Source organism: Somniosus microcephalus, unplaced genomic scaffold (genome assembly GCF_052327205.1).
Source record: "Somniosus microcephalus isolate GS21.2 unplaced genomic scaffold, FLI_Smic_1.0 unresolved_chr5, whole genome shotgun sequence".
NCBI lineage: Eukaryota > Metazoa > Chordata > Chondrichthyes > Squaliformes > Somniosidae > Somniosus > Somniosus microcephalus.
In genome coordinates, this window is record NW_028225183.1 from 32,018,228 (window position 1) to 32,090,316 (window position 72,089).

At 45.1% G+C, this 72,089-nt stretch overlaps 4 non-coding genes across 4 annotated transcripts; all 4 read left to right on the forward strand.

The window, feature by feature from the left end:
* Positions 1–15,655: 15,655 nt before the first annotated feature.
* Positions 15,656–15,738, forward strand: trnas-gga (transfer RNA serine (anticodon GGA)). The gene has a single exon. It is a non-coding gene; the product is annotated as a tRNA-Ser (tRNA).
* Positions 15,739–25,053: 9,315 nt separating this feature from the next.
* Positions 25,054–25,218, forward strand: LOC147087807 (U1 spliceosomal RNA). Its single transcript, XR_015075566.1, has one exon. It is a non-coding gene; the product is annotated as a U1 spliceosomal RNA (small nuclear RNA).
* Positions 25,219–30,116: 4,898 nt separating this feature from the next.
* On the forward strand, positions 30,117–30,280 carry LOC147087808 (U1 spliceosomal RNA). The gene has a single exon (XR_015075571.1). It is a non-coding gene; the product is annotated as a U1 spliceosomal RNA (small nuclear RNA).
* Positions 30,281–33,497: 3,217 nt separating this feature from the next.
* LOC147087809 (U1 spliceosomal RNA) lies at positions 33,498–33,661 on the forward strand. Its single transcript, XR_015075554.1, has one exon. It is a non-coding gene; the product is annotated as a U1 spliceosomal RNA (small nuclear RNA).
* The last annotated feature ends 38,428 nt before the right edge of the window (positions 33,662–72,089 follow it).

Below are 72,089 nucleotides of genomic sequence, written 5' to 3' on the forward strand. Positions count from 1 at the left end.
GCAGTAGCATAAACTGGAAAATGGCTGCACGGACGACGTGCATTTTCTTCAATGCGTTGCAAAAGAAATATTTTCGACGGTTACAATTGCTTTCACGGTTTCAAGAGCATTAAACAACGTAGTATTTCTCCTGTGGCCTCGGCCTCTCGTGGTGCCTTGATGTAATAATGGGGTGAAGCGCTTGTTTTACTTTCTGCTTGAATCTTTGTTTGATTGTAGCTTTGAATGTGTCTCGGCACAGGAAACGAAAGGCAACGGTTAAAATGAAGTAAAAGCGGGTAATTTGGGACGACGTCTTCATTTCCGTAGTCGGCAGGATTCGAATCTGCACGGGGAAACCCCAATAGATGTCAAGTCCATCGCTTTAACCATAACCACTCAGCCACGACTACCCCAGTAGTCGATTGGTCTCAAGCACCTTCTCATTTGAACATAAGAACATAAGAAATAGGAGCAGGAGTAGGCCAATCGGCCCCTCGAGCCTGCACCGCCATTCAATAAGATCATGGCTGATCTGATCCTAACCACCAATCCACTATCACAGAACCATCTCCTGAATCTAACAGAATTAGACACACGAAATAGGAGCAGGGTCAGGCTATACGGCCCCTGGGCCCGCTCCGAACCTAGACTCATGTCCAAATTCCTGCCCGCTCCTCATAACCCTTAATTCCCTTTACTTCTAGGAAACTGTCTATTTCTGTTTTAAATTTATGTAATGATGTAGCTTCCACAGCTTTTTGGGGCAGCATATTCCATGGACCTACCACCCTCAGAGTGAAGTAGTTCCTCCTCATCTCAGTTTTGAAAGAGCAGCCCCTTATTCTAAGACTATGCCCCCTAGTTCTAGTTTCACCCATCATGGGGAACATCTTCCCCGCATCCACCCGATGCAACCCCTTCACAATCTTATATGTTTCAATAAGATCACCTCTCATTCTTCTGAACTCCAATGAGTAGAGTCCCAATCTACTCAACCTCTCCTCATATGTCCATCCCCTCATCCCCGGGATTAACCGAGTGAACCTTCTTTGTACTGAGTATGTCCTTTCTTATGTATGGACACCAAAACTGTATGCAGTATTCCAGGTGCGGTCTCACCAATACCTTGTACAACAGAAGCAATACCTCCCTATTTTTATATTCTATCCCCCTAGCAATGAAAGCCAACATTCCATTGGCCTTCTTAATCACTTGCTGCACCGGCATACTAACCTTTTGAGTTTCGTGCACCAGGACCCCCAGATCCCTTTGTACTTCAGTACTTTCCAGTTTCTTGCCATTAAGATAATAACTTGCTCTACGATTTTTCCTGCCAAAGTGCATAACCTCACACTTTCCAGTATTGTATTCCATCTGCCAAATCTCTGCCCACTTACTTAGCCTGTCTATGTCCCCTTGCAGGTTTTTTATGTCCTCCTCACTCACTACTTTCCCTCCCATCTTAGTATCATCTGCAAACTTTGATATGTTACACTCGGTCCCCTCCTCCAATTCGTTAATATAGATTGTAAAGATTTTGGGGACCCAGCACTGACCCCTGCGGAACACCACTAGTTAATGATTGCCAGTCTGAGAATGAACCATTTATCCCAAATCTCTGCCTTCTATGAGATAGCCAATCCTCTATCCATGCCAGAATATTATCCCCAATCCCGTGATTTTTTATCTTAAGCAATAATCTTCTGTGTGGCACCTTGTCAAATGCCTTTTGGAAGTCTAAATACACTACGTCCACTGGTTCCCCTTTATCCACCCTATATGTTACTTCCTCAAAGAACTCCAGCAAATATGTCAAACATGACTTCCCCTTCATAAAACCATGCTGACTTTGTCCTATTAAATTATGATTATCCAAATGTCCTGTTACTGTCTCCTTATTAATGGACTCCAAAATTTTACCTACCACAGATGTTAGGCTAACTGGTCTATAGATTCCAGCCTTCAATCTACTGCCCTTTTTAAATAAGGGTGTTACATTCGCTGTTTTCCATTCTGCCGGGACCTTTGCCGAGTCCAGGGAGTTTTGGAAAATTATTACCAATGCATCCACAATCCCTACCGCCACTTCCCTCAAGACCCTAGGATGTAAGCCATCAGGTCCAGGTGATTTATCCGCCTTGAGTCCCATTATTTTACCGAGTACCACTTCCTCAGTGATTTTGATCGTGTTTAGCTCCTCCCCCCCGTTAGCCCCCTGTTTGTCCAGTGTTGGGAAATTCTTAGTGTCTTCTACTGTAAAGACTGATACAAAATATTCATTCAGTGTTTTTGCCATCTCCATATTTCCCACCATTAATTTCCCAGTCTCATCCTCTAAGGGACCAACTTTACTTTAGCCACCCTTTTTCTTTTTATATAACTATAAAAACTCTTACTATCTGTTTTTATATTTTTTGCTAATTTACTTTCATAACCTATCTTCCTTTTCTTAATCAATCTTTTTGTTATTTTTGGCTGTCTTTTAAAGTTTTCCCAATCCTCTATCCTCCCACTGGCTACCTTATATTCCCTTGTTTTAGTCGAATACTATCCTTAATTTCTTTACTTAGCCACGGATGGCTGTCTTTTCTTTTGCACCCTTTTCTTCTAAGTGGAATATATACTTTTTGGAAGTTGTAAAATAACTCCTTAAATGTACACCACTGATCATGTATCGTCCTACCCTTTAATCTATTTTCCCAATCTACTCTACTCAATTCCGCTCTCATACCTTCATAGTCTCCTTTATTCAAGCTTAGCACGCTTGTTTGAGATCCAACCTTCTCACCCTCTAATTGAATATGGAATTCTACCATGTTATGGTCACTCATTCCAAGGGGATCATTTACATTTTTAATTAATCCTTTCTCGTTACACAGGACCAGATCTAAGGTTGCTTGCCCCCTGGTCGGTTCAGTTACATACTGCTCAAGAAACCCATCCCTAATACACTCAATGAACTCATCCTCAAGGCAGCCCTGCCGAATTTGATTTGTCCAATTAATATGATAGTTAAAATCCCCCATAATTATAGATGTTCCCTTATTACAAGCCTCAACTATTTCCTGATTGATACTCCGTCCAACAGAGTTGCCACTGTTCGGAGGCCTATAGACTCCGCCCACTAGTGTTTTTTTCCCCTTTTTATTCCTTACCTCCACCCAAACTGTTTCAGTATCCTGATCTTTTGACCCAATATCATTTCTCTGTATTACAGTGATTCCTTCCTTTATTAACATAGCCACGCCACTTCCCCTTCCTTCCTGCCTGTCCTTCCTGATCGTTAAATAACCTGGTATGTTTAATTCCCAGGCATTGTCACCCTGCAGCCATGTTTCTGTAATGGCCACAAGATCATACCCATATGTAATTATTTGTGCCATGAACTCATCTATTTTGTTACGAATGCTACGTGCACTCAGATAGAGAACTTTCAAAGATGCTTTGTGACACTTAGTTCCTGCTTTTGCCCTTTTTATTACTTTAGCTTTTACTCCATACCTTCTGCCCCTTCCTGACACGCTCTGGTTTTCAATTTCCCCACTGCTACCTAAGTCTATGACCTTCTCTGTTGTCATTTTTATTATTTGCTCTCTAGGAACCTCCCCCCCACTAGTTAGTTTAAAGCCCTCTCCACAGCCCTAGTTATATGATCCACCAGGACTCTAGTCCCAGCACTGGCCAAGTGAAGCCCGTCCCAACGGAACAGCTCCCTCCTGCCCCAGTACTGGTGCCAGTGTCCCAGGAAGCAAAACCCATTTCTCCCACACCAGTCTTTGAGACACGCATTTAACTCTCTGATTTTATTCCACCTAGCCAAATTCGCTCGTGGCTCAGGTAATAATCCAAAGATTATTACCCTTGTGGTTCTGCTTTTTAATTTGGCCCCTAGCTGCTCAAACTCCCTCAGCAGAACCTCTATCCTTGTCCTGTCTATGTCGTTGGTACCAACATGGACCACGACAACTGGATCCTCCCCCTCCCACTCCAAGTTTCTCTCCAGTCCAGAGAAGATGTCCTTAACCCTGGCACCAGGCAGGCAACACAGCCTTCGGGTCTCTCGCTCTCGGCTGCAAAGAACTCTATCTATCCCCCTAACGATACTATCCACTACCACTACCACATTTCTTTTAACTCCCCCCACTTGAATGGCCCCCTGCTCCACGGTGCTGTGGCTAGGTTGCTCATCCTCCCCGCAGTCCCTGTTCCCAACCCCACAGGGAGTAAGAGCCTCGAACCTGTTGGACAAGTGCAAAGGCTGCGGCTCCTCCAACACTACCTCATGGATCCCCGTACCTGTCTCACTTCTAGTCACACCATCCTGACCCTGGCCACGGACTACATCTGAATTAATTAATCTAATTGGTGTGAATATCTCATGATAAACAGAGTCCAGGTAACTCTCCCCCTCCCTGATGTGTCTCAGTGTTTGAAGCTCGGACTCCAGCTCTTCAACACAGAGCCGGAATTCCTCGAGCAGCCAACACTTACTGCAAATGTGATCACCGTGAGCATCAATGGTGTCCACCAGCTCCCACACATTGCAGCAGCAACACATCACCTGATCTCCCATTCTATGTAATTAATAAAATTTGTTAATATTATTCTTAAATAGCCTCTGCCCCGATTTTAGATGGTGAATATCACACCTTAGAAACTATAAACCAAAGAGATTTAAGCTTCAAAAGGGAGAAATACTCACCAACCAATCACTTACCCGCTTTCTGGTGACATCACAATTGGATTACTTTTGACCTCTCTCCTTCCCTCAGAGTTCCCAGACTGGAGACTGGTAAACCTTATCTGGTCTCTGGGGCTTTTTATAGCCCCGCTCTGCCGCTCAGGATTCCCGCCGACGCTGTGAGGCATAACCTGGTCTCTGGGGCGTTTTATAGCCTCTCTCTGCCGCAAAATCGGTGCCTCTGCTGTGAACGCTCTGTTACATAATCACTTGGGTTCCCGTGGAATAATTCGAATTGCAAAGCGTTTTACATCTGTCTCTGTGGCACAATGTGCCAGCCCTTTCAGGTGTTTAACTGAAAAGTCGGTGGTTCGAGCCCGCCCAGGGACGTGCGTAGCTTTTAATTTTTGCAAACATACCTATTGTATAAAAATGGAGTCTTTGATTCCGTGAAATGAACAGTGGTGAGCAAACTGCTGCTGCCTTCCTGCTTCCAATGGGAACAATCGCTTCATCGATCAGTCTCCTGCCAGGCAGCCTCCGTATTCTACTTCCCTTATACCAATATTCCAACTGCAGAGTTCTTGCCATGAAAATCCAGCAGGATAATCGGCCACAGTAGATAATCCATGCCGAAAACCCTTTCCTACACTTTCCTCAGTTTTACACTTACATGGATAAGAATGGAAAGCTTGAAACAATATCAATTGCCAGACAACTTCAGCTTCATTGCATCGCCCCGCACCCTGATCACGTGACAACAACCAACCAATCACAAACAGCGGCGCGAGAACGCCCCCATTGAATGTCTCCAATAAGGCACCTGAGGATTGAGCTGCTCCGTCACAAGCAGCTCCAGTACGTTGGAGGACTCAGTTGTGAGCGGATGACTTGTTCCTGCCGCTGGCGCCGCGGCCGAGAAGCGAGCAGCCCCTGCAATCTCTTGTTTTCAGCCAAATTCTAGAAGTTTGAATTTCTAATCACAAAATCTTTGATGCGAGCTGATTTGGTTGCTATGTTTGAATGCGGTTTAGTGACTGTCACGGGCCTTGTGCTTTTCTTTTTGCGTGCGGTTTGCAGTGTGTGATCGCGTATCGTTTTCAGTCTGATTCAAATTGCTGCTTCATAAGGCGATCGGCTAAATTGAGGCAATTCGACGCTACGAACGGGATTCAAATCGCCTTTTTCTCCCGTGTGCTGCTTTTGTCCCTTTATACAGTCGCGTGCGTGTCAGAGAATGTGGTTGGAGAATAAATCTGCGGCTGCATTGTATTTCCTGCTGTGTGTCCATCCAGTTAAACATTGTTTTCTGTGGTGAAATGAAATCAACAGATTGTATGAAGGAAGAACATATAAATTCTTTCAGGTCTTGACTGGGCGGATGCTGAGAGGCTGTTTACCCTGGCTGTGGATTCCCGAACTAGGGGTCAAAGTTTCAGAATAAGGGGCCGGCCATTTAGGATTGAGAAGAGGAGAAATTGCTTCATTGTAAGGATTGTGTATCTTTGTAATTGTCAACCGCAGAGGGCTGTGGTGTTCAGTCGTAGAGTAAATTCCTAACTGAGATGGATTTGTACTTTACGGAAATCAAGGTATATGGGGCTAGTTCGGTAATTATCAGTTGAGGTAGAGGATCAGCTATGACCTTACTGAATGACGGAGCAGGATCGAGGGCCGCATGGCCAAATCCTGCTCCTATTTCTTATGTTGTCATGCACCGATCTTGGCCGGCGGGGTTGAGAACTGTGGCCGGTGTGTCTTAGTTCATTAATAAGCATCGCAGTAGGAAGTAGCATAAGCTGGAAAATGGCTGCGCGGAGGACGTGCATTTTCTTCAATGGGTTGCGAAATAAATATTTTCGACGGTTAACATTGCTTTCACGGTTTCAAGAGCATTGAACAATGTAGCATTTCTCCGGTGACCTAGGCCTCTCGTGATGCCGTGATGAAATTATGGGGTGAATTGCTTGTTTTACTTTCTGCTTGAATCTTTGTTTGATTGTAGCTTTCAATGTGTCTCGGCACAGGAACCGAAAGGCAGCGGTTAAAATGAAGTAAAAACGTGTTATTTGGAACGACGTCCTCATTTCGTAGTCAGCAGGAATCGAATTTCTGCGAGGAAACACCGAATAGGTTTCAAGTCTGTCGCCTTAAACACTCGGCCACGACTACTCCAATGGTTGATTCGATCCACGCACCTTCTCATTTGCTGCAATATCGGTGCCTCTGCTGTGAACGCTCTGTTACATAAACACTTGGCTTCCTGTGGAATTAATCCAATTGCAAAGTGTCGCTCGTCTGTCTGTGTGGCGCAATGGGCCAGAATTAAAAACAGGGCATTGCGGACGACGTTTTCATTTCCGTAGTCGGCAAAATTCGAACTTATGCAGGGAAAGCAAAGCGGGTTTTTATTTCATTGCCTTAACCAATCGGCCACAACTGACCGGAATTTCAATTAGCCCCACGCAGCTTCTCATTTGCTGTAAAATCGGTGCCTCTGGTGTGAACTTTCTGGAGCATAATCACTTGGGTTGCCGTGGAATAATTCGAATTTCAAAGCGTTTCTTGGCTGTTTCTGTGGCGCAATGGGCCAGCGCATTCAGCTTTTAATTGAAAGGTTGGTGGTTCGAGCCCACCCAGGGACAGGAACAGATTTCAATTTTTGCAAAATTATCTGTTGTATAAAAATGGAGTCTTTGATTCCGTGAAATGAACAGTGGTGTGCATACTGCTGCTGCCTTCCTGCTTCCAATGGGAACTATCGCTTCATCGTTCAGTCTTCTGCCAGGCAGCCTCGATATTCTACTTCCCTTGTACCAATATTCCAAGTGCAGCGTTCTTGCCATGAAAATCCAGCTGGAAAATCGGCCACAGTAGATAATCCATTCTGAAAACCCTTTTCAACACTTTGCTCAGTTTTACACTTACATGGATAAGAACGGAAGGCTTGAAGCAATAGAATTGCCAGACAACTTCAGCTTCCTTACATCGCCCCGCACCCTGATCATGTGACAACAACCAACCAATCACATACATCGGCGCGAAAATGCCCCATTGAATGTGTCCAATCAGGGCCTGCGGATTGAGCTGCTCCGTCACGATCAGGTCCAGTACATTGGAGGACTCGGTTGTGAGCGGATGAATTTTTCCTGTCGCTGGCGCCGCGGCTGATAAGCGAGCAGCCCCTGCAATCACTTATTTTCAGACAAATGCTAGAGGTATGAATTTCTTATCAGAAAATATTTGACCCGAACTGATTTGGTTACTCTGTTTGAACACTAATAAACAGATACAAAAGCAAAATACTGTGCATGCTGGAAATCTGAAATAAAAAAACAAAATGCTGGAAATACTCAGCAGGTCAGGCAGCATCTGTGGAGAGAGAAACAGAGTTAATGTTTCAGGTCGAGTTAGCTTTAACGTTTCCAACATCCCAACAATAACTACACTTCAAAATACTTCATTTGTTGTTAAGCGCTGTGGAACATCCTGAGGAGGTGAAAAGCGATAAGGCAATACATGTCTGAGAAGAGCGTGCGAGCCTGAGGGGAAACATTGCAAGATGACAACAAATAATATCGTGACAACCGTCGGCAGAAAGTAAGCGAAACGGAAGATATCGAGTCAGAGGGAAGAAATAAACAATGGTAGAAAAAAGGAAAGATAATAATTTCCTCAGGGAAATATTACAGAATTTTGCCAATTGTGTTATTAAAATTCTGAGCGTAGCCGGCACTTCTGATCTTCCTTCTAATGCTCTCACAACTGAACTATTCCTGCCGTATTGAGCCTGAAATTTACCATAATTAAAGAGGAGAGAATAATAGGGGATATTTGCCCTCATAATCAAAAGTTCCTCAGACTAATGGAATTCAAACAACATCTGACCCTTATCCTCAACACGGAGACCAGCCCACCACCTGTTTCCAGCGAATAAATCTTCTCTTATCCTTGTCTTAATGTAAGTTTCACTGTCTGGCTAGGTCAGGTTGAGAATATTAACTTGTAATATTGATCGAATTGACGCGCAGGAGCAGATGGGATACGCTGGAACTCATAAAATAACATTTTGCCGAAAACTATAGTGTTTATCACAATATTTGGAGATGCTGGGGATAGAACCCAGGACCTCAGACATGAATGCGCTGTATTACTGAGCTACATCCCCAGCTGATGTTTTGCTGTAATGTAAAACAGAAGAACCGGCTGTATTATCTTTCTAATCTCCCTCTGTGTTCCAATCTGTGCTGAAGTAGGTTCAACGGATGCAACTGTGTGTGAAGAGAAGAATTCTGGCCTCATCACTCCAGGAACAGAGAAAGGGGAAATGAGAAGGAAGACTTGAGGGATTATATTGCATCTTCCCTCAAGGAAAAAGTAGACTGAGAGGAGACCTCACATAGGCCTTTATCATTATGGAGGGGTTAAAGTCATAGACTATTACATCACAACAGGGGCCATTCGGCCTGTCGTGCCTGTCCTGGCTCTTTGAAAGAGCGGTCCATTTTCACCCCATACCCCAGCGTTTTTCCCACCACCCTGCGAGTTATCTTTTAAATGTCCAATTGTCTTTGGAAGTTGCTGTCGAGTCTGACTCCACTACCTTTTTAGGCAATGCATTCCTGCAATTAACAACCATCTGTGCGCCGATTTATATTATATCTGTGACCTCTGGTTACCATTCCAATTGTCAGGGGAAATAGTTTTCCTACTTGTTCTATCAAACCACTTCAAGTATTTGAATATCTCTATTAAGCCTCCCCTTAACCGTCTCTGCTCTAGGAGAACAATCCGACGTTCTCCAATCTCTCCACACAACTAAGATCAATTAACCCTGGTACCATTCTAGTAAATCTCCTCTGTGCCCTCTCCAAGGCTTTGCTATTCTGGTCAAAGTTTATGCCCATAATTGAACACAATACTCAACTGAGACTAACCAGTGTTTCAAGATGGTTTAGCATAATTTCTTTACTTTTCTTCTCTATTGCTCTATTGAGAAAGCCAAGCATCCCATATGCTTTTTAACAGCCCTGATCGTGTCCTGCCACCTCCAAAGACTTGTGCGCATGCACATCCAGATCTCTCTGTTTCATAACGCCTCTCCCCATTCGTCCATCCAAAATATATCACATCACACTTCTTTGCATTAACATCCATCTGCCATGTGATCCCATCCTTCTTGAAGGCGATCAAAGAGTCAGTACCCACAACACCGACTGGCAACGCATTCCTGAGGCACAATGCTGTCTGGGAAAAGTAACACCTCCTAAAATCCAGTCTATTCCTCCCTGTGTCACGCTGAGAATATCTTCTTGTTATATTGATCGGATTCGAGCGCAGGAGCAGGTTGGAGGTGCTGTTCAACCGGTAAATTTGGAAGGGTGAACGGGGAAGCGGTGGGGAGATGGTGGGTGTGAGAGTGGCAGCAAGGAGGGTGCGGTCGATGGGTTGTAAGAAATGCAAGCAAAAAAATTGTAATAGTGGTAGAATCTCTGAGTAAGTGAGACCCAGCGCGTGTGGAGATGTGTGAGGGAACGGAAATGTCAGCATCGAAAGTTTAAGTGTGGCATAAATATTGTCAAAACTGGCCAGCCTGCACAGTGCATTGGTTTTAGCGACGAAATTTACAAAAAAACACAATATCTGGCAGCGGTAGGATTATCCACATAACTTAAATCCAATAACCCTGGTACCATTCTAGTAGATATCCTCTGCACCCTCGCCAGGGCCTTGCCATCCTTCCCGAAGTGTACGTCCATAATTGAACAATCATAAATTTCGTCGCTTCACCAACAGCAGTAAACCATGCAGGGTGAGCGGTTCTGCACATTATCATATCACTTCTTCACCATTTTCCTCATGGAGGTCCATGCTATCCTTTCCCTTCAGCTGTTATTGACAGGCAGAAACTATTTGCAGAATTTCCTCTGGTCCATCATTGGCCTGAATCCAGCACCAGACACGACAAACACCGACATCCAACCAACTGAATTCAGAACGTTCAGTCACTCGTCTCCATAGCCGCTGTGACTCACTTATATCCACCACTTTTAGAATTTTGTTTCTTCCATTTCTCACTATCATGACGTGAGTGGATTCTTTAGTGCAGTCAAGACCATATACGGCCCAAGCACACAAGTTTCTATCCCACTGCGGGCCAAGAACGGAGAGGAACTCATCAAAGACAGGGAGGCAGTCAGTGCCTGCTGGAAGGAACACTTCGAGGAGCTCCTTAACCGAGACTCTGTCTTTGATGCAAGTGTCCTCAACTCCCTCCCGTCGCATGATACCCACCATCGCCTCAGCGTAACCCCAGCCCGGCATGTGGTTGAAAATGCCAGCTGACAACTGAGGAACAACAAGGCCTCAGGAGCAGATCAAATCCATGTCGAGGCACGAAAGCATGGCGGAGAATCACTACTGACTCGAATTCATGAACTCATTCCTCTTATCAGATAGTGGGAGAGCATGCCAGGCGATCTCAGAGACGCCGTAATTGCGGCCACCTTCAAGAAAGGTGACAAGTCCGATTGCGCTTATTACAGAGCAATTTTCCTGCTGTCTGCCACAGGGAAAGTCATCGCAAGAATCCTCCTCAATTGCCTTCTCGCAGTGGCTGAAATGCTCCTCCCAGAGTCACAATGTAGATTCCGCACACTAAGGGACACAATGGATATGATCTTCACTGCGCATCAATTACAAGAGAAATACAGGGAACAGCGCCAACCGCTGTACATGGCCTTCTTTGACCTCAGAAAGGCCTTCAACACTGTCAATCGTGAGGGATTATGGAGTGTCCTGCTCAATTTCGGCTGCAGTCAAAAGTTTGTCACCATCCTCCACCTGCGTATGACGACATGACAGCCATGATGCTGACCAACGGTGCCACCACAGACCCAATTCACGTATAGACCGGGGTCAAGCAAGGCTGTGTCATCGCACCAGCGCACTTCTCGATCTTCCTGGCTGCAATTCTCCATCTCACTCTCAGTAAGCTCCCCACTGGAGTGGAGCTAATTTGCAGAACCAACGGGAAACTGTTCAACCTCCGTCACCTGCAGTCCAGATCCAAGGTCGTTCCATCCTCTGTCGTCGAATTTCGGTATGCAGATGACACTTGCATCTGCGCACACTCTGAGGACGCACTCCAACCCATTATCAACACCTTCGCTGAAGCACTCCAGCGCATGCGCCTCACACTAAACATCCAAAAGACATATGCCCTCTCGCAACTTCCCCTGCCATACAGTACTACCCCCCGATTATCAAAATCCACGACAAGGTCTTGTTTAACGTGGACCACTTTCCATGCCTCGGGAGACTACTGTCAACAAGGGCAGATTTCGATGACGAAGTCCAACACCGCCTTCAGTGTGCCAGTGCAGGCTTCGGTCGCCTGATGAAGAGAGTTTTCGAAGACCAGAACCTTAAACCAGGCACCAAGCTCATGGTCTAAGGTGCAGTAGTGATACCCACCCTCCTGTATGCCACTGAGACATGGACCATGTACAGCAGGCATCTCAATGCACTGGATATTTACCACCACTGGACCTCTTCAAGGTCCTGCAATTTCATTGGCAGGATAGGCTCAAAACGTCAGTTTTTTTGCTCAGGCCATCATCCCCAGCATCGAAGCTTTGAACACACTCGATCAGCTCCGATGGACGGGTCACATCATCCGCATGCCCGATACGAGACTCTCAAAACAAGCTCTCTACGTGGAGCTTCGACACGGCAGGCGAGCCCCAGGTGGCCAGAGGAAACGCTTCAAGGAAACCCTCAAAGCCTCCTTGAAAAGGTTGAACATCCCCACCGACACCTGGGAATCCCTGGCCCAATGCTGCACAAAGTGGAGAACAAGCATCCAGGAAGGCGCTGAGCACCTCGAGTCTCTTAGTCAGGAGCAAGCAGAAGGCAAGTGCAAACAGTACAATGGGCGCACGTCAACCCAAGCACTTTAACCACCCGCCCCTTCAATCAGCGTGACAGAGACTGTTGGTCCGGCATTCGACTCATCAGTCACCTGGGAACTCATTTTCCGTGTGAAGCAAGTCCTAGGGACGGCCTAAGAAGAAGAAGAAAGTGCAGCGGAAGCGTGCTGGGCCCATAACCCAGAGTTCGATGGATTGAAACCAAAGTATGATATTTGCATTCTTATTATCACCAACAATAAAAACAACTATTGCTACCCACAATCGTATCACACTTATATATTTTATCACACTTTAAACTTTACTTGTACCAACTTCCTGCTTAGAGTTAATGCAAATACCTGCAAAACAAATTTCAAATCAAATCACTTTTATTCGCACCAAAATAAGCTGCAAATGCTGCAAACTCGCAGCAGCCTTGGCTTTCCTCTTTCTCTCAAACCATTCCTGCAGCGCCGCCACTCCACCACCAGATGGTGATCTTGGCCACCGTGAAACACTGGCACATGTCACAGTGGGGAGCCGAACAGTAACACAGAACACCATTAAAAAAAAGGGAACGCACTTACACAGCTGCAAAAACATTTACACAACAGGGAGCGCCTTTACACCATTCAGTATTATGACACATCTTCACTATTTTGCTCATGGATGTCCATGCTAACCTTTTCCTTCAGTTGCTATTGACAGGCAGATACGATGTGCAGACCTTCCTCTGGTCCATAATTGACCTGATCCCAGCACCGAGCACTACAAACACCGTCACTCAACCAACTGAATTCAGATCGTTCACTCAATCGTCTCCACACCTGCTGCCTCTCAGTTATTCAGATAGCGACCACTTTTACATTTTTGCTTCTTCCATTTCTTATAATCTGTCGCCCGCACCCCCCATTGCTGCCACTCTCGCACCCACCATCTCTCCGCCGTTTCCCCGTTCCCCCTTCCAAACTTGCCAGTTGAACCGCACCTGCCATCTGCTCCTGTGCGCCAATCCGATTAATATAACACGAATAGCTTTTTTCAATCTAACCTTTCCAGACAGTGAAAATACATTAAGACAAGTATAAGAGAAGATCCGTCCTCTATAAACAGTGGGCGAGCAGGGGTTTGTGTTCAGGATGTGGGTCAAATGAATTTTTCATTCCATTAGTCTGTGGAACGGGTGATTAGGAGGGCACATATTCCCTTTCAATCTCTCCTCTTATAACTGTGGTAACTTTCAGGCTCAACGCGGCAGGAATAGGTCAGTTGAGAGAGCGTTAGAAGGAAGATAACAATGTGCTATCTATGCTCAGAATATTATTACCACAATTGGCACAATTCTCAATTATTTCCCTAGGCCACAGGAGAAAATACGTTGTTTAATGCTCTTGACCGTCGAAAATACTTATTTTACAACCCATTGAAGAAATTGCACGTCGTCCGCGCAGCCATTTTCCAGTTGATGCTGCTTCCTACTTCGATGCTTATTTAATGAACTAAGCCAGACGAGCCACAGTTCTCAACACCGCCGGCCAAGATCGGTACCTTAGATTATAAGAAATAGGAGCAGGATTTGGTCATGCGGCCCTCGATCATGCGCCGCCATTCAATAAGGTCATGGCTGATCCGCTACCTCAACTGAAAGTTACTCACCTAGCCCCATATACCTTGATTTCAGTAATGTACAAATCCATCTCTGTTAGGAATGTACTCAACGACTGAGAAGCCACAGCCCTCTGCGGTAGAAAATTCCAAAGATGCACAACCATTAGACTGAAGCAATTTCTCCTCATCGCAATGCTAAACGGCCGGCCCCTTATTCTGTATCGTTGATCCCTAGTTCGGGACTAGACAGCCAAGTTAAACAAACTCTCAGCATTCGCCCAGTCAAGCCCTGAAAGAATTTATATGTTCTTCCTGCTGATTTCATTTCACCACAGAAAACAATGTTTACCTGGATGGACAAGCAGCAGGAAATACAATGCAGCCGCAGATTTATTCTCCAACCACATTCTCTGACACGCACGCGGCCGTATAAAGGGACAAAAGCAGCACACGAGAGAAAAGGCGATTTGAATCCCGTTCGTAGTGTCGAATTGCCTCATTTTGACCGAACGCCATATGAAGCAACAATTTGAATCAGACATTGCACTTCATTTCATTCTGAAAATGTTAAGCGATCACACACTGCTATCCGCACGCAAAAAGAAAGGCACAGGGCCCGTGCGATTCACTAAAGCGCATTCAAACACAGCAACCAAATAAGTTCGCGTCAAAGATTTTTTGATTAGAAATTCATACCTCTCACATTTAGCTGAAAACAAGAGATTGCAGGGCCTGCTCGCTTCTCGGCCGCTGCGCCAGCGACAGGAACAAATCGCTCACAACCGAGTCCTCCAACGTACTGGAGCTGCTTCTAACAGAGCAGCTCAATCCTCAGGCCCTGATGGGACACATTAAAATGGGGGCCTTCTCGCGCCGCTCTATGTGATTTATTGGTTGCTGTCACGTGATCAGGGTGCGGGGCGATGCAAGGAATCTGAAGTTATCTGGCAATTGTTATTGTTTCAAGCTTTCCGTTAAATATCCATGTAAGTGTAAAACTGAGGAAAGTGTAGAAACGTGTTTTCAGAGTGGATGATCTACTATGGCCGATTATCCTGCTGGATTTTCATGGCAAGAACGTTGCACTTGGAATATTGGTATAAGTGAAGTAGAATATCCAGGCTGCCTGGCAGAAGACTGATCAATGAAGCGATTGTTCCCATTGGATGCAGAAAGGCAGCAGCAGTTTGCTCACCACTGTTCATTGCACGGTATCAAAGACTCCATTTTTACACAATAGATAAGTTTGAAAAAATTAAAAGCTGCTTCCGTCCCTGGGTGGGCTCGAGCCACCAACCTTTGAGGTAATAACCGAACGCGCTGGCCCATTGCGCCACATAGACAGACAAAAAACGTTTTGCAATTGGAATTATTCCACAGGAACCCAAGTGATTATGTGCCAGAGCGTTCACAGCCGAGGCACCGATTTTGCAGCAAATGAGAAGCTGCATGTTTCCGAAGCCCCGTCGGGGTAGTCGTGGCCGAGTGGTTAAGGCGATGGAATGGAAATCCATTGGGGTTTACCTGCACAGGTTCGCACTCCTGCCGACTATAGTACGAGGACGTCGTCCCAAATGAACCGTTTTCACTTAACTTGAACTGCTGACTTTCGGTTCCTGTGCCAAGATTCAAAAGCTACAATCAAACAACGATTGAAGCAGAAAGTATAACAAGCACTTCACCCATTATTAAATCACGGCATCACGAGAGTGCTAGGCCACAGGAGAATACTACGTTATTTAATGCTTTTGAAACCGTGAAAGCAATTTTAACCATCGAAAATATTTAGTTTGCAACCCATTGTAGAAAATGGACGTCGTCCGCACAGCCATCTTCCAGTTGATGCTGCTTCCTACTGCGATGCTTATTTAATGCACTAAGCCAAACGAGCCACAATTCTCAACCCCGCCGGCCAAGATCGGTTCATTAGATCATAAGAAATAGGAGCAGGAATTGGCCATGCGGCACTCGATCCTGCTCCGCCATTCAATAACATCATGGCTAATCCTCTACCTCAACTGAAAATTACCGACCTAGCCCCAGATACCTTAATTTCCATAATGTACAAATTTTTCTCGGTTTAGAAATGTACTCAATGACTGAACAGCCACAGCCCTCTGCGGTAAAAAATTCCAAAGATGCACAATCCTTAGAATGAAGCAATTTCTCCTCATCTAAATCCTAACTGGCCGGCCCCTGATTCTGAAACTTTGACCCCTAGTTCAGGACTCCACAACCTCTCAGCATCCGCCCAGTCAAGCCCTGAAAGAATTTATATGTTCTTTCTTTGTACAGTCTGCTGATTTCATTTCCCCACAGAAAACAATGTTTAACTGGATGGACACCCAGCGGGAAATACAATGCAACCGCAGAATTATGCGCCAACCACATTCCTTGACCTGTACGCGGCCGTTTAAAGGGACAAATGTAGCACACGAGTGAAAAGGCGATTTGAATCCCGTTCTTAATCTCGAATTGCCTCATTTTGGCCGAACGCCTTATGAAGCAGCAATTTGAATCAGACATTGCATTTATTTTCAGTCTCAAAACATTAAGTGATCACACACTGCAAACCGTACGCAAAAAGAAAAGCACAAGGCTCGTGCGGGTCACTAAACCGCATTCAAATACAGCAACCAACTCAGCTCGCGTCAAAGATTTTGTGATTAGAAATTCATACCTCTAGCTTTTGGCTGAAAACAAGAGATTGCAGGGGCTGCTTGCTTCTCGGCCGCGGCGCCAGTGACAGGAACAAGTCATCCGCTCACAACCGAGTCCTCCAATGTACTGGAGCTTACTGTGACGGAGCAGTTCAATCCTCAGGACCTGATTGGACACATTCAATGGGAGCGTTCTCGCGCCGCTCTATGTGATTGGTTGGTTGTTGTCACGTGATCAGGGTACAGGGCGATTCAAGGAAGCTGAAATTGTCTGGCAATTGTTATTGTTTCAAGCTTTCTGTTTTTATCCATGTAAGTGTAAAACTGAGGAAAGTGTAGAAAAAAGTCTTCAGAATGGATTATCTACTGAGGCCGATTTTCCTGCTGGATTTTCATGCAAGAACGCTGCACTTGGAATATTGGTATAAGGGAAGTAGAATATCCAGGCTGCCTGGCAGAAGACTGATCGATGAAGCGATTGTTCCCATTGGAAGCAGGAAGGCAGCAGCAGTATACTCACCACTGTTCATTTCACGGAATCAAAGACTGCATTTTTAAACAATAGATAAGTTTCCAAAAATTAAAATCTGCTCAAGTCCCTGGGTGGGCTCGAACCACCAACCTTTCAGTTAACAGCCGAACGCGCTGGCCACGACATCTCCGACGGTTAATTAGAACGACAAATCATCTCACTTGCTGCAAAATCGGTGCCTCTGCTGTGTGCTTTGCTGTGAACGGTCTGGTAAATAATCAGTTGGGTTCCGGTAGAATAGTTCCAATTGCAAAGTGTGCCTCCGCCGTCTTTGTCGCGCAATGGGCCAGCGCATTCGGCTGTTAACTGACAGGCTGGTGGTTCGAGCCCACCCAGGGACGTGAGCAGTTTTTAATTTTTGCAAACATACCTATTGTATAAAAATTGATTCTTTGATTCCTTGAAATGAATAGTGGTGAGCATACTGCTGCTGCCTTCCTACTTCCAATGGGAACAATCGCTTCATCGATCAGTCTTCTGCCAGGCAGCCTGGATATTCTGCTTCCCTTGCACCAATATTCCAAGTGCAGCGTATTTGCAATGAAAATCGAGCAGGAAAATTGTCCACTGTAGATAATCTATTCTGAAAACCCTTCCCTACACTTTCCTAAATTTTACACTTACATGGATAAGAAAGGAAAGCGTGAAACAATAACAATTGCCAGACAACTTCAGCTTCCTTGCATCGCACCGCACCCTGATCACGTGACAACAACCAACCAATCACATACAGCGGCGCGAGAACGCCCCCATTTGAATGTGTCCAATCAGGGCTGTAGCTGTTCAGTCTTTGAGCACATTCCTAACGGAGATGGATTTGTCCATTACGGAAATCAAGGTATATGGGGCTAGGTCGGTATTTTCAGTTGAGGCAGAGGATCAGCCATGATTTATTGAATGGCGGAGCAGGATCGACGGCCGCATGGCCAAATCCTGCTCCTATTTCTCATGACCTAATGTACCGATCATTGCCGGCGGTGTTGAGAACTGTGGCTCGTCTGGCTTAGTTCATTAAAAAAGCATCACAGTAGGAAGCAGCATCAACTGGGAGATGGCTGCGTGGATGACATGCATTTTCTTCCATGGGTTGCAAAATAAATATTTTCGACGGTTAAAAAATTGCTTTCACGGTTTCAAGAGCATTTAGCAATGTAGCATAGTATTCTCCTGTGGCCTAGGTCTCTCGTGATGCCGTGATGTAATAACGTGGTGAAGTGCTTGTTTCACTTTCTGCTTGAACCGTTGTTTGATTGTAGCTTTGAATCTCTGCACAGGAACCAAAAGGCTGCAGTTAAAATTAAGCAAAATCCGGACGATTTGGGATGACAGCCTCGTTGCCGTAGTTTGACAGGATTCGAACCTGCGCGAGTAACCTAAACCATCATCCTAACCACTCGGCCACAACTACACCGACGCTGGTTTGGACCCACGCTGCTTCTCAATTGCTGCAAAATCGGTGCCTCTGCTGTGAACGCTCTGGCACATAATCACTTGGGATCCTGTGGAATAATTGTGATGGAGCAGCTCAATCCTCAGCCCCTGATTGGACACATTCAATGGGGGCGTTCTCGCGCCGCTGTATTTTATTGTATGGTTGTTTTCACGTGATCAGTGTATGGGGCAATGTAAGGAAGCTGAAGTTGTCTGGCAATTTTTATTGTTTCAAGCTTTCCGTTCTAATCCATGTAAGTGTAAAACTGAGGAAAGAGTAGAAAAGGGTTTTCAGAATGGATTGTCAACTGTGGTTGATTTTCCAGCTGGATTTTCATTGCAAGAAAGCTGCACTTGAAATGTTGTTTTCCTGAATGAGCTGTTTGGACACCATTTATCTCTCTGCCGCTGTGTGATAAAGGGCAGTTAACAAGATTACCTGTAATCATCTGGCAGTATTCTCTGACTATATTCGCTGTGCATTTATGCATTTCTCCACTTCCACTGACGAAGGAGCAGCGCTGCGAAAGCTTGTGATTTCAAGTAAAGCTGTTGGACTACAACCTGGTGTTGTGTGATTTCTTACATTTGTCCACCCCATTCCAAGACCGGCATCTCCACATCATCTAAGCGTCTCAACGACTCATTTTTTACAAGTAATTTCCCCTTCTTTCAGAAAGTGCTGCTGTTTTCTCATGTCGATTCTGCTAAAATATTGCAAATTATAATGATACACCCTTTCACAAAACGCTGCAATAATAAAGAGCCGGACATGCATATTTACATATAGCCCTTAAAAGGAAACGAATGATCCCTCAGTAACTTTTCTTCAGGCCACGGAAAGTTTTCTGGAAATTAATCTCTCCTTCTATGTATTGCATCTGAAGTAAATGTTTGTCTTATCTTCATATGAACAATAATTCGGAATCTGATGTGTTTGAAAAAGCAATTATCAACTTTTGCCCATAAAGTCCGATAGGCATAGGGACATAGTGAGGTTCTGGCCCATCAAGTCTTCAACACTTGTCACATTCACTCACTGTGGTTGAAATATTTCACCAATAAACCTACCTTCTTTTGTTTAAGCGGGTTTCACATTGTTGTCTTATAATAGTCCTGTGAAATGTCTTGGGATGTTTTAACTGTGTTAAAGGCGCTATATAAATACAAGTTGTTGTTGTCGTTTGCAATCTTTCTCACTCTTTTCAGTGTGATCATTCGGTATAATAATAGTGATTAAATGATATAAGGGAAAGGCACATTAAATGCTTAGAGAAGGAGGTGGATATCATGTCCCTTTATGTTGTTATATGTAAGGGAGACACCGGAAATATTGAAGTATTCGAGCCAACAGTTCAGCAATCCTAACTTCCTCCAGCATGGTCAGTACTTGCAGTAAGGCTTTGTTCCATTTCAGTCTTGCCTTAAATCAAAATGATGTCCTGTAGCAGGGAATATCACCAGGACCTTTTAATAACCGTGGCGTTTTCCTGAGCAAACAACATTAAAGGGCTGTCCTATGATGAGAAATGGGCCAACACTCTCGGGAGTTTAGAAGAATGAGAGGCGATCTCATTGAACCATACAAGATTCTGAAAGGGATTGAAAGGGTAGAGGCTGAGAGGTTGTTTCCCTTGGCTGGAGTGTCTAGAACTTGGGGGCATAGTCTCAGGATAAGGGTTAGGCCATTTAAGACGGAGATGAGGAGGTATTTCTTCACTCAGAGGGTTGTGCATCTTTAGAATTCTCTGCCCCAGAGGGATGTGAATGCTGAGTGTTTGAGTATATTCAAGGCTGAGATAGATAGATTATTACGGCTCAATGGGCCGCATGGCTCTAACCACAAGCACTCATCAATACATAATGAAGTAACAGAAAATGGTTACTTCTCCAATAACCCTGCTGCCCGTATTGTGACTCGCACCAAGGCTCCTTCACACATCACCCCCTGTGCTCACTGACCTGCATTGGGTCACGATCCAGCAACGCCTCGAATTTAAAATTCTCTTGTTTTGAAATCCCTCCAACAGCTCGCCCCTCTATTTCCCTGTAACCTCCAAGCAATACACACTACAACCAATACACACTTTAAGGCAACGCAGAAACGCAGCGTGCTGCAGGTCCCGTGCATCCAGTGAGCTGGCATTTAAAGAGAAAATACGTGCACCTGCTGAATTTTGAATAGGTCGCACAGCCTGTTGACGAGGCCGGGCAGGCCAAAGAAACAAATTAGAGGGACCATTGCCTATAACTCTCCGAGATCATATAATAGAATGGTTGCAGTACAGGAGGAGGCCATTCGGCCTGTCGAGCCCATCCCGGCTCACTAAAACAGCACTTGAGCTAGACTCACTCCCCCACCCTTTCCCCGTAGCCCTGCAATTTTTTTCCTTTCAGGTCCATATCCAATTCCCTTTTGAAAGCCACAATTGAATCTGCCTGCAGCATCCTTTCAGGCAGTGAAATCCAGATGCTATCCACACGCTACATAATCCATTTTCCCTCATGTTGCCTTTGATCTCTGTGCTCCTGCAATTCGGGCCTTTTGCTTCACCTTTGACGGGCGTGCTTTCAGCTGCCTAGGCACTAAAATCAGGAAATCCCTCCCGAAACTGCGCCACTTCTCTGCCTCTCCTCCTTTAAGATTCTCCTTAAAACCTAACTTTTCGACCAAGCTTTTGGTCATCGGCCCTAATATCTCAAATGCAAAAGCAATATACTGCGGATGCTAGAAATCTGAAATAAAAACCGAAAATGCTGCAAATACACAGCAAGTCCTGCAGCATTTGTGGAGAGAGTAACAGAGTTGTTGGAGAGAAGAGCAGAACTTCATCAATATTGGCATTCTTAAAAGAGAAGTGGCAGTGAGTTAAACAGTAATACAGTTCTTACGAAGGGTCATCGAACTGAAACTTTAACCATGTTTTTCTCTCTCCACAGATGCTGGCTGTCCTGCTGAGCATTTCCAGCATTTTCTGTTTTTATGTCCTAATATCTTCTTGTGCGGCAGGATGTGAATTTTGTTTGATAACGCTCCTGTGGAGTGCCTTGGGACGCTTTACTACATTAATGGTGCTATATAAATACAAGATAACAAGTCAATAAGGAGAAACTGTTTCCAGTGTCAGTTACAGGGGCAACAGATTTAAGAAAATTTGCAAAATAACCAATAGGATGTTTCCCCACCTCCCTCTCGAGGTGAAAAAAGTGATGCAGAAAATAGTTCTGAGTGCCTGCAATGCTCTGCCTGAAAGGGTGGTTGAAGCAAATTGAATAGTAATGTTGAAAAGGTAAATTGGATAATCTTTGAAGGTAAAATCATTGCAGGGATTTGGTGAAAGAACAGAGGAGTATGATTAATTGGATAGCCCTTTGAAAGAGCCAGCAGAGGTACGATGGGCTGAATGACCTGGTTCTGTGCTGTATCATTTTTTCTGTAGTTAACAAGGTTAAACATTTTGCCGAAGTGCAGAGTTGGCAGGCAGCTTTGAAAATCTGGTTGTACGCGATGAGGAATTGTAAGTGTGAATAAGTTTTGATTTTTTGTGGAAAAATATGTAATTTCTCAGTTGTAAGGATGAATATAAATGTGAGCATAAAGTGGGAATACGCAAGAAGCCCGAATTGCAGAGCACAGAGATAAAAGACAACATGAGAGAACTTTTTTATGATGAGTGTGGATAGCATCTGGAATTCACTGACTGAAAATGTGCTGGAGGCAGATTCAATTGTGGCTTTCAAAAGGGAATTGGATATGGACCAGAAAGGAAAAAATTGCAGGGCTACGGGGTAAGGGTGGAAGAGTGGGGCTAGCTGAAGTGCTGTTTCAGAGAGCCGGCACGGGCTCGAAATGTCGATATGGCCTCCTTATGTGCTGCAACCTTTCTATTATATGATCTCGGAGAGTTGTAAACATTGATCCCTCTAATTTGTTTCTTTGGCCCGGCCGATCCGTCAACGGGCTGTGAGACCTATTCAAAATTCAGCACATGCACGTTCTTTCTCGTTAAATGCCGGCTCACCGTATGCGTGGGACGTGCAGCACGCTGCATTTCTGCGTGGCCTTAAAGTGTATATTGGTTATAGTGTGTATTGGTTGGAGGTTACAGTGAAAGGGAGGGGCGAACCCGTGGAGGGATTTCAAAACTAGTGAATTTTAAGATCGAGGCGTTGCTGGACCGTGACCCAATGCAGGTCAGCGAGCAGAGGGGGTGATGAGTGAACGAGACTTGCTGTGAGTCATGATATGCGCAGCAGGGTTTTTGGCGAAGTAACCCTTTCCGTTTCTTCTTTATTTATTGATGTGTGCGTGTGGTTAGAGCAGGAGTAGGCCATGCATCCCCTTGAGCCATAAAAATCTTTTGATCACAGCCTTGAATACACTCAAACGCTCAGCATTCATAGCCCACGAGGGCAGAGAATTCCAAAGATGCACAACCCTCTGAGTAAAGAAATTCCTCCTCATCTCTGACTTAAATGGCCTATCCCTTATCCTGAGGCTATGCCCCCCAGTTCTAGACACTCCAGCCAAGGGAAACAACCTCTCAGCATCTACCCTTTCAAAGCCTTTCAGAATGTTGTCTGGTTCAATGAGATCACCCCTCATTCATCTAAACTCCCGAGAGTATAGGCCCATTCTAGGCCATAGGCCATAGACCATAGAGTTATACAGCACAGAAAGAGGCCCTTCGGCCCATCGTGTCTGCGCCGCCCATCAAGCCCTGTCCAATCTAATCATATTTTCCAGCATTTGGTCCATAGCCTTGTATGCAATGGCATTTCAAGTGCTCATCCAAATGCTTCTTGAATGTTGTGAGGGTTTCTGCTTCTACCACCCTTTCAGGCAGTGAGTTCCAGATCCGAACCACCCTCTGGGTGAAAAAGTTCCTCCTCAAATCCCCTCTAAACCTTCTGCCCCTTACCTTGAACCTATGCCCCCTTTTTATTGACCCCCCTACTAAGGGGAAAAGTTCCTCTTTATCTACCCTATCTATGCCGCTCATCATTTTGTACACCTCAACCAGGTCCCCCCTCAGCCTTCTTTGCTCCAAGAAAAACAACCCCAGCCTGTTTAGTCTTACTTCATAGCTGAGGCGCTCCATCCCAGGTAACATCCTGGTGAATCTTCTCTGCACCCTCTCCAAAGCAATCACATCCTTCCTATAGTGAGGCGACCAGAACTGCACACAGTACTCCAGCTGTGGCCTTACCAGCGTTTTGTACAGCTCCATCATAACCTCCCTGCTCTTATATTCTGTGCCTCGGCTAGTGAAAGCAAGTATCCCATATGCCTTTTTAACCACCTTATCTACCTGTTCTAAACAACCTTTCATCATAGGGCAGCCCTTTCATGTTGTTTGCAAAGGAAAATGCCACAGTTCTTAAAAGGTCCTGGTGATATTCCCTGCTGCAGGACATCATTTTGATTTAAGGAAAGACTGAGGCGGAACAGGAGAATGCCTTATTGGAAGCAATGACCATGCTGGAGGAAGTTGGGTTTGCTGCACTGTTGGCTCGAATACTTCAATATTTCCAGTGACTCCCTTACATATAACAACATTAAGAAACATTTATTTTCCACCTCCGTCTCTCAGCTCTTAATGTGGCTTTTCCTTATATCATTTAATCACTATGAGGACAATGATCAGACTGAAAATAAAGAGAAAGATTGCAAACAACAACAAATTTTATTTCTATAGCGTCTTTAACGTAGTAAAAAAGTAAATAAGACAAAAAATGTGAAACCCGCTTAAAAAGAAGAAGGTAGGTTTATTGGTGTAATATTGCAACCACAGTGAGTGAATGTGACAAGTGATGAAGTCTTGCTGGGCCAGAACCTCACTATGTCCCTTTCGGTCCTTATGGGCAAAACTTGAAAATTGCTTTTTCAAACACACCATATTCCGAATTATGGTTCATATGAAGATATGACAAACATTTACTTCAGATGCAATAAATATAAGGAGAGATTTATTTCCAGAAAACATTCTGCGGCCTGAAGAAAGTTAGTGAGTGAGCGTTTGTTTCATTTTAAGGGAAATGAGCGAATATGCATTGCCGGCTCTGCATTATTGCAGCGTTTTGTCAAAGGGCACAGCATTATATATTGCAATATTTTAGCAGAATCGACAGGAGAAAACAGCAGCACTTTCTGAATGAATGGACATTGTGATTTAAAAAAAGGAGTCGTTGAGCCGTTAAGAGGCAGTGGAAGATGTGGCGAGGCAGTGTGTGCACCTGGAAAACTTACTTACCTGGCAGGGGAGAAACCATGATCAAGAAGGTACTTTTGCCAGGGTGAGGTTAGCTCATTGTACTTCGGGTGTACTGACGCCTGTGATGTCCCCAAATGCAGGATACTCGACTGCAAAATTTCTGATAGCCGGGCACTGCGTTCGCGCTCTTCACTGGCTTTGCAATTAAAGTTAGATTTTTCAACTGACCTCTCAAATGCACAGTTATTTTGCTTTCAATCCTAACTTTGCTTTATTCCCGATAGAGGGAGCTGTGACACAAAACCGCCTTTCTCCAAAACACAGCGTATTCAAATTGACTCATAAGCGATTCCCAAAGCTCACATTTCAATTTCTCTCTACGCTCACGTTGATATTTATCCTGACAACTGAGAAATTACATATTTTGCACAATAAATCTAAAATTATTTACACTTACAAGTCCACACCGCTTACAACCAGATTTTCGAAGCTGCCTGCCAACTCTGCACTTTGGCAAAATGTTTAACCTTGTTAACTGCAGAAACATTGATACAGCACAGAACCAGGTCCATCGTATCTCTGCTGGCTCTTTCAAACGGCTATCCAATTAATAATAATCCTCTGTTCTTTCACCAATTCCCTGCAATAATTTTACATTCAAATATTATCCCGATTACCTTTTCAACATTACTATCAGTTTGCTTCAACCATCCTTTCCGGCAGAGCATTGCAGGCACTCACAACAATTTTCTGCATCACTTTTTTTCACCTTCTCGAGGGGGGGGGGGGGGCGGGGAAACATCCTACTGGTTCTTTTGCAACTTTTCTTAAATATGTTGCCCCTGTAACTGGCACTGGAAACAGTTTCACTATATTGACTTGTTATCTTATATTTATATAGCACCATTAATGCAGTAAAACATCCGAAGGCACTCCACAGGAGCATTATCAAACAAAGTTTCACACTGCCGCACAAGAAGATATTTGGACAGAAAAACAGAAAATGCTGGAAATGCTCAGCAGGTCAGGCAGCATCTGTGGAGAGAGAAAAACAGAGTTAATGTTTCAGGTCGATGACCCTTCGTCAGAACCGCATTACTGTTTAATTCACTGCCACTACGCTTTTAAGAATGCCCACATTGCTGAAGTTCTGCATCTTCTCTCCAACAACTTTGTTACTCTCTCCACAGATGCTGCCTTACTTGCTGTGTATATGCAGGATTTTCGGATTTCATTTCAGATTTCCAGCAGCCACAGTATTTTGCTTTTGCACTTGAGATATTAGGACAGATGACCAAAAGCTTGATCGATATGTTAGGCTTTAAGGAGCGCCTTAAAGGAGGAGAGACAGAGAAGTGGCGCAGTTTCGGGAGGGAATTCCTGATTTTGGGGCTAAGCAGCTGAAAGCACGCCCATCAACGGTGAAGCAAATAAAATAGGAATACGCAAGAGGCCCGAATTGCAGGAGCACAAAGTTCAAAGGCAACATGAGGGGAAATTGTTTCTGTTGCGTGTGGATAACATCTAGCATTCACAGCCTGAAAGGGTGCTGCAGGCAGATTCAATTGTGGCTGTCAAAAGGGAATTGGATATGTACCTGAAAGGAAAAAAATTGCAGGGTTACAGGCAAAGGGTGGGGGAGTGGGACTAGCTGAAGTGCTGTTTCAGAGAGCCGGCACGGTCTCGACAGACCGAATGGCCTTCTTCTGTGCTGCAACCATTCTATTATATGATCTCGGAGATTTGTAGGCAATGGTCCCTCTAATTTGTTTCTTTGGCCCGCCCGACCCCGTCAACGGGCTGTGCGACCTAATCAAAATTCAGCACGTGCATATTTTTTCTCTTTACGGCTCACCGGATGCACGGGACCTGCAGCGCACTGCGTTTCTGCGTGGCCTTGAAGTGTGTATCCGATGAACATAGGGTCTGAGGAAAGGGTGGAACTGAAAAAATCAGTATTTGTAGGGAAATTGTGTTAGGAAAATTGATGGGACTGAAGGCTGATAAATCCCCAGGGCCTGATAATCTACATCCCAGGGAACTTAAGGAAGTGGCCCTAGAAATAGTAGATGCATTGCTGGTCATCTTCCAGAACTCGATAGACTCTGGAATGGTACCCATGGATTGGCGGGTAGCTAATGTTACCGCACTATTCAAAAAAGATGGTAGAGAAAAGGCGGGGAATTATAGACCGGTAAGCTTGACATCGGTAGTGGGGAAAATGCAAGAGTACTTTATAAAATATGTAATAGCAGAGCACTTGGAAAGCAGTGACTGGATCAGACAAAGTCAACATGGAATTACAAAAGGTAAATCATGCTTGACTAAACCACTGGAATTTTTTGAGGATGTAGCTGGTAAATAGATAAGGGAGAACGAGTGGATGTGGTGTATTTGGACTTTCAGAAGGCTTTTGATAAGGTCCCGCATAAGCGATTAGCGTGCAAAATTAAGGCACATGGGATTGGGGGCAAGGTATTGACTTGGATAGAGAACTGGTTGGCGGACAGAAAGCAAAGATTTGGAATAAATGGGTCGTTTTCCGAGTGGCAGGCAGTGACTAGTGGGGTACCGCAAGGTTCGGTCCTAGGACCCCAGCGGTTTACAATATATATTAATGATCTGGACGAGGGAATTGGATGTAATATCTCCAAATTTGCAGACGACACAAAGCTGGGGGGAGGGTATGCTGTGAGGAGGATGTCGTGAAACTCCAGCACGATTTGGACAGGCTGGGTGATTGGGCAGAAACATGGCAAATGCACTATAATGTGGATAAATGTGAGGTTATCAACTTTGGTGGCAAAAACAGGAAGGCAGATTAATATTTGAATGGTAATAGATTGGGAGAAGGGGAAGTGCAAAGAGACCTGGGCGTTCTTGTACACCAGTCGCTGAAGGTAAGCATGCAGGTGCAGCAGGCGGTTAAGAAGGCAAATGGTATGTTGGCCTTCGTAGCAAGAGGGTTCGAGTACAAGAACAATGATGTCTTGCTGCAGTTGCGCAGGGCCTTGGTGAGACCACACCTTGAATATTGTGTGCAGTTTTGATCGCCTTACCTGAGGAAGGACGTTCTTGCCATGGAAGGAGTGCAGCGAAGATTCACCAGGCTGATACCTGGGATGGCAGGAATGACGTATGAGGAGAGATTGTGTCGATTGGGCTTATACTCACTGGAGTTTAGAAGATTGAGAGGGTATCTCATCGAAAACTATAAAATTCTGTCAGGCCTGGACAGACTAGATGCGGGAAGGATGTTTCTGATGGCCGGGGAGTCCAGAACCACGGGTCATAGTCTAAGGATAAGGGGTAAGCCATTTAGGACTGAAATGTGGAGGAATTTCTTCACCCAGAGAGTGGTGAACCTGTGGAATTCTCTGCCACAGAGGGCGGTGTAGGCCAGTTCATTAAGTATATTCAAGAAAGAGTTGGATATATTTCTTCAGTCTAAAGTGATCAAGGGATATGGGGAGAAGGCAGGGACCGGGTCCTGAATTTGGATGATCAGCCATGATCTAATTGAATTGCGGAGCAGGCTCGAAGGGCCAAAAGGCCTACTCCTGCTCCTATCTTCTATGTATGTATCTATGTATGTATTGGTTGTAGTGTGTATTGGTTGGAGGTTACAGGGAAAGGGAGGGGCGAGCCCGTGGAGGGATTTGAAAACAAGAGAATTTTAAAATCGAGGCGTTGCTGGACCGTGACCCAATGCAGGTGAGCGAGCACAGGGGGTGATGGGTGAGCGAGGCTTGGTGCGAGTCCCGATACGGGCAGCAGGATTTTTGGAGAAGTAACCCTTTTCTGTTACTTCTTTATGTATTGATGAGTGCGTGTGATTAGAGCCAAGTGGCCCATTGAGCCGTAATAATCTATCTATCACAGCCTTGAATATACTCAAACACTCAGAATTCACAACCCTCTGAGTCAGTGAATTCCAAAGATGCACAACCCTCTGAGTGGAGAAATTCCTCCTCATCTCAGTCTTAAATGGCCTAACCCTTATCCTGAGTCTATGCCCCCAAGTTTTAGGCACTCCAGCCAAGGGTAACAACCTCTCAGCATCTACCCTTTCAATCCCTTTCAGAATCTTGTCTGGTTCAATGAGATCACCTCTCATTCTTCTAAACTCCCGAGAGTATATCACCATCTCTCATCATAGGGCAGCCCTCTCATGTTGTATGCTCAGGAACACGCCACGGTTATTCGAATGTCCTGGTGATAGCCCCTGCTACATGACATCATTTTGATTTAAGGCAAGACTGAAAAGGAACAGGAGAAAGCCTTACTGCAAGCACTGACCATGCTGGAGGAAGTTAGGATTGCTGCACTGTTGGCTCGAATACTTCAATATTTCCGGTGTCTCCCTTACATATAACAAGATCAAGGGACATTTATTATCCACATCCGTCCCTAAGCTCTTAATGTGGCTTTTCCTTATATCATTTAATCACTATGATTATAATGAATGATCATACTGAAAGAGTGAGAAAAATTGCAAACGACAACAACAACTTGTATTTATATAGCGCCTTTAACATAGTTAAAACGTCTCAAGACACTTCACAGGACTAGAATAAGAAACAATGTGAAACACACTCAAACAGAAGGAGGTAGGTTTATTGGTGAAATATTTCAACCACAGCGAGTGAATGTGACAAGTGATGAAGACTTCATGGGCCAAAACCTCACGTTGTCCCTATCGGTCTTTATGGGCAAAACTTGAAAATTGCTTTTTCAAACACATCAGATTCCGAATTATTGTTCATGTGAAGATAAGACAAACTTCAGATTATTACTTCAGATGCAATACATATAAGGAGAGATTTATTTCCAGAAAACTTTCCATGGCCTGAAGAAAAGTTACTGAGGGAGCGTTCGTTTCCTTTTAATGACAATAGGCAACTATGCATATCCGGCTCTTTGTTATTGCAGAGTTTCGTCAAAGGGTATATCATTATATAATGCAATATTTTAGCAGAATCGACATGAGAAAACAGCAGCACTTTCTGAATGAAGGGGAATTTTGATTTAAAAAATGTGTCATCGAGACAGTAAGAGGCAGTGAATGATGTGGCGAGCCAGTGTATGGAAAGCATCTTTACTTGGCAGTGGAGAGACCATGCTTATGAAAGTGGTTCTCCCAGGCTGAGGCTAGTCCATCGTACTTTGGGTGTGCTGACGCATGCGATGTCCTCAAATGCGGGTTACTCGACTGTAAAATTTGTGGTAGTGGTGGACTGCATTCGCGCTCTCTCCTGGCTTTACAATTAAAGTTATATTTTCAACGAAGCTCTCAAATGCGCTGTTATTTTGCTTTCAATTTTAACTTTGCTTTATTCCCGACAGAGAGAGTTGTGATGCAAAAGAGCCTTTCTCCAAAACACAGCCTTTTCAAATTGACTCATAAGCGAATCCCAAAGCTCACATTTCAATTTCTCTCCACACTCACGTTGATATTCATCCTTACAACTAATAAATTACATATTTTGCACAAGAAATCTAAAATAATTCACTTACAAGTCCACACCGCGTACCACCAGATGTTCAAATCTGCCTGACAACTCTGCACTTTGGCCAAATGTTTAACCTTGTTAACTACAGAAACAATGATACAGTACAGAACCACGTCATTCGGCCCATCGTTCCTCTGCTGGCTCTTTCAAAGGGCTATCCAATTAATCATACTCCTCTGTTCTTTCACCAAATCCCTGCAATTATTTTACCTTCAAAAATTACCCAAATTACCTTTTCAACATTACTATTCAATTAGCTTTAACCACCCTTTCAGGCAGAGCATTGCAGGCACTCACAACAATTTTCTGCATCACTTTTTTCACCTTCTCGAGGGGGAGGTGGGGAAACATCCTACTGGTTCTTTTGCAAATTTTCTTAAATCTGTTGCCCCTGTAAATGATACTGGAAACAGTTTCTCCTTATTGACTTGTTATCTTCTATTTATATGGCACCATTAATGTAGTAAAACGTACCAAGCCACTCCACAGGAGCGTTATCAAACAAAATTTCACACCCTGGGTCACAAGAAGATATTAGGACGTAAAAACAGAAAATGCTGGAAACACTCAGCAGGTCAGGCAGCATCTGTGGAGAGAGAAAAACAGGGTTAACGTTTCAGGTCGATGACCCTTCGTCAGAACTGTATTACAGTTTAATTCACTGCCACTTCACTTTTAAGAATGCCCACATTGAAGAATTTCTGCTCCTTGCTCGAAAAACTCTGTTACTCACTCCAAAGATGCTGCCTGACTTGCTGTGTATTTGGAGCATTTTGTTTATTTTTTTCAGATTTCCAGCATCCGCAGTATTTTGCTTTTGTATTTGAGATATTAAGACAGATGACCAAAAGCTTGGTTGAAAAGTTATGTTTTACGAAGCGTCTTAAAGGAGGAGAGACAGAGAAGTGACACAGTTTCGGGAGGGAATTCCTGATTTTAGTGCCTAGGAAGCTGAAAGCACGCCCGTCAACGGCGAAGAAAATAAAATAGGAATACGCAAGAGGCCCGAATTGCAGGAGCACAGAGATCAAAGGCAACTTGAGGCAAAATTGTTTATGTAGCGTATGGATAGCATCTGGAATTCACTGCCTGAAAGGGTGCTGGAGGCAGATTCAATTGTGGCTTTCAAAAGGGAATTGGATATGGACGTGAAAGGAAAATATTTACAGGGCTACGGGGAAAGGGTGGAGGAGGGAGACTAGCTGAAGTGCTGTTTCGGAGAGCCGGCAGAATCTCGGCAGGCCGAATGGCCTCCTTCTGTGCTGCAACCATTCTATTATATGATCTCGGAGAGTTGTAGGCAATGGTCCATCTAATTTATGCTTTGGCCCGCCTGGCCCCGTCAACGGGCTGTGCGACCTATTCAAAAATCAGCACGTGCACGTTTTTTCTCTTTAAATGCCGACTCACCGGATGCACGGGCCCTGCAGCACGCTGCGTTTCTGCGCCGCCTTGAAGTGCATATTGGTTGCAGTGTGTATTGGTTGGAGGTTACAGGGAAAGCAAGGGGTGAGCCCGTGGAGGGATTTGAACACAAGAGAATTTTAAAATCGAGGGATTGCTGGACCGTGACCCAATGCAGGTGAGGGTGCACAGGGGGTGATGGGTGAACGAGTCTTGCTGCGAATCACGATATGGGCAGCAGGGTTTTTGGAGAAGTAACACTTTTCTGTTACTTCTTTATGTATTGATGAGTGCGTGTGGTTAGAGCCATGCGGCCCATTGAGCCGTAATAATCTATCTATCTCTGCCTTTAATATACTCAAACACTCAGCATTCTCATCCCTCTGGGGCAGAGATTTCCAAAGAGGCACAACCCTCCGAGAGAATAAATTCCTCCTCATCTCAGTCTTAAATGGCCTAACCCTTATCCTGAGTCTATGCCCCCAAGTTCTAGGCACTCCAGCCAAGGGAAACAACCTCTCAGCATCTACCCTTTCAATCCCTTTCAGAATCTTGTCTCGTTCAATGAGATCACCTTTCATTCATCTAAACTCCCGAGAGTATATCACCATCTCTCATCATAGGACAGCCCTCTCATGTTGTCTGCTCAGGAACACGCCAGTTATTAGAAGGTCCTGGTGATATTCCCTGCTACAGGACATCATTTTGATTTAAGGCAAGACTGAAATGAAACAGGAGAAAGCCTTACTGCAAGCACTGACCATGCTGGAGGAAGTTAGGATTGTTGCACTGTTGGCTAGAATACTTCAATATTTCCGGTGTCTCCCTTGCATATAACAAGATAAAGGGACATTTATTATCCACCTCCGTCTCTAAGCTCTTAATGTGGCTTTTCCTTATATCATTTAATCACTATGATTATACTGAATTATCAGACTGAAAAGAGTGAGAAAGATTGCAAATGACAACAACAACTTGTATTTATATAGCGCCATTAACATTGTTAAAACGTCCCAAGACACTTCACAGGACTATTATAAGACAACAATGTGAAACCCGCTTAAACAAAAGAAGGTAGGTTTATTGGTGAATTATTTCAACCACAGTGAGTGAATGTGACAAGTGATGAAGACTTGATGGGCCAGAACCTCACTATGTCCCTATCGGTCTTTATGGGCAAAAGTTGAAACTTGCTTTTTTAATCACATCAGATTCCGAATGATTGTTCATATGAAGATAAGACAAACATTTACTTCAGATGCAATACATATAAGGAGAGATTTATTTCCCGAACACTTTCTATGGCCTGAAGAAAAGTTACTGAGGGAGAGTTCGTTTCCTTTTAAGGGTGATATGCAAATATGCTTGTCCGGCTCTTTATTATTGCAGCGATTTGTCAAAGGGCATATCATTATATACTGCAATATTTTAGCGGAATCGACATGAGAAAACAACAGCACTCTTTGAATGAAGGGGGAATTTTGATTTAAAAAATGAGTAATTGAGACGGTAAGAGGCAGTGAATGATGTGGCGAGGCAATGTGTGCCGATGGAAATTATACTTACCTGGCAGTGGAGAAACCATGATCATGAAGATGGTTTTACCACGATGAGGTTAGTCCATTGCACTTCGGGTGTGCTGATGCTTGCGATGTCTTCAAATGCGGGATACTCGGCTGCAAAATTTGTGGTAGTGCAGGACTGCGTTCGCGCTCTCACCTGGCTTTATAATTAAAAGTTAGATTTTCAACTAGCTCTCAAATGCAGTGTTATTCTGCTTGTAATATTTTGCTTTATTCTCCACAGAGTGAGCTGCGATACAAAAGGGCCTTTCTCCAAAACACAGCCTATTCAAATTGACTCATAAGCGATTCCCAAAGCTCACATTTCAATTTATCTCTACGCTCACGTTCATATTCATCCTTCCAACTAAGAAAATACATATTTTGCACAAAAGATCAAAAATTATTCAGACTTACATGTCCACACCACGTACAACCAGATTTTCAAATCTGCCTGCCAACTCTACACTTTGGCCACATGTTTATCCTTGTTAACTACAGAAACAATGATGCAGCACAGAACCAGGACATTCGGCCCATCGTACCTTTGCTGGCTCTTTCAAAGGGCTATCCAATTAATCATACTCCTCTGTTCATTCACCAAATCCCTGCAATTATTTTACCTTCAAATATTATCCAAATTACCTTTTCAACATTACTATTCAATTTGCTTCAACCACCCTTTCAGGCAGAGCATTGCAGGCACTCACAACAATTTTCTGCATCACTTATTTTCATCTTCACGAGGGGGAGGCGGGGAAACATCCGACTGGTTCTTTTGCAAATTTTCTTAAATCTGTTGTGCCTGTAACTGACACTGGAAACAGTTTCTCCTTATTGACTTGTTATCTTGTGATGCGCCATCAATTACTCAAAAGACTGAGGTTGAGCGAGTAACAATCAGGCTTTTATTAACTAAAGAATGAAGGTCTAGTCTCGAGTGGTCGACCCGTCCAGAATACTAAGGGACTGGGAGGTAGTCACTTATATACCTGGAATAGTGGGAGGAGTCAGCCGAGGCATGTCCAGACCTGTACCTAGTGGAATACACATACAGACACAGACAGGTATGACAGTGGTTTACCACATCTTGTATTTATATAGCACCATTAATGTAGTTAAACGTCACAAAGGCACTCCACAGGAGCGTTATCAAACCAAATATCACACCCTGCCGCACAAGGAGATATTAGGACATAAAAACAGAAAATGCTGGAAATACTCAACAGGTCAGGCAGCATCTGTGGAGAGAGAAAACAGGGTTAACTTTTCAGGTCGATGACCCTTCGTCAGAACTGTATTAGTGTTTAATTTACTGCCACTTCTCTTTTAAGAATGCCCACATTGATGAAGTTCTGCTCTTCTCTCCAACAACTCTGTTACTCTCTCCACAGATGCTGCAGGACTTGCTGTGTATTTGCAGCATTTTCGGTTTTTACGTCAGATTTGCAGCATCCGCAGTATTTTGTTTTTGTATTTGAGATATTAGGGCAGATGACCAAAAGCGTGGTCGAAAAGTCAGGTTTTAAGGAGCATCTTAAAGGAGGAGAGACAGAGAAGTGGCGCAGTTTCAGGAGGGAATTCCTGATTTTAGGGCCACGCAGCTGAAAGGATGCCCGTCAACGGTGAACCAAATAAAACAGTAATATGCAAGAGGCCCGAGTTGCAGGAGCACAGAGATCAAAGGCAACATTAGGGAACATTGATTATGTAGCGTATGGATAGCTTTTGGAATTCACTGCCCGAAAGGGTGCTGGAGGAAGATTCAGTTGTGGGTTTCAAAACGGAATTGGATATGGACCTGAAAGGAAAAAAATTGCAGGGCTACGGGGAAAGGGTGGGGGAGTGGGACTAGCTGAAGTGCTGTTTCAGAGAGCTGACACGGGCTCCACAGGCCGAATGGCCTCCTTCTGTACTGCAACCATTCTATTATATTATCTCGGAGAGTTGTAGGCAATGGTCCCTCTAATTTGTTTGTTTGGCCCGCCCGGCCCCGTCAACGGGCTGTGCGACCTATTCAGAAATCAGCACGTGCACGTATTTTCTCTTTAAATGCTGGCTCACCAGATGCACGGGGACTGCAGCGCGCTGCGTTTCTGCGCGGCCTTTAAGTGTGTATTGGTTGTAGTGTGTATTGGTTGGAGGTTACAGGCAAAGGGAGGGGCGAGCCCGTGAGGGATTTGAAAACAGTAGATTATTAAAATCGGGGCGTTGCTGGACTGTGACCCAATGCAGGTCAGCGAGCACAGGGGGTGATGGGTGAACGAGACTTGGTGCGAGTCACGACATGAGCAGCTTGGTTTTTGGAGAAGTAACCCTTTTCTGTTACTTCTTTATGTATTGATGTGTGTGTGTGGTTAGAGCCATGCGGCCCATTGAGCCATAATAATCTCTCTATCTCAGCATTGAATATACTCAAACACTCAGCATTCACATCCCTCTGGGGCAGAGTACTCCAAAGATGCACAATCCTCTGAATGAAGAAATTCCTCCTCATCTCGGTCTTAAATGGCCTTACCCTTATCCTGAGACTATGCCCCCAAGTTCTAGACACTCCAGCCAAGGGAAACAACCTCTCAGCATCTACCCTTTCAATCCCTTTCAGAATCGTGTATGTTTCAATGAGATCAGCTTTCATTCTTCTAAACTCCCGAGAGTATAGGCCCATCTCTCATCATAGGACAGCCCTCTCATGTTGTTTGCTCAGGAAAACGCCACGTTTATTAGAATGTCCTGGTGATTTTCCCTGCGACAGGATATCATTTTGATTTAAGGCAAGACTGAAATGGAACAGGAGCAAGCCTTACTGGAAGCAATGACCATGCTGGACGAAGTTATTGCGGCACTGGAGCTGCGATTGGATGCATAGTGGAGCGTTCACGATGCTCAGGGAATCGTGAATAGCACGTTTACGGAGTTGGACGCACCGCAGGTAGACTTTGGACAGGAAGAAAGGGAATGGGTTACCAACAGGCAGAGTACTAGGCCCAGGCAGGTAGTGCAGGGGTCCCCTGTGGCCATCCCCCTCTCCAACAGATGCACCACTTTGAGTACAGTTGGGGGGGATGGCTTATCAGAGGATGGCAGCAGCAGCCAACTTCCTGGCACCAGGGTTGGATCTGCTGCAGAGAATGGAATGAAAAGAGGGGTAGAGCTATAGTAATAGGGGATTCTATTGTAAGGGGAATAGATAGTCGTTTCTGCGGCCGCAAACGAGACTCCAGGTTGGTGTGTTGCCTCCCTGGTGCAAGGGTCAAGGATGTTTCCGAGCGGTTGCAGAACATCTTGGCAGGGGAGGGTGAACAGCCAGTTGTTGTGGTGCATATAGGCACCAAGGATATAGTTAAAAAGCGGGATGATGTCCTAAAAGCGTAATATAGGGAGTTAGGAGATTAGGATTGCTACCAGCGCCACGTGCTAGTCAGAGTATAAATAGAAGGATACTTCAGATCAATACGTGGCTAGAGGAATGGTGCCAGGGAGAGGGATTCATGTTCCTGGGATATTGGATCCGTTTCTGGGGGAGGTGGGGCCAGTTCAAACCGGACGGTTTGCACCTGGGCAGGGCTGGAACCAATGTCCTAGGGAGAGTCTTTGCTAGTGCTGTGGGGGAGGGGTTAAACTAAAATGGCAGGGGGGTGGGTACCTGAGCAGGAAGACAGAGGAATGGGAAACAAGATCAAAAGCAAAAGACAGGAAGGAGAAAAAAAAAGTGGCAGCCAGAGAAATCAACGGTTTAAACCAAACGTGGCCACATTAAATAATAATTCTAATAGGCCTAAGAGCGTTAAAAAACACGACTGATGGCTTTATGATCTTCATAAAACACTGGTTAGCCTCAGCTGGAGTATTGCATTCAAATATGGGCATACACTTTGGGAAGGATGGCAAGGCCTTGGAGGGGGCTCAGAGAAGATTTACGAGAATTTTACCAGGGTTAAGGGATTTCAGTTATTTGGAGAAATTGGATAGCCTGGTATTGTTCTCCTTAGAGCAGAGAGGATTAACAAAATAATATAAGAACATAAACACTTAAGAAGTAAGAGCAGTATTAGACCATACGACCCCTGGAGCCTGCTCCATCATGCAATAAGAGCATGGCAGATCATTGACCTCAAGTCATCTTTCCCGCCCGATCGCCTTATCCCTTGATTCTCAGAGGGTCCAAAAATATATCTATCTCAACCTTGAATATACTCAGAGACTCAGCATTCGCAGCCCTCTGGGGCAGCGAATTATAAAGATTCACAACTTTTTGAGTGAAAAGATTCCTCCTCATCTCAGTCTCAAATGGACTACCCATTAACCTGAGACTATGCCCCCTTATTCCAAACACTTCAGCCAGTGGAATACCCCTCTCAGCATCTACCCTGTCAATCCCCTTCTGAATCTTTATTGTTTCAAGAGATCACCTTCATTCTTCTAAACTCCAGAGAGCATAGGCCCATTCTACACAATCTCTCATCATATGGCAGCACTCTCATCCCAGGAATCAATTTAGTGAACCTATGTTGCACCGCCTCCAAGGCAAGTATATCCTTCCTTTGATAAGGAGACCAGAACTGTGCACAGTACTCCAGGTGTGGTCTCACCAAGGCCCTGTACAATGGTATCAATACTTCCTTATCTTATACTCGAAACCCCTTGCAATAAAGGCCACTATGCCAATTGCCTTCCTTATTGCTTGCTGTACCTGCATGCTAACTTTCTGTGTTTCTTGCATGAGGACACCCACATCTCTCTGAACACCAACATTTGAAAGTTTCTCACCATTTAAAAAATATTCTGTTTTTCTATTATTCCTACCAAAGTGAATAACCTCTCATTTCTCTACATTATACTCCATCAGTCAACTTACTGCCCACTCACTTAGTCTATCTATATCCCATTGCTTCCTCTTTGTGTTCTCCTCACAGCTTACTGTCCCACCCTGCTTTGTGTCATCAGCAAACTTGGATACATTATTTTCGGCCCCTTCATCTAGATTATTAATATAAATTGTAAATCGTTGAGGCCCCAACACTGCTCCTTGCGATACCCCACTAGTTACTTCCTGCTAACCTGAAAAAGGTCCGTTTAGACGTACTCTCTTTTTTCTATCCATTAACCAATCCTCTATCCAAGCTACTAAATTACCCCCAAGCCATCAGACCTAATCTTGTGTAATACACTTTTATATGGCAACTTATCGAATGCCTTTTGTCAATCCAAATATACTATATGCACTGGTTCGCTTTTATCTACTCTGGTAGTTACATACTCCAAAAACTATAATAATTTTGTCAGAAATTATTTCCCTTTCATAAAACCATGTTGTCTTTGCCTAATAAAGTTATGATTTTCTAAGTGACTTGATACCACTTCCTTAACAATGGATTCCAGCATTTTTCCGACAACGGATGTCAGGCTAACTGACCTGTGGTTCCCTGTTGTTTCTCTCCATCTTTCCTTGAATAGCAGTGTTACATTTGCGACCTTCCGATCCGCTGGAACCTTTCGAGAGTCTAGGCAATATTGAAATATCAAAACCAATGCATCCACTATCTCTTCAGCCACCGCTTTCAGAACCTTGGATGTAGGCCGTCAGTTGTAGGGGATTTGTCGGATTTTACACCCGCCGTTTCACTTGTACTTTTTCTCTACTTATAGTAATTAAGTTAAGTTCCTGACCCTCATTACACCATTAGTTCCCCGCGATTTTCGGTGTGCTTTTTGTGTCTTCTACTGTGAAGACAGATACAAAATATTTGTTAAAGTTTCTGCCATTTCCTTATTCCCCATAATAATTTCTCCTGTCTCAACCTCTAAGCCATCGATTACTTGAGATAATCTTTCACTTTTTACATACTTGTAGGAACTCTTACAATCTGCTTTTGTATTTCTTGCTAGTTTTCTCATATTCTAATTTTTCCCTTTTTATCTAACTTTTGGTCAACATCTGCTGGTTTCTGACACTCTCCCAATCCTCAGGCTTACTGTTAATATTTGCAACATTATGAGCTTCTTCTTTCAATCTAATGCTATCCTTAACTTTTTTAATTAGCCACGGTTGGATCACTTTTCCAGTGGAGTTTATGTTTCACAATGGAATGTATCTTGTTGAGAATTATGAAATATTTCGTTAAGTGCTAGACACTGCTTATCTAATGGCATACATTTTCCCAATCTACCTCTACCTCTCACCCCTCATAGTTACGTAATTGGTTTTATTTAAGTTTAAAACTCTAGTTTCCGATTCAGGCAAATCCATCTCAAAAGTAATGTAAAATTCCATCATATTATGATCACTCTGCCCCACAGAATCCTTTATTATGAGACAGCTTATTAACCCTGTCGCATTACACAATACAAGATCTAAAACAGTCTGGTCCCTGGTTGATTCCATGACATATTATTCTGGGAAACTGTCCCGAAAGCATTCCATGAACTCCTTCTCCAGACTACCTTTGCTAATTTGATTTCCCCAGTCTATATGAAGATTACCATCCCTCAATATCATTGCATTACATTTGTTGCAAGCTCCTACTATTTCTTGATTAATATTCTGTCCAACGGTATTGCTACTCCTATGTGGCCTAAATGTTACACCTACGGGTGTTTACTGTCCCTTGTTATTCCTTATCTCCACCCATACTTAATCTACTTTCTGATCTTCTGAGCCAAGTTACTTTGTCACTACTTTCCTTATGCCATCTTGAAATTAGGAGGGCCATTCCCCCTCCGTTTCCCCTCTGGCTGTCTTTTAGAAACGTCAATTATGCTGGAATTGTTCCCAACATTAGCCACCATGCAACCATATCTCTGTAATGGCTATTAGAGCAAACCCATTTATCTCTGTTTGTGCCATTAATTCGTCTATCTTGTTATGAATCTTTCACGCATTCAGATAAAGAAGGTTTATTTTAATTTTTGACCACTATTCCCAGCTTTGAACTTATTCTCTTCTGCAGTGGTACCATTAAATTCTGTCCCTTCCTGTTACATTATGCTTATTTTTACCCAATCACTACATTGCTGTGTGGCCTTGACTTTTCTCTTTAGATTTCCAAATTTCCCCACAACTCATCCTTCCCACTCCTTGTTTTAGTTTAAAGCCCTATCTACAACCCTAGTTACTCGATTCGCCAGGATGCAGGTCCCAGCCCGGTATAAGTGGAGCCCGTCCCAATGGAACAGATCTCTCATTCTTCAGTTCTGGAGCCTGTGCCCCATGAATTAAAACCACTTTTCACACACCACTCTTTGAGCCACGCATTTAACTCTCTGATTGCTTGACCCTATGCCAATAAGGGTTGCTTCATAGAGATATGCATAATAATTAAGGGATTTGATAGAGCAGGTAGAGAAACTAATTCCTCTGACAAGTAACCAGACGTCATACATGTAATATATATTGCCACACAGATGTTTTTAAAGTGCGGGGACGCATTACCTAAAAAGGTAGTGGAGTCAGATTCGACAGCAACTTCAAACGGCAATTAGACATATGTTTGAAGGGAACTAATTCGCAGCGTTGTTGGAAAAACGCTGGGGTGTTGGAGGAAATTGGTAAGCTCTTTCAAAGAGCCGGCACAGGCACGTCAGGCTGAATGGCCCCTGTTGTGCTGTAATATTCTATGATTTTAACCCCTCCATAATGATAAAGGCCGATGTGAGCTCTCCACTCACTCTACTTTTTCCTAGAGGGAAGAGGCCAAAAAATTCCCCAACTCTTCGTTTTCATTTAAACTTTCTCTGTTCTCGGATTGACCAGCCCAGAATTCTTCTCTTCACTCAGTTGTATCAGGTGCTCCTACTTCAGCATAGCCTTGGAACACAAAGGAAGATTAGAAAGATAAGGCTGCCAGTCCTTCTATCCTTCAATACAGCAAAACACTAGTTGCGGATGTAGCTCCATGGTAAGGTACTGTGTTCAATCCACACCATCTCCAAATGTTAATTTTTCCACCGTCGTTTTCTGCCAAATGTTGTTTGATGAATTCCAACATCTGAGGCCTCGGTTAAACGTTTCTTCCATTTCTTACAATCTATCAACCGCACCATGCTTACTGCCATTCTTGCGCCACTATTACAGCCCGTTGTTTACCCAACTGGTTTTCCAACTGCTGTATATTAATATGAAACTGTCAGTGGTCCGACTCCATCTGGGGGTGCTGAAGAGCCTCTCTTAGGGTTTTTTGTGAACCATTTAATTTTCTGGTAAGATGTTCATTGTCTTTTGTTTAGGAGCCTACCTGACAGCAAGCGTCCTCAAGGTTCTGCATTGCAGTGCTGGCTTGAACTGTATTAATGCTCTGTTGCTGTATTATTGATGTCGAAGCATCGACCAGGCACTGAAGAACATAAATCTTACTTTTTAACTCTACAGCCTCTTTTTCCCAGTTTGACTTCTCGCCCGTTAACAATTTTGTTACCTCCGTTAACGTTAGATTCTCTTCTATCTGCCGTAGCTTGTCTTTTTCTGATTTATCCTGATTGTCCTCTGACTTGGTTTTAACATTTGATAGACATTATTCTACTAACATCTGTAACTGTACATTCCCGCACATCTTCATTAACCATTTCAAAGTCTGCAAAAATATTCTCACATGACATCTTGCTGTATGTAAAAGAGAAACAATATGTTAGATAACCTAACTTTCCACCAGGACTTTCGTTGATCAGACGAAAATCTAAGCAAAAATCCAAGCTCCTGCCTTATGTACAATAGATCTGGTTTCAGTAAAACATCACACCCCCACGTTGGCCACCAATCTGTAGCTTTCAGAAGCTCTTTATAATAATTTGTCCGTGACTACACAAACCACTCTGGGTCCAGGTATATTGTGTATCAGTAAAACAGTCCATGATTACACAAACCACTCCGGGTCCAGGTATATTATGTATCAGTAAAATAGTCCATGACTGCACAAACCACACTGGGTTCAGTTATACTGGGTATCCGTAAAACAGCCCGTGACTACACAAACCACTCTGGGTTCAGGCATATTGTGTATCAGTAAAACAGTCCTTGACTACACAAACCACTCTGGGTTCAGGTATATTGTGCATCAGTAAAACAGTCCGTGACTACACAAACCACTCCGGGTCCAGGTACATTGTGTATCAGTAAAACAGTCCATGGCTACACAAACCACTCTGGGTCCAGGTATATTGTGCGTAAGTAAACCAGGTTTATTAAGCATTAAACATCCAGTAGAAAGAAGTAATACTTCACCAGACGATAGTCGCAGTCTGTTTCATGAAATCCGGCATTCCTTCTGAGTGACTGTGGCGCGGTGTCTTTACTCTCTTGCTCTGTTCTGTTGACTGAAGCTTCTCATCCTCTGGTGTTGCGCTGCTTCCAGTGTTCAATAGCTGTTCCTTTGTACCTTTCTTACCCCTTCAAAATACATAGCAACTTGCAGCTGCTTGGGCTGTCTCACCATTCTGACCTTCACAAGTACGGTCTATGATTACCTCCCCTTTTCTTAACAATGATCTGATGACCTCGTTAGTTCCACTCAGCCTATTTCTGTGCATTACAAATTAACCTCATCTAAGAACTTCACTTTACAGAACATCCTTGAAGTGTTTTGTAAAGAGTTTATTTTTCTGCTGCTTAAAATGAAGGCTCCAACTCCATTCTCTCTCCTATAGCTCTTATCACTTCCCCATAACATTACCGAAACCCATGTCCCTGACAGTCACCGTGTTTCTTTAGCACTGCATTCCATACTTCAGTCATTTCAAACAGAGGTTTTTAGTCAGGTTGGCATAATTTTCCCATCCTGCTTTGGTCTCAGCCATTCGCCAGTTACACAGGCATTTTAGGTTTTTAACATACAATTTCACATTTTATAGTTATATAAAAATGGTTGTAGAATGTTAATAATGTTTACTAAATCCTACAGGTAAACTCTATCGTACAGGAGACAGAAATTGAAAGACTGAAGCAGTTACAGACAGGGATAGATAGATTCAGAGGTATAGACAGCAGAGAGAGAGAGAGACAGATGGCCAGGGACAGAGAGTGGCGGTCAGACATGCACAGAGAGAGAGACATGCAGAGCCAAAAAGACAGAGAGAGAAAGACAGAGAGAGACGGGCCGAGCCAGAAGACAGAGAAAAGAGGTGCCAAGACAAAGAGGCAAAGACAGCCAGACAGATGCAGTGAGAGACAGAGACATACAATGAAAGACAGAGGCAGTAACATGCAGAGGTAGACAGTGACAGGTACATAGACAGGCAGAGACACAGACATGGGCCGGGACAGAGAGAGGATGACAGCTAGAATAAAGACAGGCATAAACAAAGAATGACAGGGACAGAACTTCCTAGAGAGTCAGATAAAGACAGATAGACAAGAGACAAAGAGACAGAGTCAAACAGTGAAAGAAATGAGACAGAGACAGATGGAGGCAGAAAAAGAGAGCAGCCGCGACAGACAGAGACAGAATGACAGAGACGACTGATACAGCAAAAGAGACTGACAGAAACTGGAGGAGACGGAGACAGACAGAGAGAGACAAACGGACAGAGATAGACGGAGAGAGACAGAGAGACAGAAACAGACGCCGACAGAAACATAAGGACAGATGCAGACAGATAGAGACAGACAGATGCAGTGTCAGGGACTTGCAGAGAGAGGAAGAGAAAGAGAGAGTCGGAGAGAGACACACGGACAGAGACAGATGGGCAGAAAATCACAGATACAGATAAATAATGTTTATAGAATCATAGAGACGCACAAAAATAGAGAAAGACTGGCAGAGACAGAAGGACAGATACAGACAGGGAAAGAGAAAGAGAACGACAGAAACAGGCAGAGGCAGAGGTAGACAGAGAAAGGCCGTCAGATGGAGATGGACAGAAAGAGACAGTAGGGCAAAAACAAAGAGACAGAGACAGATGGAAAGAAAGAGATGGGCAGTGGTAGATGGAAAGAGTCAAACGGTCAGAGACAAAGTGTCAGAGGCCGTCCGAGAGACAGATAAATAGTCAGACACAGAGATAGACATAGAGACAGAAATACAGAGACAGGGAGAGAGAGGGAGACAGAAAGACCGAGGTAGAGACAGCCTGACAGAGACATAGAGACATAGACAGATGGACAGATATAGATAAGTAGAGAGAGATCGACAGAGACAAAGAGACGGAGACAGACAGAAAGTCAGAGACAGGCAGTGACAGACAGTTAAAGACAGAAACAGAGACAGAGCCAGACAGTGAGAGCAGGACACAGATAGTGACAGATGGACAGAGACTGAGAGACAGGGACAAAGACACTCTTAGAGAGAAATGCAGACAGACACAGAGAGTCGGGGAAAGGCAGAGGGACAGAGACTGAGACAGAGAAAAAGACCGACAGAGACATGGCAGAGTAAGCGACAGTAAATGACAGCAGGCAGAGACAGACAGGCAGACAGAGAAAGATGGAAAAGCAAGCATAGACAGCAATAAAGAGACAGGAACAAAGACTGTCCCAGATATATGCTGGTATGGAGAGAGAAACGCAGAGACAGATATACACAGACAAAAAGACAGAGACAGGATGGGCAGAGACAAAGAAACAAAGACAGACAGACAGAGATATTGACAGACATGAAAAATACAGTGAAAGACAGAGGCAGTGACAGACAGGGATAGACAGTGACAGAGAAATAGACTGGCAGAGGCACAGACCGATGGGTAGCGACAGAGAGAGGCTGACAGACAGAGTAAGAGAAAGGCAAAGACAAAGACAGACAGGTACAGACTTGAATAGAGAGACAGACAGACAAACATGGACGGACAGAGAAAGGTGGAAGGAGACAGAAGGCCAGAGATACAGAGACCGAGACAGATGGCAAGAGAGGGTCTGGCAGAGGGTGAAGGGAAGAGACAGAAGGACAGAGACAGACGGAGAGTGCCAAAGAGACAGAGACAGCCCGAGAGACAGACAAAGAGATTGATACAGAGACAGACACAGAGAAAGACAGACAGAGACAGACAGATAGAGGCCGACAGACAGAGGGGCAGAGGCTGAGACAGGCCGACAGAGTCAACGAGACAGAGACAGAAAGGCAGAGGCAAACAGTTAAAGACCGAGACAGAGAAAGACAGTGACAGCGACAGAGGCAGATGTACAGAGGCAGACGGAGAGAGACAGAGACAGAGAATGCAACCGACAGAGACAGGGCAGAGACAGCGACAGAGAGTGACAGACAGAAAGCGACAGACAGACAGAGACAGGATAGAAACAAAGACAGAGATAAAAACAGAGACAGCACTGATAGATCCAGGCACAGACAGAGATAGGCAGAGACGGACATGCAGAGACAGACAAAGAGTGACAGAGGTACATTAGCAGAAGGACAGAGATAGGAAGGGCGAGACAGATTGACAGAGACAGATGGCCAGATACAGGCAGATAGACAGACAGACAGAGACAGACAGAAAGCGAAAGACAAAGGGAGAGTCAGATAGATAGAGGCAGATACAGATTGAGGCCGACGGACAGAATCAGACAGGAAGGGACAGATGGACAGAGACAGATGGACAGAGACTGTTCGGTAGCGACCGACAGAGACAAACTGAGGCACAGAAAGAGACCTGCAGTGATAGGCAGAGAAAGAAGGACAGAGACAGACTGATGCAGCGAAAGAGACTGACAGAAACAGGAGGAGATGGAGACAGACAAAGAGAGACAAATGGACAAAGATAGAAGGAGAGAGGCAGACAGACAGAGACAGACGCCGACAGAAACAGAACGACAGGTGCAGACGGATAGAGACAGAGAGATGCAGAGCCAGAGACCGGCACAGAGAGAAAGAGAAAGAGAGAGACAGAGCGAGACACACCGACAGAGACAGATGGACAGAGAATAAGAGACATGGATAAAAAAATGTTTATAGAATCATAGAGACGCACAAAAAACAGAGAAAGACTGGCAGAAACAGAAGGACACATACAGACAATGAAAGAGAAAGAGACCAACAGAAACAGGCAGAGAGAGAGATAGACAGAGAGAGACCGGCAGACGGAGATGGACGGAAAGAGGCAGATGGGCAAAGAGAAAGAGACAGAGACAGATGGGCAGTGGCAGATGGGAAGAGACAGACGGCCAGAGACAAAGCGACAGAGGTGGACCGAGAGGCAGACAAATAGACAGAAACTGAGATAGACAAAGAGACAGAAATACAGAGACAGAGAGACAGAGGAAGACAGAAATACCGAGGTGGATACAGCCTGACAGAGACATACAGACAGAGACAGACGGAGAGGTATAGATGAATAGAGAGAGATCGACAGAGACAAAAAGATGGAGACAGACAGACAGTCAGAGACAGGCAGCGACCGAGAGTGAAATACAGAAACAGAGACAGAGACAGACAGTGACAGTGGGACACAGATAGTGACAGATGGACAGAGACTGACAGACAGGGACAAAGACAGACTTAGAGAGAAATGCAGACAGACACAGAGAGTCGGGCAAATGCAGAAGGTCAGTGATTGAGACAGAGAAAGAGCACGACAGAGACACGGCAGCGTATGTGACCATTAATGACAGACAGACAGAGACAGACAGACAGACAGAGAAAATGGAAAAGCAAGCATAAACATCAATACAGTGACGGAAACAAAGACTGGCCCAGATATATGCAGGCATGGACAGAGAAACGCAGAGACAGACATATACAGACAAATAGACAGAGACACGATGGGCAGAGACAAAGAGACAAAGACAGACAGACAGAGATATTGACAGACATAAAAGAGACAGTGAAAGACAGAGGCAGTGACAGACAGGGAGAGACAGTGACAGAGAAATAGACTGGCAGAGGCACAGACAGATCGGTAGCGACAGAGAGAGGCTGACAGACAGAGTAAGAGACAGGCAAAGACAAAGACAGACAGGTACAGTCTTAAATAGAGAGACAAACAGACAAGAGATGGTTGGACAGAGAAAGGGGGAAAGATACAGAAAGCCAGAGACACAGAGACAGAGGCAGACAGAAAGAGACAGTCGGGCACAGACAGATGGGAAGAGACAGAAGGACAAAGACAGATGGAAGGCGACAAAGAGACAGAGACAGCCCGAGAGACAGACAAAGAGAGTGATAAAGAGACAGATACAGCGAAAGACAGACAGAGACAGGCAGACAGAGACCAACTGACAGAGAGGCAGAGACTGAGACAGAACGATAGAGTCAACGAGACAGAGACAGACTGACAGAGTCAAAGAGACAGAGACGGACAGGTAGAAGCAGACAGTTAAAGACAGAGAGAGAGAAAGACAGAGACAGCGACAGAGGGAGCTGTAGAGAGACAGACGGAGAGAGACAGAGGCAGAGAATGCAACCGACAGAGACAGGGCAGAGACAGCGACAGAGAGTGACAGACAGACAGCGACAGAACGAGAGAGCCAGGATGAAAAAAAGACAGAGATAGAAACAGAGACAGCACTGATAGAGGCTGGCACAGACAGACATAGGCAGAGACAGACATGCAGAGACAGACAAAGAGTGACAGAGGTACATAGACAGAAGGACAGAGATAGGAAAGGCAAGACAGATTGACAGAGTCAGATGGCCAGATACAGGCAGATAGACAGTGCAATCAACCACCACCTAGACCAAAGCGTGTGTTGATGCGGGATGGAGGACACAAGCACAGTCACAACATTATAAATGAAATACAGCAGTTAGCTGTGTTTAATTTTTACAAAACGGGGGAAAAAAGTACACGTCTGGCAAAATCCAACAACATATGATGTTCAAAAAGAATAATGAAGAACAAAACCATCACCTGCCACGGTAGGTTAGGAAGGCAGTCCTTAAATCAGTTTTCTCCAAAAAACAATAAGCCAGGGTTACTTTACAGCTGGATCATTCTCAGCCAGTCCAGGGATCACATCAGGCTCTCAGAACTCAACAATATTCCACTCGGGTTCAACAGCAGACCTCCCTGTGGCAGCTGCAAGCTGGGCCCCAACAGCAGTATTGGCTATGTTTGGCTTTCTCCTCAGGTACTGGCCCTGTCCTGGCCCTCTCCTCAGGCACTGGCCCTCTCCTCAGGCACTGGCCCTCTCCTCAGGGGCTGGACCTCTCCTTAGGCACTGGCCCTCTCCTCAGGCACTGGCCCTCTCCTCAGGGGCTGGCCCTCTCCTCAGGCACTGGCCCTCTCCTCAGGCACTGGCCCTCTCCTCAGGCACTGGCCCTCTCCTCAGGGGCTGGACCTCTCCTCAGGCACTGGCCCTCTCCTCAGGCACTGGCCCTCTCCTCAGGCACTGGCCCTCTCCTCAGGGGCTGGATCAGGCACTGGCCCTCTCCTCAGGCACTGGCCCTCTCCTCAGGCGCTGGCTCTCTCCTCAGGCACTGGCCCTCTCCTCAGGCACTGGCCCACTTCTCAGGCACTGGCCCTCTCCTCAGGCACTGGCTCTGTCCTCAGGCACTGGACCTCTCCTCAGGCACTGGACCTCTCCTCAGGCACTGGCCCTCTCCTCAGGCACTGGCCCTCTCCTCAGGCACTGGCCCAGATCTCCTCAGGCACTGGCCCTCTCCTCAGGCACTGGCCCTCTCCTCAGGCACTGGCCCACTTCTCAGGCACTGGCCCTCTCCTCAGGCACTGGCCCTCTTCTCAGGCACTGGCCCAGAAGGGATGCACTAGTTTGCCTTTTTAACTCCTGAGCTAATGGGTAGATTTGCCTCAGGTGTGTTGGAGGTTGGTGTGGCCTTCACCTGAATTGGAGTGAGAGGGGGACTTTGTCTCCATCTGGTGGCCACATGCCGTACATCCACCACAAACCGCCCCCAAAGCTCACATATCCCCCCCCCCTCAGCTCCGACCTACGGGAAGGGGCGCAGGCAGACCAAACGGCCTCCTCTTTTCTGCTTTTTGTTCATCCTCTATTTTGTCGGAGTTTTCTGTTGCTGTTATAGAACGAAGCACCTGTCCCTCGAGTCTGGCAACATTTTATTCAACAGTGGCAATATCCTGTTCTGCTTTTGACAGTTTAAACTTGCACTCACTCAACTGCCTATTCGCATCTCTCTGCATTTCAAGAATTTGTAGATCTGTGCCATTTTCCAGTCGATCAGAATACGTGTGCACATTCTCAATCTTAGAGTTCCTTAGATTTTTCCTCATTTTCTCTATATAGCTCTGCCATTTGCTCCTCCAATTCCTCAATATCAACTTCTAGTGTATCCACTTGGTAGACGAGGTTAGATTTTTCTTTGTCTAGTTGTGCATTGGAGACCATAGTTTTTTTTTGTATTTCTCTTCTACTTCTGATAAGGAATCCCGCAATTCACTGAGTGAAACATCTGGATCCAGAATGCTACTCATATCGTTCACTAAATTAGAGCGGCAGTAGTAAATTCTAGAATGACTTCTTCTTGCTTTTTCAATTTTAAGCCAAGCTTCTGTCCCATAATCGATGATTGTTATTCCATTCTCAGCTTTTACTTTTGTGGGCTTTTTCCTACTTTATGCCATTCTATACTGTGTTTCGTGTCACTCGACAAATTTCCAAAGGCACAATACAGTTGTATGGGGATTCCTTTCTTCACAGCTCGATAAGGCACAGTGTAATTAATTTTCAACTCGTGACACACTACACCTGTTAAGAATGTCCTCTCAAAGGCCTGCAGATCGGCCTCTATCGCTCCACCAAAGGGTTTTGAACAATGTGTGCTTTGTCCTCCCAGTCACCAGAGGGCTAAATCCAGCATTCTCCACCATATGAAATCAACCACCACCTAGACCGAAGGGTGTGTTGATGTGGGATGGAGGACACAAGCACAGTCACAAGATTGGTCAATGAAATACAGCAGTCAGCTGATTTTTATTTTTAGAAAACGGGGAAAAAGTTTCACGTCTGGCAAAATCCAACAACATATGAGCTCAAGAAGAAAAATGTAGAACAAAACCATCACCTGCCCCGGGTGGTTAGGAAGGCAGTCCTTAAATCAGTTTTCTCCCAAAAACAATAAGCCAGGGTTAGTTTACCACTGTAGCTTTCTCAGCCGGTCCAGGGATCACATCAGGTTGTCAGAACTAATCAATATTCCACCGGGGTTCAACAGCAGATCTCCCTGTGGCAGCTGCAAGCTGGGCCCCAACAGCAGTCTTGGCTTTGTCTTGGCTTTCTCCTCAGGTACTGGCCCTGTCCTGGCCCAGATCTCCTCAGGCACTGGCCCTCTCCTCAGGCACTGGCCCTCTCCTCAGGCACTGGCCCTCTTCTCAGGCACTGGCCCTCTCTTCATGCACTGGCCCTCTTCTCAGGCACTGGCCCAGAAGAGATGCACTCGTTTGCCTTTTGAACTCCTGAGCTATGGGTAGATTTGCCTCAGGTGTGCTGGAGGTGGGTGTGGCCTTCACCTGAGTTGGAGTGAGAGGGGGACTTTGTCTCCATCTGGTGGCCACATACTGTCCATCCACCACAAACCGCCCCCATAGCTCACAACAGACAGACAGAGGCAGACAGAAAGCGAAAGACAAATAGAGAGTCAGAGAGATAGAGGCAGATACAGATTGAGGCTGATGGACAGAGACAGACAGGAAGAGACAGGTGGACAGAGACAGGTGGACAGAGACAGATGGACAGAGAATATTCGTTAGGGACCGATAGAGGCAAACTGAGGCAAAGAAAGAGACCTGCAGTGACAGGCAGAGAAAGAAGGACAGAGACAGACATATACGGAGAAAGCGACAACCGATACAGAGAAAGAGACCAACAGAAACAGGCAGAGACAGTGACACACAGAGACGAACAGACGGACAGAGAAAGACAGAGAGAAACAGACAGACAGAGACAGACAGCGACAGAGACAGACAGAAAAATACAAATGGATTGAGACAAACAGAGGCTGAGACAGAGGCCGGCAGAGAGAGTCAGAGAAAGAGACAGATGGACAGAGACAATTGGACAGAGACAGACAGTCAGAAACAGTGACACACTGAAGAGACAGATGGACACAGTCTATACAGACAGAGAGGGACTGAAATACCGAGTTACAGGGACAGAGGAAAATAGACACAGACAGAGAAAGACGGACAGAGATAGACATACACAGACAAAGAGGCAGAGAATGACGTAAATTCAGAGACCTGTAGAAGAGACAGTGAAAGACAAAGATGGAGGCAGACAGAGAATGATTCAGACAGAGAGAGTCGAACGGACACTAGCAGATAGACACATGGACAGAGGCAGACGGACCGAGAATCGCATACACTGGTAAAGTCAGGATTAGGGAGGCATGCAGACAAAGACAGAGACAGACGGGTAGAGACATAAGTACAGAGACAGAGAGTGACAGTGAAAGAGACCGACAGAGACAGGCAGAGACAGAGACAGACAGATACAGAGAAAGAGACCGACAGGTACAGGCAGAGACATAAACAGGCAGAGAGAGGCAGATTAACGTGGTTGGACAGAAAGAGGCAGACAGAGACAGATGGAAAAACACAAATAGACAAAGTCAGACCGAGAGACAGAGAATGTGACAGACACTAAGACAGACATAGAGACAGACAGACAAAGAGACAGACAGACAGAGGAAGATAGTCAGACCGAGGTAGAGACAGACTGACAGAGACAGACCGACAGAGACAAAGAGACAGCGACAGACAGACAGGAAGAGGCAGGCAGAGACAGAGAGTTAAAGACAGAGACAGAACAGCCAGAGACAGCGGGACATGGAAAAAGATAGGTAAACAGACACTTACAGACAGGTACAGAGACAGGCTTAGAGTGACCTGCAGACACAGACAGACAGAGACAGACGGGCAGAGATAGAATGACAGAGAGAGACAGTAGCAGCGAAATAAAACGACAGAGACAGACAGAAACATACATAGTGATAAAGAGACCAACAGAAATAGGCAGAGACAGGGACAGAAGCAGAGAAGCAGATGGGTGGAGACGGACAGGGAGAGACAGACAAACGGCAAAAGTGACAGTCGGACAGATACAGCCACATAATGACATACAGATACAGACTGAGGCAGAGACAGACAGATCGACAGAAACAGAGAGAGAAAGAGACAGAAGTACAGAGACAGGGGGACAGAGACAGACAGTCAGAAACAGAGTCACACTGACAGAGACAGACAGGCAGAGACAGACAGACAGCGACAGACAGACAGAGACTGACAGGCAGAGAGGCACAAGCAGCGACAGGGTGAGAGTGAAAGATTCAGTAGGATGGGGCAGACAGACAGAGACAAAGAGAGAGATAGACATTCAGAGATATCCAAGACAGAGAGTGAAAAACAGAGACGAAGACAGACAGAGAGAGATAGGCAGAGAAAGACAGACAGAGACAGGCGAACAGAGACAGACAGGCATGACAGTAACACACGGACAGAGACAGATGGATACAGTATCACAGAAATAAACAAGCTTAGTTGTAGACCCTGCAAAGTCCTCCTTACCAACATCTGGGGGCTTGTGCCAAAATTGGGAGAGCTGTCCCACAGTCTAGTCAAGCAACAGCTTGACATAGTCATAATTACCGAATCATATCTTACAACCAATGTCCCAGACACCACCATTACCATCCCTGGGTATGTCCTGTCCCACCGGCAGGGCAGACCCACCAGAGGTGGTGGCACCGTGGTATACAGTCGGGAGAGAGTAGCCCTGGGAGTCCTCAATATTGACTCAGGACCCCATGAGGTCTCATGGCATCAAGTCAAACATGGGCAAAGAAACATCCTGCTAATTACCACCTACCGCCCTCCCTCAGCTGATGAATCAGTACTCCTTCATGTTGAACACCAATTGGGAGAAGCACTGAGAGTAGCAAGGGCACAACATGTCCTCTGGGTGGTGGACTTCAATGTCCATCACCAAGAGTGGCTCGGTAGCACCACAACTGGCCGAGCTGGCCGAGTCCTAAAGGACATTGCTGCCAGACTGGGTCTGCGACAGGTGGTGAGGGAACCAACAGAAGAGAAAAACCTACTTGATGTCGTCCTCACCAATCTACCTTTTGCAGATGCATCTGTCCATGACAGCATTGGTGGAAGTGACCATCGCACAGTCCTTGTGGAGACGAAGTCCCGTCTTCATGATGAGGATACCCTCCACCGTGTTGTGTGGCACTACCACCGTGCTAAATGGGACAGATTTCGAACAGACCTGGCAACTCAAAACTGGGCATCCATGAGGCGCTGTGGGCCACCAGTAGCAGCAGAATTGTATTCAACCACAATCTGTAACCTCATGGCCCGGCGTATCCCTCACTCTACCATTAACATCAAGCCAGGAGATCAACCCTGGTTTAACGAAGAATGCAGGAGAGCATGCTGGGAACAGCACCAGGCATACCGAAAAATGAGGTGTCAACCTGGTGAGGCTACAACACAGGACTACTTGCATGCCAAACAACGGAAGCAACATGCGATAGACAGAGCTAAGCGATCTCACAACCCTCGGATCAAATCAAAGCTCTGCAGTCCTGCCACATTCAATCGTGAGTGGTGGTGGAGAATTAAACAGCTAACAGGTGGAGGAGGCTCCAACAATATCCCCATCCTCAATGATGGTGGAGCCCAGCACGTGAGTGCAAAAGACAAGGCTGAAGCATTTGCAACTATCTTCAGCCAGAAGTGCCGAGTGGATGATCCATCTCGGCCTCCTCCTGAGGTCCGCATCATCACAGATGCCAGTCTTCAGCCCATTCAATTCACTCCACGTGATGTCAAGAAACGGCTGATGACACTGGATACTACAAATGCTATGGGCCCTGACAACTTTCCGGCAATAGCACTGAAGTGCTCCAGAACTAGCTGCGCCCCTAGCCAAGCTGTTCCAGTACAGCTACAACACTGGCACCTACCCGCCAATGTGGAAAATTGCCCAAGTATGCCCTGTCTACAAAAACAGTACAAATCCGACCCGGCCAATTACCATCCCATCAGTCTACTCTCAATCATCAGCAAAGAGATGGAAGGTGTCGTCGACAGTGCTATCAAGAGGCACTTACTCAGCAATAACCTGCTAACTGACGCCCACTTTGGGTACCGCCAGGGCCACTCAGCTCCTGACCTCATTACAGCCTTGGTCCAAACATGGACAAAAGAGCTGAAATCAAGAGGTGAGGTGAGAGTGACTGCCCTTGACATCAAGGCAGCATTTGATCGAGTGTGGCATCAAGGAGCCCTAGTAAAACTGAAGTAAATGGGAATCAAGGGGAATACTCTTCATTGGCTGGAATCATACCTAGCACAAAGGAGGTTGGCTGTGGTTGTTGGAGGTCATTCATCTGAATCACATCACATCACTGCAGGAGTTCCTCAGGGCAGTGTCCTAGGCCCAACCATCTTCAGCTGTTTCATCAATGACCTTCCCTCTATCATAAGGTCAGAAGTGGGGATGTTCGTGATGTTTGCACACTGTTCAGCACCATTCAAGACTCGTCAGATACTGACGCAGTCAGTGTCCATATGCAACAAGACCTGGACAACATTCAGACTTGGGCTGACAAGTGGCAAGTAACATTCGCACCACACAAGTGCCAGGCAATGACCATCTCCAACAAGCGGGACTCTAATCATCTCCCCTTGACATTCAATGGCATTACCGTCGCTGAGTCACCCACTATCAACATCCTGGGGGTTACCATTGATCAGAAACTGAACTGGACCAGCCATATAAAATACTGTAGCTACAAGAGCATGCCAGAGGCTAGGAATTCTGCGGCGAGTGTCTCACCTCCTGACTGCCCAAAGCCATTCCACCATCTACAAGGCACAAGTCAGGAGTGTGGTGGAATACTCTCCACTTGCCTGGATGAGTGCAGCTCCAACAATACTCAAGAAGCTCAACACCATTCAGGATAAAGCAGCCAGCTTGATTGGCACTCCATCCTCCACATTCAACATTCACTCCCTCCACCAATGGGGCACTGTGGCTGCAGTATGTACCATGTACAAGATGCACTGCAGCAACTCGCCAAAACTCCTTCAACAGCACCTTCCAAACCCGCAACCTCTACCAATTAGAAGGACAAGGGCAGCAGACGCATGGGAACATCACCACCTACATGTTCCCGTCCAAGCCACACACCATTCTGACTTAGACCTGTATCGCCGTTCCTTCACTTTCGCTGGGCCGAAATCCTGGAACTCCCTTCCTAACAGCATTGTGGGTGTACCTACACCATATGGACTGCAGCGGTTCAAGAAGGCGGCTCACTACCATCTTCTCAAGGGCAATTAGGGATGGGCACTAAATGCAGGCCTAGCCAGCGACGCCCACATCCCATCAATGAACAAAAAAAAGATAGGCATGCAGACACAGACAGACAGAGACAGATGGGCAGAGACAGCAGGAAGATAAGCAGAGAGGGACAGGCAGAGACAGACGGATAGAGCCAGACAGAGGCAGAGACAGAGACCAGCAGATGCAGACTGTCACAGAGACTGACCTACAGAGACAGACAGGCAGAGGCTGAAAGGCAGAGGGAAATGGAAAGGGACAGTCAGAGAGAGACACAGTGAGTCGGACAGAGACAGACACGCAGAGAAAAAGAGAAAGAGACAGACAGATAGTCAGAGACAGGCAGAGACAAACATTGAAAGACAGAGTCAGACAGATAGACAGGTATAGGCAGACAGATATAGACAGACAGAGACAGTCCGATTCAGACAGAGACAGACGGTTGGACAAACTGGCAAAGACAGACAGAGAGAGACATGCCCGTTCGCAGACAGATGGACAGAGAATAACAGACAGAGACAGAGACAGGCTTAGAGAGAGATGCAGACACAGACAGACATAGAGAGATGGGAAGAGACAGAAGGACAGAGACAGTCAGAGACAGTTGCACAGAGACAGATAAACAGAGACTGTTGGACAGCGGAATGTGGCAGACAGAGACAGAGAGAGTCAGTGACAGACAGACAGTCAGAGACAGACAGAGACAGAAAGACAGATAGAGGCAGATACAGAGAGAGGCAAACAGACAGAGACATACAAGGAGAGACAGACAGAAAGAGGAGGTAGACGGAAAGAGACAGACCGACTTAGTCAAAGATATAGAGAATTAAAAATTCACAGTCTCAGAAATACCGACACAGAGACAGCCAAAAACAGAAAGAAAAAGACAGACAGAGATAGACGGGCAGAGGCAGATTGATGGAGAAAGATATACAGAGACAGATGTGCAGAGACTGGCAGATGGATTTAAAGAGACAGAAGCAGACAAACAAGACAGACAGAGAAACATAAACAGACAGATACAGACAGAGACAGACAGAGAGAGAGAGACAGATAAGCAGAGTTCGACGATCAGAAACTGAAGGAGAAAAAACATGGGGATGGAGACAACGAGACAGAGACAGACTGACTGACAGGGACAGAGACAGACAGAGGTAGTCACAGAGACAGACAACAGAGAAAGACAGACAAAGATAGAATGACAGAGACAGAGTTAGACAGGCAGACAAAGGCAGAGACAGACAAAGCCACACAGAGAGAGACAGAGAGGAAGAGACATACCTACAGAGACAGATGGATAGAGATAGACGGGCAGAGACAAACATACACATGGAGACGAACAAAGGCAGGCAGACAGAGACAGAGAAAGTCGGAGACAGACAGCGACAGTGAGTGAAAGACAGAGAAAAAGTCAGACAACAATAGACAGAAGGGCAGAGTCACAGAAAGCGAGAAACAGAGACAGGCAGAGAGAGACAGACTGAGGGAGACAGACAGACAGAGACAGGATGAGACAGTGACAGGCAGACAGAGCAAACACGGGCAGTAAAACAGAGACAGTCAGAGACAAATTCAGGTAGAGAGATGGACAGAGACAGAAGTACAGAAACTAACGGATGGATACAAAGATGCAGAGGCAGACAGACAGCGAAAGAGACAGACAGAGAGACACAGACAGACAGAAATTGGCTGGTACAGACAGGGTAAGGCGGACAGAGGCAAATAGGCAGAGACAGTTGGACAGTACTCGATTGACAGAGACAGATCGGCAGAGAGAGATGGGCAGAGGCAGACTGACAGAGATAGACAGTGAAAGCGAGAGAGAGACTGACGGAGACAGGCATAGACAGAGGAAGGTAGAAGCAGACAGAGAAAGACAGTGAGACAAACGGGCAGAGACAGACCGAGCCAGAGACATACAGACAGAGACATATGGACAGAGATGCACATAAAAAACAGATAGCGGCTTAGAGGGACATGCAGACGCAGACAGACAGAGACAAACGGGCAGAGAGAGATGGACATAGGCATGGAAAGAGACAGACAGAGGCACAGATATAGAGACAGATGGACAGAGGCAACAGAAAGACAGAGACAGGCAGTGGCAATTTCAGGCAGATATTGAGACAGGCAGAGAAAGTTATGCAGAGACAGACCGAGACAGACGTACAGAGACAGAAGGACAGAGAGAGACTAGCAGAGACAGGTGGACAGAGACAGAAGTACAGAGACTGCCGGACGGATACAAAGAGTCAGAGGAAGACAGGCAGAGACAGAGATAGACAGAGGGACACAGAGAGACGTATAGAGACTGGCAGATGGGTACAAACAGACAGTGACAGACAGCAGGGACAGAGACAGACACAGACAAACAGACATATAGACAGACAGATGCCATTACAGACAGAGGCAGACGGACAGAGACAGACAGGCAGAAACAAACGAACAGAGATAGATGGACAGAGATAGACAGACACAGAAAAAGAGACCGACAGAGACAGGCAGAGACAGAGACAAACAGAGACAGACAGCGAAAGAGACAGAGACAAACGGGCAGTGGCCGTCCGACAGAGAAAGCGACAGACAGAGACAGAGAGAGATGGACAGATACAGACCGATACAGACAGAGAGAGACAGAAAGTGGCAGATATGGAGACCTGAAGGGATAGACCGAGACAGAGACAGGCCGAGACCGACAGAGAGAGGGACATTTGCAGAGACAGACAGACAGAAAGACGGAGAAAGAGACAGGAAAATTCAGAGACAGACAAAGGCAGACGGACAGAAACGGGCGGGTAAAGACATAGGGACAGAAACAGATGGACAAAGACAGACGGGAATAGACAGACGATAAGAGACAGAGAACGTCGGAGCAAGACAGGCCGACAGAGAAAAAGAGACAGAGAGAGGCTGACAGTCAGATACAGACAGAGACAATCAAGGAAAGGGAGAGATAGAGATAGAGATACAGAGACGGGCAGAAAGATATAGGCATACAGAAACAGAGGGTGAGAAAACGGGCAGAGACAGACAGAGACAGAGACACACGGATGGAAACAGATGGAGAGTGATTCACAGATAGAAACAAAGACAGAGACAAGCTTAGAGAGACATGCAGACACAGACAGAAAGAGACAGACGGGCAGAGACAAAGAGACAGACGGACATGGCCAGACAGGCAGACAGACAGACAGACTGACAGACAGACAGAGAGACAGGCAGAGGCAGGGACGGACAGAAAGAGACTGAGAGACAGAGGGACCCGAACAAAGAAAGACAGTCAGAGACAAAGAGAAAGATACAGACCGACAGTCAGAGAAAGACAGAGAATGAGATACACGGTCAGTGACTGACAGACAGACGGACAGAAACAGGCTTAGAGAGACATGTTGGCATAGACAAACAGAGAACTATGGACAGATAAAAGCGGACAGAGACAGACGGGCAGAGACAGAAGGACAGAAACAGACAGAGAGAGAAAGACAACGACATCGACAGGCAGCGACAGAGACAGACAGAGGCTGACAGACAGAAACAGATATACAGAGACAGGTAGACAGAAACAGCGACAGGCATGGGCAGAGACAAACAGACAGAGGCGGCATAAAAGAAGAAAAACAAAATTGTGTACGCAGAAAGACAAAGAAAGTCAGAGACAGGTGCCGGCAGAGACAGAGAAAGGCATAAGAACATAACAGCATAAGAAATAGGAGTAGGAGTAGGCCATCCGTCCCTTCGAGCCTGCTGTGCCATTCAAGGACATCATGGCTGAACTTTAGCCTCAACTCCATTCACCGGCCCTATCGCCATATCCCTTGATGCCCTTACTAGTCAGAAATCTATCAACTTCTGTTTTGAATATACCCAATTACTGAGCCTTCACAACCATCTGGGGTAGAGAACTCCAAAGATTCAGCACCCGCTGTGTGAAGTAATTTCATTTCATCTCAGTCCTGAATGGCATACCTTTTATCTTGAGGCTGTGGCCCCTGGTACTAGACTTCCCAGCCAAGGGAAACATTCTCCCAGCATCCATTCCAACACGTCCTGTAATAATTTTATTTGTTTCAATGAGATCCCCTCTCATTCATCTGAATTCAAGAGATAACAGGCCTACTTTACTCAATCTCTTCTCATATGACAGTCCCGCCATCCCAGGAATCAATCTCGTGAACCTTCGTTGCATTCCCTCTATGGCAAGTATATCCTTCTTTAGCTAAGGAGACCAAAATTGCACAGATTACTCCAGGTGTGGTCTCACCAAGGCCCTATATAATTGGTGTAGGACTTCTTTACTCCTGTACTCAAATCCTCTTGTAATGAAGGCAAACATACCATTTGCCTTCCTAAATGCTTGCTGCACCTGCACATTCACTTTCAGTGGCTCATGTACAAAGGCACCCACGTCCCTTTGAACATCTGTATTCCCCAATCTTCCATCATTTAAGAAATTGCCTTTCTCTTTTTTCTACCAAACTTCACAATTATCGACATTATATTCCATCTGCCATGTTCTCGCCCACTCACTGAGCCTGTCGAGATCCCCTTGACGCCTCTTCACAACCGCTTTGCAACTGCCACTGCCACCTAGCTTTGTATCATCAGCAAATTTGGAAATGTTACATTTAGTCCCCTTATCCAAATCATTGATATAGATTGTGAATAGCTGGGGCCCAAGCACAGATCCTTGCGTTACCCCACTAGTCACAGCCTGCCATCCTGAATAAGACCCGTTTATCCCTTCTCATTGTTGTCTGTCTGTTAACCAATTCTCAATGCTAGTATATTACTGACAATTCCATATGCACGAATTTTGTTCACCAACCTCTTGTGTGGGACCTTGTCAAATATTTTCTGAAAATCCAGATACACCACATCTACCGGTTGCCCTTTGTCTACTCCACTAGTTACATCCTCAAAGAACTCCATGTTGACTCTGCCCAATCTTACTATTAGTTTCTAAGTGCCCAGTTATTTAATCCTTTATAATAGATTCCAGCATTTTCCCAACTGCTCATCCGAGGCTCACAAGACTGTAGTTCCCCGTTTTCTCTATCCGTCCTTTCTTAAATAGTGCGGTTTCATTTGCAATCCTCCAATCTGCAGGAACCGTTCCAGAATCTATAGAATCTTGGAAGATGTCAACCAATGCGTCCACTATTCCAATGGCCACCTCTTACAAAATCCTAGGATGTAGATCATCTGGTCCTTGGGATTTATCGACTTTTATTCCCATTAATTTTGCTAGTACTATTTTTTTACGGTTAATAATTTCTTTATGTTCCTAATTCTCCTCGCACCCTTGGTTCTCTCGTATTTCTGGGAGGTTTTTTGTGTCTATCTTCGTGAAGACAGATACAAAGTAATTATTTTATTTCTCTGCCATGTCCTCATTCCCCATTATAAATTATCTCGTCTCTGACTGTAAATGACCTACATTTACCTTCTCCAGTCTTTTCCTTTTCACATATCTATAGAAGCATTTACAATCCGTTTTTATATTTTTCGCTAGTTTCAGCTCATATTCCACTTTTCAATTTCTTCGTCCCATTTTGATGATTTCTAAAAAGATCCCAATCCTCAGGCTGACCGCTTTTTCTGACAACTTTATAAGCCTACTCCTTTGACTTAATATTAGCTTTAATTTATTTTATTGGCCATGGTTGGATCATTTTTCGTTTTGGGTTTTTAAGCCCTAGATGAATATATGTTTGTTGCAAATTATTCATTATTCCTTGAATGTTAGCCATTGTATGTCGAACTTCATAACGTTTCATGTTGTCTCCCAATCTACCACGGCCAACTTGTCACTCATACCATTGTAGTTGCCTCTGTTTAGATTGAAGACATTAGTTTCACATTGGACTACGTCACTCTCAAACTTAACATAAAATTCAATCAAACTATGGTCACTTCTCCCTAAAGGCCCCTTTATCACGTGATAATTCATGAGCCCTTTCTCATGACACAGTACCGGATCCAGAATAGACTGCTCCCTGGTTGGTTCCTTCACATACTGATCCAGGAAAGCATCTATCATGCATTCCAAAAATTCGACCTCCACACCATTAGTGGGAATTTAGTTTGGCCAGTCAATGTGTAGATTAATGTCCCCCATGTTTACCGTGTTGTCCTTGTTACATGCACTTCTAATCCTTTGATTGATACTGTGCCCTACATTACCATTACTGTTAGGTGGTCTACACACAACACACACCAATGTATTCTGCCCTTCGCAGTTCCTTAGCTACACCCAAACTGATTCCAGTTCTACATCATATCTGCCGAGCCAAGATCTGGTATCTCTACCGTACCGACTTCATCCCTTATTAACAGCCCTACGCCACCTCCTTTTCCTTTTTGTCAGTCCTTCCTAAATATTGAGTACCCAGGAACATTCATTTCCCAGCTTTGGTTATCCTGCAACCTTGTCTCTGTAAGGGCAAAAGCATTTACTTCTATTAGTCCTTTTAATTCATCCCACTTTTTGCGAATGCTACGTTCATTTAGATAAAGTGCCATCAACTTTGACTGTTTAAAATTTTTCTACACTTTGACCCTCTTTACTGTTGGCTTTTGTTTCTGCTCCCTACTAGTTTTACGGACTATTTTCTAACTTGCACTTCCAGCTTTGTTTCTCTCCATTCTGGGCCCACACTTAAGTACCCAGCGCCCTGACAAAGTAGTTTAAATCCTCCCCAACAGCACAAGCAAACCCCACTGCGAGGATGTTGGTACCGTTTCTGCCGAGGTGCAACACGTCCGCCTTGTACAGGTTGCACCTTCCCCAGAATCAGTCCCAATGCCTCAGGAAATTAAATCCCTCCATTACGAACCACCTCTCCAGCCACGTACACTTCTGGTCTATTATCCTATTTCAGCTCTCGCTAGCACGTGGCACTGGGAGTAATCCTGATAATACTATCTTTGAGATCCTGCTTTTTAATTTATATGCTAGCTGCCTATATTCTGCTTGCAGGACATCGTCCCTCTTTCTGCCACTGCCGTTGCTATCTATTTGGACTACCACATCTGGCTGTTCTCCCTCCCCCTTCAGAATGCCCTGCTGTCACTCAGTGACATCCATGACCCTGGCACCAGAGCGACATGCAGCGATAGACAGACAGAGACAGACATACTTACATGGACAAAGAGCGACATGCAGAGACAGTCAGATAAAGACAGACATAATTACATGGAAGGACAGAGACAGACAGGCAGAGATTGGCGGACAGATACGCAGAGATAGAGAGAGAGACGACAGAGACTGACAGGGAGAGGGATACAGACAGAGGCAGAGAGGCAGACGGACAGACACAGAGACAGACAGGCAGACAGACAGAGAAAGAGACAGGCAGAGGCAAGGATATACAGAGAGAGACTGACAGGCAGAGGTGCATGGACAGACATAGGCTGACAGAACAAATGATAGGCAGAGGCAGGGACAGACCGACAGAAACAGACAGAGACTCACAGACAGAGGGTCATGGACAGAGACAGACAGTCAAAGAAAAAAAGAGACATAAATATACGGACAGAGATAGACAGATATAGATCACCAGAGAGATGGAGACCGAAGCAGACACAGACAGGTAGACAGAGACACAGACATAGAACGTGAGAGAGAGAGAGAGGGAGAGAGAGATAGAGATAGTGGAACAGACAGGTAAAACTGGTGTCATCTGCATACATGTCAAAGCTGAAGACATATGTGCCACTGAATGATTCAATGGGAAGCATGTAGATGCGGAGGCTCCGTTCAGTTATGTAAACATGAAAGCAAGCAAGGGAAAGCCAATAAAGTGGCCAAAAACAAAGGAATGTAGAGACGACGGATTAGAGGAGAGTACAGAATCTCTTCTCGTTGAAATGATATGAAGTCAGAAGCTCAGGTCAGGGACGAATAGGGATCAGAGGTTACAAAACTTCATATTCAGCCTGAAATAAAAGTCAGGGAGTGGAATGGCATCGGTGACATGGGTATGGAGTTTGTGGTGGGGCCAAATATGATGGCCTCGGTCTTCCCAATCTTTAATTGGAGCAAAGCGCAGCTCATGCAAAGCAGACTGTTGCAATTTGATAACACAGAGGAAGTGGAGGGTGGATAGAGATGGTGGAGAGTTGGAGCTGGGTGTTGGCAGCGAACATGTGGAAGCTAAATCCATGTCTGCAGATGATGTCACAAATGGCAGCATGTAGATGAGGAAGAGTAAGACAAGAATGTAAAGTTCAGAGACTCGAGAGTTAACGGTGCTGGTGTGGGAAGAGAAGCCATTGCTGGAGATGCTCTGGCTACCATCAGATCGGTAAAGCTGGAACAAACTGAGGGCAGTCCCACCGAAAGAGGCCAGTGTCAGAGGTATGGAGAGATCAGGGGTGGGTTTGCTGCAGGTTTGGAGGAGATGGTGGAGATGGCGAGTGGTGAGGACATGGATGGATTTAAACCCAAGGATAAGAATTTAAAATTCAAGTCGTTGGGAAAGTGAGAGACACTGAGGCTCAGTGAGGGCGAGGGTGATGAGCGAGCGGGACTGGGGAGAGCTGGACATGGACAGCACAGTTTAGGATCGATTGGCATTGGTGGAAGGTGGAGGTTTGCTGGCCGGCCAGGAATGAACTGGAGGAATGGAGTCAGGAGGTTGTACAGTTCTAATTTTACTGGAGCCATTAACCAATGTACGACAAACAGGAACTATCTGCAGTAAATAGCGGATAGAGGAATGTCAATGTGTCACGTTCATTGTCCGCCCCCTTCTATCACCCACAATAATTTCTGGGCTCCAGTCCTGAACATGGCCATTAACTGTCCCTGTGTCAGAGACTCAAACTCCATATTTTAACAGGGAAATAACAGGGACAGAGCGAAATGCGTCTGCTGTGTCCCAGGATTCAGTGTACACTGCGGAGGAATCGGTAAAATTTATAAATGAATTGACAGGAGTGAACATGATCAGTACAATTACTGGAAACAGTAACTGAAGCCGTTTATTGTAGGTTCAGCCCTGTAGGAGCACAGCTTTCAGCGTTATTCCCGAGAGAGATCTGATTAAGATAATGTGCCCTTAAGTGTTTGTGTTTTACCCACCACATTATTTAAGTGGGAGTCAAAGCTGCTGATGTAATGTGTTTGTTCAAGTGACTGTAACTAATAGCAATGATCAGGGGTATAACCTGTCAGTGGAGAATTATCCCCTTTATAAATCAGGACAGAATGGAATGGATATGCTCAGAGTGCCTGCCGGAGCTGTGGGTTCAAATCCAACAGAAGTCACTGCTTCTCACAGAAATGGGAAAACCAGTAATCCATCAGATAGAAGACATTTACTATCCTGTTCTTGCAACCGTTGGAGTTTCAGGTAAGTCGTTACCTTAACTGTTAATGGTGTAAATCGGTGTTAACTGTGCTGTTGTATTTGGTAAATTTTTACTCGCTGTATGTTTTCCACAGCCGCCTGTTCTGTCCAATCAGCTGAATGCTGGAACAGCCTTTCTTTCTGCATTTCTCTCTTTTAGGAGCTACTTTATAGCTGTAATGTTCTTTGTTTACCCAAACATGGCATTGTTACTGGATTATTTACTACACTGAATGTACTGGAATCATGTGTCTTGACTAAGAGCTGGTATCAGACCATCAGGAGCTGTTAACAGTTTCTTATTGTGAACTATTCTATCCTGGAATAAAGGAGCTCACAGTCTCAGTGTTACATGGAGGCAACACAATGTCCTCCCTCCCCAATAAAATGGTTCACTTTAACTGGGATTTCAATGTGTTTTTTGGTTATCACTACTATGAAATATTATTTCACGGCGTGTACCTGACACCGAGGAATGGCCTGGAGTTTGCCGCTGATTCTTTCACACCTCCTTCTCTGCTTCAGTTTAGATGGATTCACAGATTGTCACTGGTCTTCATTATAAAATGAAATGTTTTGAGGTTATGCTGTATCAGTATGCACCGTATCTGTTGGAGTCAGGATCCCTTCTATTGATCTGGAGTTTATAAGGAGCAGCGGTGTTATTGGCCTTTTCTTAATTGAACAAACCCGCCATTTAACGCTGTAATTTATAATTACAGGAGAAGGGACTTCAATTATTGTGAGGTCTGTCTGGAAGAGCTATTCGATTCTGCTTATTCCTGGCATTGCAGATGAGGAAAACTGCGCAGTGGAACAGGAGGAGACTTGGATCATCTGTAGAGACATTTAATTATTCACGGGGACTTCACCAGAAAAGTTTGTGATTAGGGCCAGTGAACACGGAGCTGGTGAGCAGATTGTGTACGTAGGATGCTAGGATTGAATCGTATGTGAAAAAGAGCTTCGGCAAAGAAAGAACAGACAGTGAGGAAAAATAGAGGAGCCATAGAGAAAGAGAGAGGGTGAAGGCAAGCGAGGAGGAACAGATCGAGAGAAACTGAGAAAGAGCGAGCTACTGAAACTTTGAGTATAATTGAAAGTTAACATGACTACAAGGCGTTATTAGGATGTGAACAGATCGGGTGAGAACTTATTTCTGTCTGCGCTTTCATTTGTTTGTCCATCAGATCCACAGTCTGTTTCGGGGAATTTATTTGTCCTTACTTGAGGACTTAGAAATACATAAAATACAAGTTTATTAACTCTATAGAATCCATGATGTAAATCAGTGCATCAGCTGAATTCAATAAAAATAAGGTTGATATAACAGATATAATATAATTGAATTTGATGTAGCTGAATGTGCTGAATAAATGTATTGACCACATTTTATACCCAACGAGATAACCCCAGTAAATACAGAAATGAATCTTTGAATATATTATTTGAGCGTTGTTACTGGGACCTCTACATTAACTTCCTCCAGCACTCTGCTGCAGTCTCTCCCTGTGAATCACAATCTCTCCTCCCCTGCATTGAATCCTCTGTCTCCTCATCCGTTGCTTTGTCCGCTTCCCAGACCCTCAGCTCCTGACTCCCCTCCAGCTCCCACATATCCTTTTCCTTGTCTCCCACCCTTACTCACTGGTTCAGCCTCCAGCTACCTCTGCCATCTGATCCGAAGCCTGAAATTCACCGCCGCGGCTCTCGTCCTTCCCTGTTTAGTGCCAGCCCCTGTCCGCAATCTTAACCCAGAGCAACAAACAAGCTGCAGCTCCCCTTGTCCCCAAACCATCCCGAGCTTAACTAACTTACCCCTCTGTCTGGAGCCCAATTCCGGTTTTAACCCCATGCTTTCCGGCTCTGTAAAACCCCTTTTCTTTTCCCCACCAGCACTGTGCCCTCATATGGCCCTCCCAGTGAAATTCGTGCTCACATTATTCACTTACTGTATCGAGATCCCAATACATTATCGATAAATGTGTTTAAAGCAATTCTCTGCCAGAAAGCAAGGCCCAGGTCACTGAATCAGTTTCCACCGTTCGATGCAGCAGCAAAGCTGGAAATTTCAGCCCAGATCCTGTCAAACTGCTGCTTTGGCTCCAGTTCAGATCAGTAATGTCTCTGCTCCCCTTTTTCTCTTATAGCTAACTTGGTGGCGATTGTGATCATGTCCCGAGGAAAGTGCAGTCTCTACAAATGTATCACACGCTACCTGCTGGGAATGGCCTGTTCCTGCCCTACGGAACTTATCTCTTCCTATCTTGACTCTATCTTTTCTCCCCTTGTCCAGTCTCTTCCCACCTACATCCGCGACTCTTCGGACGCCCTCCGCCACTTTAACAGTTTCCAGTTTCCTGGCCCCAACCGCTTCCTTTTCACCATGGACGTACAATCCCTCTACACCTCCATCCCCCACCCGGATGGCCTGAGGGCACTCCGCTTCTTCCTCGAACAGAGGCCCGACCAGTCCCCATCCACAACCACCCTCCTCCGCCTGGCTGAACTTGTTCTCACATTGAACAACTTCTCCTTTGACTCCACTCATTTCCTCCAAATCAAAGGTGTTGCTATGGGTACCCGCATGGGTCCTAGCTATGCCTGCCTTTTCGTGGGCTATGTGGAACAATCTTTGTTCCAGTCCTACTCGGGTCCCCTCCCTCACCTCTTTTTCCGATACATTGATGACTGTATCGGTGCCGTTTCCTGCTCTCGCCCCGAACTTGACAATTTCATTCACTTTGCCTCCAATTTCCACCCTTCCCTCACCTTCACATGGTCCATCTCTGACTCTTCCCTTCCCTTCCTCGACTTCTCCGTCTCCATCTCTGGGGATAGGTTATCGACCAATATTTACTACAAGCCCACTGACTCCCACAGCTACCTGGACTACACTTCCTCCCACCCCGCTTCCTGTAAGGACTCTATTCCATTCTCCCAGTTTCTCCGCCTCCGCCGTATCTGCTCCGACGATGCCACCTTCCACACCAGTGCTTCAGACATGTCTTCCTTTTTCCGCAACCGAGGATTCCCCTCTACCGTGGTTGACACTGCCCTCGACCGTGTCAGTTCTATCTCCCGCACCTCTGCCCTCACCCCTGCCCCTCCCTCCCGGAACCACGATAGGGTTCCCCTTGTCCTCACCTTTCACCCCACCAGCCTCCACATTCAACGGATCATCCTCCGGCATTTCCGCTACCTCCAAAGTGATCCCACCACCAAACGTATCTTCCCCTCCCCTCCCCTTTCAGCATTCCGCAGGGACCGCTCTCTCCGAGACACCCTAGTCCACTCCTCTATCACCCCAAACAGCCCTTCCCCTTCGCCTGGCACCTTCCCGTGCAAGCGGAGGAGATGTAACACCTGCCCCTATATCTCCCCCCTCCCCACTGTCCAGGGCCCCAAACACCCCTTCCAGGTGAAACAGCGATTTACTTGTACTTCTCGCAATCTAGTATACTGTATTCGCTGCTCACGATGCGGTCTCCTCTACATTGGGGAGACCAAACGCAGATTGGGTGACCGCTTTGCGGAACACCTCCGTTCAGTCCGTAAGGGTGACCCCGAGCTTCCGGTCGCCTGTCATTTCAATTCACCGCTCCATTCCCACTCGGACCTCACCGTCCTTGGCCTCTTGTACTGTTCCACGGAAGCTCAACGTAAACTCGAGGAACAGCACCTCATCTTCCGATTAGGCAGTCTGCAGCCTTCCGGTCTCAATATCGAGTTCAACAATTTCAGATCATAACCTCGGCCCCTATTTCATTTTCACTTATATTTTTCCACTCCTTTCCTTTCCCCCCCCCCCCCTTTCCTTTTGTTTCTCTCTCACACCTGGCAGCTATCTTTTGCCCTGCCAGCACACTTTACACCTAATCACAGCCTATTACCATCTCGTCTAGCTTCTAATCTCTTTTACTTCTCTTGGTTCTTTTATTCTTTTGTCCGATCGCAGCCCTGCCTTCGATCTAGTTCCTTTTCTCTCCAGTTTTGAAGAAGGGTCAAGCCCGAAACGTCAACTCAAATTTCTCTCCACGGATGTTGCCTGACTTGCTGAGTTTTTCCAGCATTTTCTGTTGTTATTTCGGATTTCCAACATCTGCAGTATTTTGCTATCGTACTGGTCGTTATCTGTGAGCCCATATTGACCTGGATTGTTTTGCTTGATTTCCCAGCTTCATTCCTGAACATTACTCCCGTGTGTAGTTTTATTCTCTTCCTGCTTTATCAATCCTCAGTTCTTTCTGTCTGGCTCACAGTCGCTTTCACATTTGACCGATTTGTGGCCATTTGTTGTGAAAAGCTGAAAACAAAATATTGCACCGAGAAAACGGCAGCTGTAGTTATCGGATCAGTGTGTGTGCTGGGCTGTTTAGTGTCTGTCCCCTGGTACTTTGTGTATGGACCTGACTATATTATTGATAATGTTCCCTGGGGTTGTATCGCTAAACCGAGCTACTATACTTCCCCAGCCTGGGTCGCATTTGACATGTTTTACGTCATTTTAACCCCTTGTGTCCCGTTCTTTCTGATTTTGCTGCTCAATGTTCTGACGGTCAGACGTATTTTAGTGGCCAGTAGAGCCCGCATTGTACTCCGGGACCGCAGCAATGGAGAGAATCACAAGGACACAGAGATGGAGAACCGAAGGAAATCCATCGTTTTGCTCTTCAGTATATCCGGCAGTTTTATACTGTTGTGGGCGACACTGGTATTATATATCATTTACCGCCGAATTGCAGATATTCGGTTATATTACTCCACCGCTGATCCTCTTTATATCACAGAACGCACAGCAATAATGCTGCAGCTTCTCAGTTCCTGCACCAACACCTGTATTTACGCTGTGACCCAGACTAAATTCAGAGAGGAGCTGAAGAACGCGGTGAAATACCCACTCAATCTAATTGTTAAATTAATTACATCATAGGATTTCAAGCAGTAGAACTAATCCCATTTCAAACTCCATTCCCTACACTCCCCACTGTGTGGAAACTACATTTTATATTATCCTTTAAATGATTTTAAAGCTGATTCTGCTGTTATATTTTATTGATGATCTGACCTATTGAGACGTGTTTGTTTCACAAATTGGCGGCACTAAAGATTTCAGCTGGACTTCCAGTAAATGGCCACTCGGCACCGACAGCATAATAGGCAAACCCGCCAATCACATTCGCTATTGTGGGCCTGAAGAGAATGGGAGCACTGCACATCAATGGAGCGATAGAAGGAAATAAATAAATAGGCAGAGAGACAGAGAGATAGAGAGGTAGAGATCAAGAGAGAGATAGAGATAGACAAATAGTGGAGATAGATAGATAGGTAGATAGATAGACAGACAGATAGATAGATAGATAGATAGATAGATAGATAGATAGATATAGATAGAGCGAGATAGTGAGAGAGATAGATAGAGAGAGAGAGATAGTGAGAGAGATAGTTAGTGAGAAATTTATAGATAGACAGATAACTAGATAACTAGATAGATAGATAGACAGGCAGGGAGACAGACAGACAGACAGAAAGCTAGAGAGAGACAAGCAAAGACAGGAAGAGAGTGTCACATAGAGAGATAAGCATATATATAGAGGCAGGTGAAAAGCGGAAATGAGAGACAGTGAGTGCCCTAAACTTAGAGAAAAAACAGAATTCAGAACTAAGAAGGGAAAAGAAAGAGATAGAAAGGAAAGATAGAGAAACTGAAAGTGAAAGTGATTGCAGAGCGTAGTGTGGCAGAGAAAACAAGTTAAAGAAAGAGACCAGTCGAAATAGGTAAAGATTAAAGAGTAAGAGATGTAGATGTTGAAGTGGATAGATCAAAACAGAGCGGAAATGGAATAGTCAGAAAGAGAGAGAGAGAGTGAGAAATTAAAGGGGTAGAAAGGGGCAGAGATGCCAAAACAAAGAAGGAACAAATACATGGAGAAAAACCATAAACAGGAAAGGCACATGAATTTATATATATATGGAGAGAGAGAGAGAGATACATGAACATTTTTTGCAAATCAATAGAGACGGGGCATTTGTGAACAAGAGAAAGTTGAGAGAAATTGTTAGACAAATGAAGACAGAAACTGAGTGAGGCAGAGTGAAAGGTAAACTGGAATAATACTGGGACACAGGGAATATTACAAAGAGAGATACGTTAAACAGTTATTTTGTTTCTGCATTCAGAGTAGAAGATACAGATAAAATACTGGACATTTGGGGAACCGAGGCTCCAATGAGAGTGAGGAACTTAAAGTAATTAATATTAGTTAAAAAAAAGTACTAGAGAAATTAATGGGACTAAAATCCGACAACTCCCCTGGACCTGATGGCCTACATCCTATGGTTTTAAAAGAGGCAGCTGCAGAGATACGAAATGCATTGGTTTTGATCTTCCAGAAATCCCTGAATTTTAGAAAATTCCCCGTGGATTGGAATGTAGCAAATTTCAGCACACTGTAAAAGAAAGGAAAAGAGCGAAAACAGGGCACGACAGGCCAGTTAGCCTGTCATCAGTAGTGTGGAACATACTAGAATCGATTATTAAGGACGTGGTAACAGGGCTCTTTGAAATGGCAATGTGATTAGTCAGAGACAACACGTTTTTATGAAATGGAAATAGTGTTTGACAAACCTATTAGAATTTTTTTCAGTACATAATTAGCAAGGAAGATAAGGGGAATCCTGTGAATGTAGTATGTTACCCTTCATAGCAAGGGGCTTGCAGTGTAAGAGACAGGAAGTATTGTTGCATTTATATTGGGTTTTGGTGGGAGCAAACCTGCAGCACTGTTTACAGTTGTATTCTCCTTACCTAAGGAAGTATATTCTTGGTTTAGAGGGGGTGCAACTTAACTTCATTAAAATTATTGCTGGGAAGAGAGGGCTGTCCTATGATGAGAGATTGAGTAGAATTATCTTACATTCTATGGAGGTATAGAAGAATGTGAGATTATCTCACTGAAATGTATAAAATTCTTATATGGCTTAATAGGGGAGATGCTGAGACGCTATTTCCCCCTAGCTACAGAGTCTAGATCTCGGGGTCT